This window comes from Mustela putorius, unplaced genomic scaffold (assembly GCF_011764305.1).
Source record: "Mustela putorius furo isolate JIRA1106 unplaced genomic scaffold, ASM1176430v1.1 tig00537227_pilon_pilon_pilon, whole genome shotgun sequence".
NCBI classification, from domain to species: Eukaryota; Metazoa; Chordata; class Mammalia; order Carnivora; family Mustelidae; genus Mustela; species Mustela putorius.
In genome coordinates, this window is record NW_025422368.1 from 35,097,771 (window position 1) to 35,152,654 (window position 54,884).

Genomic DNA, 54,884 nt, shown 5'->3' on the forward strand with positions numbered 1-54,884 from the left:
CCCCTCAAGCTCAGATGGTAAAGAGGATACTTCTATAGCCTTTTCCTCAGATTAAGCCTAATCATCTATCTTAAAATCACATTTAATTTATGAGAAATAAACTAGAAAATCTATTTGTGCTTCCTTTGATACAAAAGCCTCTGTATTTTTCATGTAAAGAAGGTGCTTCTCAATTAACATTCAACAGGGGCTATTGTGACTTCTGAGAAGACATGCTTGACGTCTCCATAAAGACTTCTCCTTGGAGTCACTGAAAATATCTTCATGGCTTAGGCCACTTCTAAGCTGTTGGTCTCTTGTGAGAGATCATATTTGCTGCTCTTCACAGATCAATGAGTTAGAATTAGGTTTACGTTTTTACATGTAGCAGAACTTACTTATTCAAAGGACTTCAATGTGGAAGACTCAGGAAGCACAAGGATGCATCCATCACTCACAACATTATTAGAATGCCTTCCCTGGAACTGCCTTCAAGAAATCCTTAAGAAAATCACTGGGATTGGATTACGGTGATGGTCTCTATCAGAACTGAGAGCTGAGTTGAATGCTGTATTTCTAATATTGATCTCACCCATCACTCAAAGAACAACCAAGTGCACTTTGGAAATGCCATTGGACATCTTTCTGGATTTTTCTAAAGATGGTGGAACTATTAGAGTTTAAACCACATTCAGTAAGTGGTTAAATCAAGTCTGGGTTTGGAAAAGTTACACCAGATCACCAACAAGTTGAATCCTCCAAGCAGACTTTTTTTTTTTTTTTAATGTAAAAAGTAAGAAGATTTTATTGACTTTTATATGTTCTTAGAGAAAACTATTCACATGTAAAAGTTTGTCATTTGACAGGAGATGTATTTACACTTTATTTTACACATAAATTCTTTCATTTGGGGTCAGACATAATGTTTCATTTCAACAGGACTCCCACATGATTATAGTCCCAAGCTCTTGAGATAATGGCATCATCACAGGGCAAGGTAAACTACACTGGTAGGGATTTCACTTGTATCTGTTGGGCTGGCAGAAAGAAAGGGATACTTAAGATGGTGAAAGTCCCTGCCACAAAACCTGAGCTCAGACAGGAGAACAAAGACCCAAGCAGGAATCTGAAAACCCTCTGACCCCAGGCTCCCGTGGACCAATGGGATCCTGACAAGCTGGAATCTGAGACCCCCGCCCCGGGCTCCAGTGGACCAATGGGACCCCTACGAGCGGGTGAAATATCCAAATAAGGGAAACTTGCCCAAAGACTCCTGAACTCCCCTCCAGGCCCCTTAAAAGCCCCCTTCTCCCTGCCTTGGGCGCGACTTCCGCCACTCTGCTTTCCAGAGTTGTAGAACCTCATCCGAGGGTACCCACCTCCACCCGGCACAACTTTCCTGGCTCCCCTTCTCCTGAGCCCTGAAACTTCACCGGAGAGTGTTTTTAATAAATCTTGCCTTGCACCCACTTTGCCTGGTGTTGTGTTTATCTCGCTGGAAAAACTTTACAGTATCTGTTATTGTCTAATTACTGTAGCATAATGGAGTACATGCTGTAAGCAGATACAGAGGAAGCGATCCATAAAAAAGGTGTAAAACACAGGTAAAGAAAATATACAAATTGTGGTATTGCATATATATTTTAATCTATGGAACTGATATTTTTAACTCACTCACATATTCTTTTATGTTTTATAAACACACCAAGGGAGCCTGCTTTTAAAATTCCTTTTTTTTTTTTTAAGATTTTATTTATTTATTTGACACAGAGAGAGAGAGAGAGATCACAAGTAGGCAGAGAGGCAGGCAGAGAGAGAGGGGGAAGCAGGCTCCCTGCTGAGCAGAGAGCCCGATGTGGGGCTTGATCCCAGGACTCTGGGATCATGACCTGAGCCGAAGGCAGAGGCTTTAACCCACTGAGCCACCCAGGTGCCCTAAAATTCCTTTTTAAGTTATTCTCTTAGTTATTCTCCTTTTTAGAGTCTACAAATGGGACATCTTTGTAAAACAGGACCCACTTGAATATACAAACAGAGCTGGATTTTTTTGAAATATATTCTACAAAGGGAGCGTTTTGTTGTAAATCCCACCCGGACTTTATTTGTATGTAGAAGAACCTTGGGGAGAAGTCATCTGCAATTCATTTTTAAATTCCTAAATATTGAATTCAATGTCATTATTCCCAGGGCAATTCTGTTTGGAAAAACTGAGCTTTTTTATTTTTGATTTGAATTTACATCTGATTCACATTTTTAAAAAATGTTTGCTATATCTCTGATATTATTAGAGATTTGTTTTAAAAGCAAATGAAAACCTAGGGGAAATAAACAAGGAAACGCCCATAGCAGGGTAAAATCTTAACATCTGGATATTTGGGATGACTGGTCCTTTAGGCTAATGGCAATTTACTTTTAAATACCACTTTATAGGTGACAGTTTACAATTTACAAATGGTTTTCACATCCACTATCTCATTTCATCTATTGGACGAATTAGGCAGTTTATTTCAATGTGTGTGTGTATGTATATATTTATAGTTTACATATTTATTTAATGTTTATGTATATTAATACAATAGTTACATATTTAATTTTATATATTTATACAGTATTATATATTACATATATGTATTTTTATATATACAGACACACATATATATATTTACACATATATATCATTCTAAGATACTAAGAACCTCATCTAAAATTGTGTTTGGGCCACAGCCACTCTGCTATTTTTTAACAGTATAATTTAAATTGCATCTGTAAAATGAAATAGTCACATATCCCATGAGAATCCTTATTTATGGGCAGAGATGTCACTGAAAGATTTCCAAAAAAGACTGTGCTTTTGGTTTTTAGCTGCAGTTGTTACCACCATGTCCTGCTATTGATAACTCTTTTTTCTAAACACCAAAACAAGCAGCAGAATGTGTCTATTTAGGAAATAAAGTCAATTTTATATGAAGTGTTAACTCTGGTAGTCATAAGTGCTCTTTGCCAAATGTTTTCAAACTCTCCTGCCTCCAGGCACATGGCAGGATTGCACTTTTGAGGTTGGGTGGGACCATGACATTAATTCTGGTCAATACATTAAGCAAAAATGATGTCAGTTCCAAGGTCTATGCCAGGAAGAAGCAATTAATTGTCAGTCCAAGACCCTCAGGAAATTGAATTCTTTCTACCATGGTGGCAAGCAGTGGCTGCTCTATCCATCTGGATTCCAAGATGAAGATGTGGTAGGACATAAAAATAAGACTCTGTTATTAAATCACCTTGAGTCTGAGCGGTTACCATGGCCAGCCCAGCCCATTCTCACTAACTTGGCCATGAGCCGGTTGTTTGGTATCCTGAAGTAAAAGGAGGAGTTACTTGTCTGAATATTTTATTTTACCACTGATCATTCTCATGCTCTTCAAAGACATCCTTAGATTATAGGAGAACAACCCTGTTCTTGACTGATAGATGCCAGAATGATCTGCCAGTCACCGTTGTTCGATCCACCGTTGTTCCCACAATTACAAATTACTGCAATAGCTGCCATCCTAAAAGCATGTAGAAGAGTGAAGTGAAGTGGTAACTTAAAAACACAGATTCACTCTGGCTGAGCCACTGAGGGCAAGGAAGACTTACTTGCCAGTGAGAGGTCAAAAGCCTGAGCTCTGTCTTAAATGGTAGGAAGGAATTCCTAGGGCAGATGACGGAGGGAATGAAAGAGCAGCCACCAGCAGGGTCTTTGTGCAAACTATAAAAATGTGCCCCCTCTCCCCCAACCCCAGGGATGCAGACTTGTGCCAGGACACAGAGTTTGTTAAGTGAAGCAAGGCTGCTTTCCAGCTCCACTCACGATCTCAGCCAAGTGTTTCTGGGCGGTACAAAAACCAAAAACCAAAACACTGCCACCAAAAAACTGCTCAGCTGACTGCAATGATCCAGATCTGCAAGGCAGGAAAAAAATGCCTGGGGAAAGGCATAGCTGCAAGCAAAATCAAGACCCGTCCAAAGACCTGTAAAGCGTGCGTTATTACTAGAGCACACGTGCACTGTAGTGGGCAGCAACAGCTGTGGAGCTGGGCTGGGTCAGCTCACAGGGAACTTAATATCCCAAAGACAGGAATGGAGCCAGGGTGTGAGTGAGGAGCTTGCATGGGGGGGAGCCCATGCTGCGTTGAGCCCTGCTGGACTCCTAGGCAGAAGGCAAAAAGAGCACTCCTGTTTATACTTATCCAATTGGAAACTCTCCATTGAAACAAATCTAAGCCCATTGCCCAATCTGTTTACACGACTTTGTCAATCCTCATAAACCCAGGGACGGACATGACAGCCATACAAGCCTGGGAATAGCAGCCCCATGGGAAACCATTGCCCCTGTTGTGAAATCAGGCAGGGCAAAGACAAACCACAGCAGCCTGTTTTTATAAAATGGTGATGTGTTGTTTATCATGGACTTTGGGGCACTGATTTCGGTTTTTAGACATATTGTCACTGGGGGTTTGGGTGCTCCGTTGAATTTTGTGCCCCAGGTAAGTGCCTTACTCTCTCCCCACCAGCCCCAGCCCCGCTGATCAGATTTGCCTTGCATGGAAGGGTGGGACTGGGAACAGAGCTGGAACCTGGGCCGCACAACAGAATCAGCTGGGACTTTTTAAAAGCTCTCCATGGCTTGACCTCACCACAAACCAATTAAATCTGAACTTCTGGGAGCGGAGCCCAGGCATGGGTGCATTTTAAAATCTTTCCACATGGTTCTGTTTTGAAGCCAGGGTTGCAAACCACTGCCTTAAACAGATATGTGGGATTAGATGTAAGGAATGAGGAAGACGGAAAAGTCAGGACCCTGGCCTGGGTAAGCAAGTGGATGATGATTCTGTTTTGTAGGGGAGCTAACTCAGAAGAAGGAGGGTTCCAGAGAGAACAGATCTGGGGGTGGAGAGGAGAGCAAATGAGTCCTGTCTGGTACTAGCTGAGTTTGAAGTGGAAATGCATAGATGACCATAGGGCTATGGACCTTCCAGTAGAGACAGAGACTCAGGAAGGAGCGTAGAGGCAAAGGTAGAAGTTGAGAGGAGGTGCGATTGTACCCGGAACACAAGGAGGGGGCCCGAGGTGGGGACCCCCTACTGAAAAAGACCATTCCATCCCTAAAGGGATTCTCTCCCGACGCCCAGTTCCATCTTAACCATGGCAGCAAGTGCACCAAGATCCCTCCAGAAAGGTGACCTGAGTACTGTTTGTAGAACCACATCATAGCACTGGAAAAACATTCTGAGATTCTTCCTTTGGCTCAGAATTCAAATGCTAGGGAGGAAGTGACCAGGGCGTGCCTGCAAAATCCTTGGTTGATCCACCAAAGAAGAAACACAACTAATTATCCACTGTCTTTCCTCAAGCCTGCTGAATCAGAAGAATCAGCTAGGACACCTCTTCCAAATAGGAATGTTCATACTCAGACCCAGAGCTGCTCACTGAGAACCTCTAGGAGAGGGCCCTGGGACTCTGCATTTTTAACAGGTTCCCAGGTGACTCTTAAGAGAGTGTGAGTTTGGGGGCGCCTGGGTGGTTTAGTGGGTTAAAGCCTCTGCCTTCGACTCAGGTCATGATCCCAGGGTCCTGGGATTGAGCCCTGCATCAGGCTCTCTGCTCCGTGGGGAGCCTGCTTCCTCCTCTCTCTCTGCCTTGCCTGACTACTTATGATCTCTGTCTGTCAAATAAACAAATAAAATCTTAAAAAAAAAAAAAGAGAGAGAGAGAGAGAGTGAGTTTGGGAAGCGCTGCTCTGTGGACAAGAAAATTCTCCCTCTTTGCCCTGGTTTGTAGCAAAGATTGTCTGGGGCTTTTCTAGTTTGGCCCAGGATGGCAGAACGTGATTGGCTCGATATGGCAGAATCAGTGGAAAGGTTTTATGAGTTGGTCCTGTCACTGGAAACATTCGGTTTCCCATTTAGGGCTTCTTTTCCTCCCCTTGCCCAGTATGATGTTCAACCCTGGACACACTCACCCAGTTCTTCTAAGAGAAAACGTTACCAAAACCAGCTTGCTGCCTTGAAATTTAGGAAGATAAATCCTTTCCTGAACCTATCTGCTGGCATGTTCATCTATTTCCAGTTAGTTTTATACAGACTGAAATGTCCATGTTCATGCATTTGGTTCAAATCTGTTTAGAAAAATAATGCCCTTGAAAGAAAGAAAAGATTGCAATTGATCTTTGGGGGGAATCAATCTAAGACACTTCTCCAAGTTTTGCTTTGGGGGATGTTTTCCTCTTTTATATTTGCAGCTTGTTCTTGTGTGGTTCTCCTAGGAAACAGCACTTTTCCAAGCTTGACAAAGAAAAGCCTTGGGGAAATAAAACTTGGATGTGATGAAACGCACGCAGCCCAACAACTGGAGAAGCTCCTTTCTTGTCTCCAAGCCTCAGGCTTGTAAGTAGCTCTTCACACAGTGGATTTAAGTGTTTATATATGAAAAAAATTAACTCATGGTTAATCAGCAGATATTCATCAAAATTATTTCAGGAGAAGTGGCACTGAAGACCCCTGAACAGACAAGACGGAATCTGACTGTGGTGTTCTCTGAATGAGGTAATCAGCCTGTGATGAGCAAAGGAATACGTCTCCCCAAAATTAAATTCATTCATGCAACAAAGGCTCCTATGTGTGCAGACACTATGCTGGGCTCTGGGAATAGAAAACAAGTTGCTGTCTTCCTGAAGCATACAGAGAGATAAGAAAAAAAAAACAAAACACACACACACAGGTGAAACAGCAAATAAATACAATATCAGATTGTAAGTGCTCAGAAGAAAACAGACTGATCCACTGAAGACCAGTTACTGGGAGACCCCAGCATTACCGTGATGGATGAGGGCTCACAAAGGAGGCCATATTGGACTGAGGTGTAAACACCGTGAAGAAGATTTTGGAGAGCTTTGGGAAGAGCTGGAGTCAGACCCAAGTGGGAGGCATGTAGAATTGGCCCCTCAAAGGAGGGACTTCAGGGAAAATTTGTCTCTAAGGGAATGATTGAAACCATCCAGAACCCTAACTTGCAGATTCAGACCCAAGAAGGGCTGGCAAACCAGACAGTGAGTCCATTACAAGATGGCGGAACCTTGATTCCCTAGATGCGGGGGCAGCCAGGCAGGGTTTGAGGTGACCAGCACCCCAGACTGGCTACGTCTGGCAATGAGTGGCAGCATCCATTCACTCCCCCCTCCCCATTCAACCCCATCCATTTAAAATATCTGTGTCACTTTCTAAGTGTCCCAATAGGTGAAAATGTTTGAGAGGCCCAGCTTCAGGGTCTAGGCCCACCCCAATAGCTTCGTAATTACCTACCTGGGACTAACCACAACTATGTGTATAGGGTACCTCCTCAAGTTTCTTCACTATCTATAGGAAGCTCTTTCACACTGGAATGCATGTCTGGCCGAAGACACATGCTGAGAAGAACAGGGATCTGGAAAGCTGTAGAATGTGAGGTAATGCTATTTGATTGTGACACCACCCTAAGGCTACATGGGGAAAGTTGTGGAAAGCTAGGTCACAGGGGCAGGTTGTGAGCCCTAGGGAAGGGGCAGCTGGTGGCATGCCTCCTTCTCTGCTTCACCACCAACAATCTTCTGTTTTGTTAACTGATGTGAATGGAAATTATTTTTTATTGGCACCGTAATCTGTATGCGTATATACCTACAGTTAGTCAGCTTAAGGATATGATCTCATCTCACTGTGGAAAGGGCTATGTACCTGATGGTCAACATCTGATCTATGTAAACATGTATAGATGTGCTGGAGGGGGGTGTGTGTGAGAACATTCAGGTGTGTTTACCAGCGGACACCCCACACATAGACTAGGGATCTCAGAGACTCTCACAGACTGCTGGAAAAAATATTTGGAGAGCCTAAAAACTTTTCCACTTTCCCTCTGTGCAGAACTGATAAAGCATTATATTTCTTCTTCTTCTCATTTCCTCTTAATTTGCAACACACATGTGCATGTGCATGAACACACACACACACACACACACACACACACACACACCAGCCACCTAAACAAAGAATTCAGGTTCCCATGTGGTATGTCCCAGCTACCAGGTGTGTCAGGAAAAGGAAGGGACAGAGGACCCAGCCAGTGCCTTTGAAAGGAGGTGGTGGGGGTGGGGCTTGGTCAATGTCATTAAAAGAACCACCTGCACACGCCAGGGTCTGTGCCTTTTGGAGGCTGCTTCCCCTCACACCATCCCCCTCTTCCATCACAAATGACCTTCTGGGAACTCAGAGGCAAAAACAGCCTCTCTTACTAAGAGGTTCTGCGGTGAGGTTGCACAGACAATTTATGACACTCTGAGAATGGGAACTTTGTGTTTTCCTGAATTTCTGATTCTTAAGGCCTTAATTTCCGTTTCACCTCATGATGCTTGTCTCTTCATTATTTGGCCAGCCCCTGATTCTCGAACCCTCCCTCCCACCTACCCGCCCTCTCTCCCTCCGGCTTCAGCCCACCCCCACATTTTCTTCCCAACTCAGCCTGGTCCTCCTCCCTCTCTCACTGCTACTTCAATACAGCCATGCTTACTCTGACCCGCTGCCTGCTTCCCAAGTGTTCACAGGGCTCATGGGTTTATGACTCAGACTCTAAGCTCAGGTTATGCAAGCATAACCCACAGACCTTTTTGATTTTGCTGAGCAATACAAACCATGATTTCTTTCTTATGCAATGAATCAGCCTCAAAGGACAACAGGGACCGGTTTTTTTGGTACTTAAAAAAAATGGTAGCTTTTGCGTAAAGAACTCAAGCGGGTGATATTTCAGGCACTAGCTGCATGGACCTCAGGCAGACATGGCACACCAGTTTCTGTTCAGTTCAAGTGCCTTTGCAGAGGAGTCTACATAATCACCATTTGCCAACAGAGTGTTGTTAACTATAGGACTCGAGGTCTTCACATGGCACCTTCCAGTCCTAAGCAAGGCTGTGAAGAATTGTTTTGTAAAATAAAACTACCAGCCGGGGGATAGATTGTGACAACCAACACTGACACACAAACAGGTAAGGGTGTGTCCCAACAATGAAGAGCATTTTCGTTCTCACCTGAAGGCTGGGGGTGTGGGGGGAGGGCTGAGGGGGGTTGGGGTTGCAGGTGTGGGAGAAGAAAACTACAGTAACACTGATAACCCCTCCATGGTTTTTAGACTCAATACCAGGAGCAACACAGCAATTGCAAAGTCCAGAACCCTGAGAGTTCCAGCACTCCCTGGAGCTTATCTACTCTGGCCGACTTCTAACACAGAACTCCCCCATCATCCTCAGTGGAGTGTCATCCAGATCGAACACCTCCAGCGGAAGATGACCCACCACTTGGCAGGAAGCTTTTCTGGGATCTGCCTTCCTGAAATTTCTTACCGTTGAACCACCTCTTAGGCTGTTCTCATTAAAGACAGCTGAGCAGCAGCATGGGGTTATGTGTAAGAGATCCCGCTTTGACCCTCCAGCCCTATCATTTGGTAGCTGTGCCACCTTTGCGCTTCCGTTTCTGCAGGTATGATGCAAAAGCAAGATCATAATCATAATAACTCATAAGGTTTCTATAAGTAGCAAATGATAATTGCACAAACAGAGCCCTTCAAAAGGAAGCTGGCACAGAGAAGGAACATGGTAAGTATTCCTCGCTATGCAAACGTACCCTGCAAAGTCTCGCCCTCTCGAGGTCAAACATCTCCATTCCATCAGCCCTGTTGTGTATCATGTCATTCTAGAAAGAGCTCCCGTCTTAAAAGCTCCTCCATCACAGTGAGATGCACAGAAGTGGATTTAATATTCCGTTGTGATAGACCGTGCCCCCTGATTAGATGGAAACAGCACCCGCCCAGATCCAGACTTCACAATTTCACGAATGCTTGCCTACGATGTCATTGGCTCTTTGCCCTTCTAAACCACATCACTGGGTGCTGTCAGTCTTGTAGACACCTAAAACTACCAGCCCTTTTTCATGAAAACTACTGTCAAAGCAAGCCTTTCCAAACAATGTTTATGTGATTTATTTTGGGGGTAAGAATACATTTACATCTATTAAAGTAAATTCTTGGTGTGGGATCTTGCTTCCAGTCCTTTGCAATACAGTTGCCTTCCGTTTTATTATTCAGTCTTTCCTAATGTTGTGCCATGTGCAAAACTGGATAAATATGTTTTATTTTTATTCGAGTGGTGGATTAAAGGATTACCCACACATAGCCAAAGAGAGAGCCCTGTGGAAAACCACTAGAGACCTCTATCTCTAAATGATCAGGTCTTCTGGAATGTTTGACTTAGGACTCCACCTAACTTTATTACCATTACCCCTGCCTTTTCCCATCTTGTTCATAAAGATAGCATGCCAAACGCAATATATGCTTTTTCTGTTTCAATTTCTTATGGGTAAAAAAAAAAAAGTTGATCTGGAATTATTCCTTCTTAGAGAGAGGTAATAGTTTTACATAATCCCTGGGTACAGTGCTGGCCCCACCACCATGCCCCAGAGCTCAGGGCGTAGCTACATGGGCTTGCCAGAGGTTCTTTTTTTTTTTAATTGAGTTGATAAAAATCCAGCATGATGAATAGATCAGAATACGGAAGGGAGTCTAGAGGAGAAGCAGCTGAGACCGGATGGTTTGGTGTTGTACCTGTGGTAACCAAATTCCATTCAAGGGTCACCTTCTTTTCTGTAGAAGATCCTGTTTGGATCTGGTGCTTGAGACCTGAGGCTCAGGTCATGACAATAGAAGGGTTACTCCCAAAGGTTTTCAAGGACTGCCTCGGAAATCTGCCCTCAGGAACTGCAGGGGGAGCGAGGACGCCCATCCCCCCCTGGCTGTAGCAAAGCCCCCGGAGGGAAGCACTAGCTTCACACAGCAAAGGAGAGCAGGAGGGACCTGTATGGGTTCTGACTTAATATGGGTGTCAAGGAAGTTGAAGGATTTTCATGCTGGCAGCGAAAAGAAGAGCTCTGACTTTTTTTTTTTTTTTTTTTTTTTTTTTTTTGAGAGATAGAACACTCGAGCAAGGGAAGGGCAAAGGGAGAGGGAGAGAGGGGAGAATCCCAAGCAGACTCTATGCCCAGTGTGGCGCCAAACTGGGCTTGAGTCCACAACCCCGACATCATGACCTGAGCTGAAATCAAGAGTCAGATGCTTAACCTTAACTGGACTCCCCAGGTGCCCCTTTTAAAATTACTATTACTATTATTATTATTATTATTATTATTATACTTCTGCCTTGTCCTACAATTCCTCCTTTGCCAGTCTACTTTCCCAAGAGGGAAATGTTCATTTGGCTTGGGGCTCATGGGAGTGTGACGTGGGGTTAACCAGAATATGCCCATCTTTACATGCAGCTTACATGCAGGAGGGAAAGGTGATGACTACAGAAGAGATCAGGGGAAGAAAAGGCAATGGAGGAGAGGGTTGATGCAAAGGCAAATAAGAAGAAGACTTAAAATAGAGAGTGACCATGGTCATTTTATTTGATTCCTTACTCAGACATCCACTTTGGGGGGAAAAGGCCTAAACTGACCACACAAGTGTTGGCAGTAGACAAAACCAGAAATTTGGTCCCAGTTGTCTTAACTCCATTAGGCCTGAGCTCTTTCCTCTGTACAATAAACGCCACAAGGCACCAGCAAAAGTTCTGTGACCTTCTCAAACACCGACGTTTTAGGCACTGGCGTGTTCCATTCTGAAGGGTTAAGAATCTTCTAGCAATCTGGAGGTTACAGAAATGAGGGTCAGGCCCTAATTCACGGCCACACAGAGCCATCTGCATACCTGGATTGTCCTAAAGCCAAGGCAGGGGCAAAGCATTGTCAGCCCTGTGTGGAAGGGATTCCAGATGACCACAGGTTGAACCCCCAGAATGTGCAAAGGCCTCCCATCTACAACCTGGAGGCCGATGGCCCGGATCCCAGATCTCAGCAGTCCAGGACACTGGAGAAAGATATCTCTGACGCCTCCACCTCCAGTTCTGAAACAATTTCACGTTTCAGAATGGGGCTGGGACGGAGGCAGCCCTGCAAACTCTGAGAGCTACAGAAGGAAGCAGGCCAGGAAGGAAAAGATGAGTGGGGCACAGTTCAGTCTCAGCAGTAAGGACAAGTGTAGAAATGCAGGAAGGGAACCCAGAATGCAGGCTGGGGCTGGGGCTGGGGCTGGGGCTGGGGGCAGGAGGGGGGGTCCATTTCCAGAGCCAGGCATTGCTCTTTGTTTGGGCACACTTTTCCTGTCAGAAAGCCGATGTTCTCACCACATAAATACTTGTCCACATTAATAACAGCATATGAGGCCGCTGTCTGCAAAGATGCCAGGTTGCATGCAAATGGACTCCAAATACCTTGGAGGGTTTCATAAAAATAAGACACGAGGCCCCGAAAGTCTGTCAGAGGAGAGGTGTCCTCTAACGATGGTGGGAGGGAACGCGTGAACAGCTCAGGCACAGGAGCCTTTTAAAATGGGACGCATTGGCCCAGAGCCCATTGAACGTCACCGGAAAGCTGCTGCAAGGGGTTTGCTTCGCGGAGGCTCGGCTCCCCGAAGGCCATCCCTGAGGTTTTACCGCCATCAAGTGGATACCTGGAGTATGGCGGCTGCGGAGCGGCCCCAGCCTGAAGTGAGAGGCCCAGAGGGGAGACAGTCTATTTCCCACCTATCGGTGAAAGCTGGGAGGAAGATTGTTGAGGTTCCTTTTATTACCTAGTTCAAAGGAGAGGCCATTTGGGTTCCCAACAGTCAATCAATGGGCATCACTCAGGGACCAGGCTGGGCTAAATCTGCACATTCCATTTCAGCCCAGGGATGGTGGAGACCTAACAGGAAGTCTTTGAAACCCTCTTCTCCGGTATCACAGCAATCGCCAAGTGCCAACACTTTCAGTCCCTGCATTGTCCCTATTTTAACAGAAGAGTTTAATTATGTCCTGAACATGTAAGACCTGAAGACAGAGTAGCGGCCACAGGGATGACAAGGGCTGTTTGAATGGGGGGAGAGTTTATCTACCTCCTGGCAAGGAAAAGAATTCTGTGAGGGGATGGTCTACTTGTCCCAAGGCTGTATTTCTTAGAAGTGAGTACCATTCCCGTGTTTTCCCCCGTTTTTGAAGAGGTTGAAGAGTTAAAAGGTCTGGGAGATGCTCTTCCCTAACAAGAAAGCAGATCCAGGGTCCTCTGTGGCTTTACCTTTCACTCAGCCCCCTTTGCTTGGTTGATGGGCTAAAGTCCAGAGGAGGAAAGAAAAGAGGTGGGGGTCGGGGGATGTGTATTTCTTGAGTACTTACACTGTGACAGATAGACTTGGAATTCTATTGTGTTTCCCTCATAACAACCTCACCAGGTTATGGCCTCTTAAGAAAAGACTAAAATGGTCTAGAAGGATCCAAATCATGATTTGTAATTCCCCCTTTTCAGTGCAAAACTAGGCTAATGTTAGTGCAAAGCCTTGTGAGAAACAATCAACCAAATCTCTGTGGCATGTCCATATCCGTAATTCAGAGTGTCGTTGGTTCACCTCCAGCATCACCTCAACCCTCTTCCCACACCAGGTTTTCCTTTTGATGAAAAGCAGAGTGTCGGGCTCTTCAGGAGGTAACCCCCTAACTCAGCTACAAGGTTTTTAAATGTCATCCAATTTCAGTACTTGGGGATTTTTTTTTTTTTTTTCTTCGTCAAAAACTGTTCCCTGTGGCCCTGCCCCACGCAGCTGTTTCTGGAATAAAGTGAATAAAAACTGTCAGGTGCTGTGTCTTTTCCAAAGGATATTATGAACCAATTTTGTCAAATAGAGATCTGAATATATGTCCTCCTACAATTAAACCTGGGGACCATGAAGCTGCCTTTGAAATCTCGTCCCTGTCTGACTTGGCCTGCCAAGCCCCATTCCAAGATCATGACTCCTCTGCCTTTCTGCAGCAAAACCTCAGGATCCGTGACCCTTCCTGGCTCCCCGTGTCACCCTTGCCCCTCACCTCAACAAATAGGGAAAACACACACATCTTTGACAAAAGGAGGAGAAGGAGAAATGTTTAGAGAAGGGTCAAGTGCACACCCAGTAGACTTGAACTTTGAACTTCAGCTCCAGGACCTCAGCTCCATGTGAAGATGAGTGCCCGCCGTCTCTCCTTCAGGTCCAGTGCACACCCCTCGTACTGTCCCTCTGCTACCATCAAGGACCTGTCACCATATCTTTATTGCGTCTCCACGTGAGGAGCAGGGAATAACTTACTCTACAAGGAACACTCCCCATTGGTAGACAATGCCCACGTACGGAACACGGGTGGTGAACACAGTGTGAAGCTATTTACAGAAGCTGAGAGGCAAGGGGACGACAGAAGAATCCGTGCCAGGAATTTAGAGCAAGAACAGAGCATGAATTCTCCCGCCAAGGAGAAATTGGGGCTTGTCCCCTGCCCACAAGATACAGAAGAGAAAATTCTGGGAAAGCAGACAGGGGACAAATGTCCAGGGATGGACAGAAAATTTGGAAATGAAGACCAGTGAATTGGTGCTGGGGACCCACAGGACCCCGTGGTAGTGCCATAGAGATGGGTACATTTGGGGTGACCCGTGGCCTCTCATACCCAGGCAAGATGGGAGCGTGCCAGTCAGATGGCTTCCAGTGTAGATTTCAGCAGGGACAGAGAAGAGCCTTGGCTCTTCTTGCTCAGATTTGCAGTTCTGCTCTGGGCCGAGCAGTCCTCCCAAAACCAGCCTTGAGCGACCAGAGCAGGCTCCTGAAGCTCACTGAGCCAGGAAGCGTCAGATGACCGTGGCTTTAGTCACTGGTGAAATGACTGGGCTCAGTACGGGGCACACCCTGAGTTGCTGGAGGCTCCCTCCCACTTAAAAGAAGTGCCTGGGACAAAGGAAAATACTAGAGTGCTAGGCCTTGGAGTCTTGTTAGCCACCCAGCAACTCCAGAAGCCAAGGCAAGGCAAGTTCTTCCCAAAAGGTTTTGTACAGTTTCCTCAGGTGGCTCGGGATTAAGCCCATAGCCCTTGGAACTCCCCATTGGTTGGCTGACTTGCTGTCTGTCCCACTCTTCAGAACGGCTAACTGCCATCTTTCCTTCCTTCATAGTCATTGTAAGGGCTAGTCCGAGTCTGGGCCCGTGGGATGGAGAAATCCTTTTGGGAGGTCCGATTCTGAAAAGGAAGCAGCCATATTGTTAAGCCCACTCCAATTCCCTGATAATTTCAACAGAGCTCTGATCTGGGCAGGAACCTTAACTTTCTCCCCCTTCTCCCATCCCTCCCCCTGAAGTGCCCCTCCCTGTCCCCTGGGAATACTCCAGAACACTAGAAATACTCCAGTCTCCAGTGCTAACCCCTGAGGCAGATCAGAGGAAAGGAGACACAGTTGTCTTTCCAAGAGGCCATCTAGGAGCCCTCAGAATGGCTACAGCCTGTGTTCCTGAAGGACAAACATGCCCGAGAGCTAATGCCCCTGATGAAAAAAGAGAAACAATTTACCTGCAGCTGAAAATGGGTCGAATAAGGAGCGTAGAGTGTATCCCCTAGCTCTTCAAGACCTGGAAGAGAGGAAGGGGAGGGGTTAAAGCTCTGGGCCCAACCGGCTTCCTGCTCCGGCCTGTGCTCACCCCCATTCAGTCAGTCAGTCATGCCCTGCTATCTGCCTGTCTCCCCAGTAGAACGTTAAGATTCATGGAGGAAGAGACTGTCCCAGGCCCAGGGCAAGGCACAAAGCACACACCACACTAATAAATGAATAGCTACCAACAGAGGATCACTAGGGAACTTTCCAGAAAGTTCCCTGCCAGGGCACCTCCTCCCAAGATCACCCCAAAAGCAATTTGAAACCAGTCTTTTCAGATACAGATCTGGCCAGAAGTGAATCTCACTGAGGATTTACCCACTTCCTTAACAGTCCACAAGAAAAAAAGAAAAAAATTTTTTTTCTTTTTACTTTCTTTGAGAGGGGGCAGAACTTTTGAGCAATTGTTTTCTGTGTCTCTAGGGAAAATGAGAGGGATTTAAACTCTGGAACAGAAGAGAAAACACATACAATCATCATGAATACAATTAAAACAATCCATTGACTTCCCCCCAAAATGTACCTGTTCAGTACACTTCACACATACCTCAGATGCTTTCTCTATATAAGATCCCGTGGAAAATCTAAAGACCAGGGGCGCCTGGGTGGCTCAGTCAGTTACATGTCTGCCTTCGGCTCAGGTCATGATCCTGGGGTCCTGGGACCAAGCCCCACATTGGGCTCCCTGCTCAGCGGGGAGCCTGCATCTCCCTCTCCTCCTCGCTTGTGTTCTCTCTCTCTGTGTGTCATTCTCTCTCAGTCTCTCTCTCAGATAAATAAATAAAATATATATATTTTTTTAATCTAAAGATTAACCAGAATGACTCCTGGCCCGAGGCTAATGCTGGAAGACTATCTGACAGCCACGCAAATAGCTATGGAATGGGACACACTCTGATAAGAGCATTTCAAAGTTCTACAGCTTGTGGGCGGAGTGAATAATGAGACGGGGGAATGTGTGACTAGAAATGGACAAGGACAGGGAGAAGGACATGCCTGGAGCCTGGACGCACAGACAGGGAAAGGCGGTGACTAGAATAGTTTGGACCGAGCATGGCTTCCATGGGTCTTGGGTTCTGGCTGTGAAAAGCCTCCTCCCTGAGCAAATATGGTGGGTACTGGGGAGCCAGTGAGGTATGTGAGCAGGAAAATGTGGTAGTCCAAGAAGTATTTTAGGGAGAGGAGGGTGACAGTGGTCCATAAAATGAATGCAAAGAGGGATGGAAGGGAGGAATTGTAGTTAAGGTTTGATAACAGGGAGTTCAGGAGTGTGGTGATAGAACCAAGGCAGGAGAAAGGACAGGAGCTGATGGGAGCTAAAATATCCCCTCCAGCCATCCCCGCTTCCCTTCAGGCTTTCCAGTGCCCAGGAGAGGGACCGCAGCTGTTGTGAGAAGCACCAGGGAGCTTTGCACACGCACACACACACCCCCGCCCCCGCTGCAAGGGCAGAGGAAATAGTTAGCTGAAGCTAAGAATCTCGCTGGCTCCCATTCCTCTCTCCTGTCCCAAACCCATCCCCCTCCCTTGATTAGGCCCAGAAATCAATGTAAGCCCCAGAAACCAATGAATAGGTTCCTTGGTTGTGTGTCCTTGGGGGCAAGGACAGTCACTAGCTACAAGTTTAGCCCCTTGTTTGTTGTGAGAACAATGTAACACCTGGTTTCTCACAACTTCAGGCAGGAGCCAAATCGCTAGACTCTTTCATGTCAGACAAAACTTCTTCCCTCCCACGGCCCCAGATGTGATTCTTCAGGATAAATCAGGATCCCCAGTAGCTTTATGGAGATCCCTGCTGGTTTATGAAAAAAGGGCTTTCTCCTGCCTCTGTGCTCTGTGACCATAGCAAGAAATCATGGCGCAGCTTTCTCTATTCAAATCTATAAAGGCTCCACATTTCTGGAAGGAATACCTATTTCCCTTTTATAAAGAACACAATCTCACCTGCCTGTCTCTAGAGATTTCTTCAGTGATTCCTTTGCTCCATCTTATTCTGACTCAGAGAAACCCACAGTGTATTGTGTAGGAAGTATGAGATTAAGACTCCAGAGGCCGGCTTCTAGTTCTATTAGAACTCTAACTAGCTGGATGTTTTTAAGCAGGATCTGAACCTTGGGGACCTTATCTATTCTGTCAGGGGTATGACCTGGACTGTCTTGAGCGTTCCTTACAGTTACAATATCCTACGGTTCTCCCCTCATCCTCTACAAGGGATCCTTGCCCAGCCATGCTCTGTACCTTGGGTGATTTCCTCTTGAGAGTAGGCTCTGTTCTCCACACCATAGCTCTGCTTCATGAGTTGAGGTTTACAAAACGTATCCTCAACTGGGTAATCCATGGGGTTCCGTTGCTTTGTAAGCAGCCGAAACTCGGGGGCAACGTAAGCCAACAGGAACACCCAGCCATTGGCCACCAAGGCCGAGCTGAGGATGGTATCATCCCACGTGGGGCCAAAGGTGGAAATCAGGAGCAGGGTGATCCACGCCACCCAGATGGCGATGGAGAGAAGCATGGTGAGGAAGATGTGGACCCCGTGTCTCTTCCAACCGCTGAAGGCCCCACAGAAGATGAAGCAGGACATGAGGCAGGTCAGCGCCATCAGGAAGAGGACGTAGATGAGCAACATGACAAAGTCTTCATTGCGCCGAGAGGCTGAAAGCTCAGAGAAAATGGCGACGTTGGTCCTGTTCATGGTGAGGATGAGGTACTCCGCGGCAATGATGTCTTGCACGAGGCTGAGGCCCACGGCCAGGGCCAGCATCACCAGCAAGGACAGGGGCCTCCTCCCGTGCACCAGCTTCGTCAGGTTGAAAGCGTGAGCCAGGAGGCAGGAGAAGCAGAGGGAGAAGAGGACCCCGAAGAGGAAGAAACGGGTGGGCCCGGTGCTGCCGTCAAGCTGGATAATGAAGGCGAAGGTGAGGCCGAAGATTCCCAGAACGCCCAGGAGGAAGAGGAACTGGGTCGGGAGCACTTTTCGCCTGTTGGAGTCTTGCACCTTGCAGACGAGAATCAGGAGAGCCAACATGAAGGCCACCGAGGTCACGGCCCCAACTGCAGCCCCTGCTTCTAGGACAATTCCCCAGATTTCAGTCATATCACAAAGTCTGTGGTACCTGGCAGCCAGGCTGGAGCGGCAACCATGAGGGGATGCGGTGGCCATTCTGGTCCTGTGTAGAAGCAAAGTTGGGGGGAAGGAGAAGTGAATCTCCTAACACACTCAGGCACGGGGACCCAAAAAGATTGACCAGGGTGTTGCCCCTGAACTTGCCTCCTTAGATAAAGCAACGTGTCTCCAGCTTTCCTGGCAAATTCTAAAGACTGATGAAGGAAAACCTGAAATCTCCCCACACTTAAGCTATACTCATGGGTACCCTGACACCAGACGACTCGGTGCTTTGGTGAAGGGTTCTGAGGTCTCCCTTCAAAAAACTTGCCAGGGTTCCTGATATTGGGCTAGTGCTATGTCAGAATTCACGAACTCGGAAATCTCTAAGCTTAAACTTTAATCATCATTTATCGGTCTTGAGGGTTTTTTCCCTACCTTTGCCTGTGTCAGGCATTTGTAAGCATCCCATTCTTTTTTTTTTTTTTTTTTTTTTTTAAGATTTCTATTTACTTATTTGAGAGAGAGAGAGAGAGATTGAGAGCATGCAAGCACGTGAGCGGGAAGGAGCAGAGGGAGAAGCAGACACCTCGCTGAGCTGGGAGCCCCATGTGGGACTCAATCCCAGGACCCCGGGATCATGACCTGAGCGGCAGGCAGATGCTCAACCAACTGAGCCACCCAGGTGCCCTGTATGCATCCCATTCTTTCATGGATACGAGGAGTTAATCTGAACTGTAGATTTCTCTGTGGAAGAACAAACATCCACTTCACCACTGCTGAAACCTCTTCTTCAGCTCTGCAATCATATGTTAGAAGGTTTTTTTTTTTTTCCCCTCCCTAAAGTTTGTAAAGCTGGCTCTAGTCTTATTCCAAAAAGTGATGGAAAGAGTCTTCTCTGTCCCAACGAGTTCTTTATTAACGATCTGTAAGGAGGGAAGTTCTGCAGGAGACACCAAAAACCAGTGGATAATCCAGTGAAAGATATTACCGATAGCTACTGCTCATTTTTACTCTGGATCAGAAACTCTTCCAATCACCTGTCATATTTATTAGCTAAATTTCACAGCACCCCCAGGAGGTAAAAAATATTAGTCATGTATTACAGATGAGAAAACTGAGGCAGAGACAAGGGATGTTACTTTCCCAACATCATACCACGAGGAAAATGGCAGAAGCAGGATTTGAACATAAGTTATCTGGCTCTAGGATCCCTGCTCTCAAATAAGTAAGTAAACAAAGTCTTAAAAAAAAAAAAACTGATTGGCTATACTTCCTTTATATTTCCCCTTATCTCCTACATCTGCTTCCTTCTCTGCTCCCACAAACTTCAAGTCAATTTTAAACCTAGCTGATGTCCCAAACGTCACGAAATCAAATTCCTAAGAATTCAGGGCATGGTAGGAAGATACAATGGGAAACTGGAAGAGAAAAGGAGTTTGTATATTTCCTTAAAATACATGGTACTCAAAGTCCAAAGTCAATGTCAGGGAAGATGTTGAAATTCGAAAGTTTATCATTTTTTTCTATATTATCTGGCTGTTTCTCTAGGACACAATTCCTTTTGTTTTATTAAATGCTATTTGCAACAGATTTGGGGCAGGGGAGGGGGCTGTAGATTTTCTTTTCCTTGATAGGATTGCTCACTCCACAGAGAAAAGTTAGTTGTGAACTGACTCGAGGAGAAATACAGTCAGGACGGGGAGTAGGGGACCAGGCTGGAGGAAGAGAAGGCTCACTGAGAACCCCTCCACAGAAAATAACCAGTGAAAGATGTTGGCCTCCTCTAAGACCTAAGAGGGACACACTGTGCAGAAAGGAATTGGAAGGAAGGGAAACCCCTGGACCAGGAAGCAGGGAAAGGTACAAAACATTCACTCCAGCTTGTCTCTTTCCTGATAGCAGGTAAAACAGCCAGAATATCTTCACCACATGCCCATACATGCTTATAGACAAGATTTCTCTAGCCCTTCACAGCTCTGTGGGACGCTGTGATCACCCCAAGGAAAAAGAACACCTGTGTCTCTTTCTTCTATCTTACATCTTCAAGACCCAACCTCAAGCCAGGGAAACAGCACAGTGGGAAATGGAAGGAGCCATTGCTCACTAACTGCCCAGGACAAGCGAGCATCTTTGTCAATGCAGACAGAACTCAAACACCTGCTTCCCTTAAAGATATAAAATCCGGGGGTGCCCGGGTGGCACAGTCAGGTAAGTATCTGAGTTTTGGTCTCAGCTCAGGTCCTGATCTCAGGGTCGTGGGATCCAGAACCTCATATGTTGGCTGGGCTCTGTGTTCAGAGTCTGCTTAAAAAATTCCCTCCTTCTGCTCCTTCCCACCCTCCAATAAATCAATAAATCTTAAAAAAAAAAAAAAAAAAAGGTATGGGGCACCTGGGTGGCTCAGTGGGTTAAGCCTCTGCCTTCCACTCAGGTCATGATGCAGCCCGACATCAGGCTTTCTGCTCAGCGGGGAGCCTGCTTCCCTCTCTCTCTGCCTACTTGTGATATCTCTCTCTGTCAAATAAATAAATAAAATCTTTTTTAAAAAGATCTAAAACCTGCATTTCAGTTGGGTGAGATAGTCATCACCCTAGCATTGTTTTACTCTCATGGCAATTAGGGGAAAAATTATATAGGTATATATATGCAATTTAAAACACACGTACACATACATGATAATGCATCTGCTAGAATATTATAGGTGTGGTGTGTTAAAATAACTTAGCTGAATTAAATAACAAATAATGTATAGCTTTAATCTATCTTCCTAACTTTTAAAAATGATTTTATTTATTTATTTGACAGAGACACAACAAGAGAGGGAACACAGCAGGGGCAATGGGAGAGGGAAAAGCAGACTTCCCACCAAGCAGGGAGCACGATGCAGGGCTCCATCCCAGGACCCTGGGATCATGACCAAGCAGAGCAGAAGGCAGAGGCTTAACGACTGAGCCACCCAGGCATCCCTATCTTCCCAACTTTTTTATGAAATTCAACTTGCCACACTTAACTTGGTATTGTATCAGCCATTCACTCAACAAATGTTTCCTGAGCACCACCATGTGCCCGTCACTAGGCTAGAGAGTCAGTGGTTAAGGAGAAAACAGACAAGTACCCTAGCAGAGCAAAAGGGACAGACAGACAGACAGACTGTGCCACTACTGCGACAGGCTTCCCACAGCCCTTTGTCACCAGGGTGTGTCACCTGCTCTCTACCGCAGGGTCACACCCACCACACAGGGAGCACAGAGCAAGGAAATGAACACGGTCCTGTTCTACCTCTTCAGGACAGCGCAGGATGAGAAATGGGAGGAAGAGGGCAGGCACCCCTGAAAGCCAAGTCCCCAGGGTCTGTCCTGCCTTGCCTAGGTGCACACCCACTGCAGGGGGGGTACCGGGAAGGGAGGAGTAGACCGGCCAGGCTGGGGGGTTCCAGGAGCATGGGAGAGGGAGAAGCCCCCAGCCCAGGGCTGGCTGTGAGCGCAGTGTACACTGGGGAAAGGAGAGACCCAGGCTGGGCGCATTTCGTCCGCACTCACCTTCACCTCTCCACCTCACCCCTTTTCAGATCTGTCATAAGGCTGGGGCCTCGCTTCAAAGGTAGTTCCCCCTCTCGGTCAGCCCTGCCAGTTCATCCCTCCCCAGCTTTCAAGGTAGAAATGTCCCTTAAAGGAGCCGTCATCAGCATGGCCCCCTAACCACAAAGGACTTTGGGCCTGAGGACTCTAAATCTTGACAGGGATAGATGAGGTGTTTGCCTGAAGCACGGTCGGTTGTGGTGCTGGCCAGAGGAACAGTGAGGCCGAACCTCAGGTCCCCAGCCGAGAAGGCCAACTGAGACCTCTGGGCCCCTCCCTTCTGGTGGCAGCTGCGCAGGACCTCTTGGCATCTGCAGACAGGGATCCAATGAGAGTAACAGGCCATGGGTGTGCAATTTCCCTGCATTTCACCTCCACCTCCCACCCCAATCATACATGGGGAGATGGGCAAACAGTCCCTGAAGTGCCTTTGGAACACTGTTCTTAGGGGCACCTGGGTGGCTCAGTTGAGTAGTGGCCTTTGGCTCTGGTCATGCATGACCTCAGTGTCCTGGGATCAAGCCTCGCATGGGGCTCCCTGTTCAGCGGGGATCTACTTCCTCTGCCTCTCCCCTCCCGTGCTTACTTGCTCTCTGGCTTTCTCTCTCCCTCTTAATAATTTTTTTTTTTTTAAACCCACTGTTTTTAAAGAAATGTTGACATTTTCAAGCAGACTCGAAGAGCCCACAGGCTCATCACTTGGTTTCAGAAATTACCAATAGATGGCCGATTCTGCTCGAACACCATCACCACCCCCACTCACCAGATTATTTTTAAGCAAACCCCAGACATCCTATCATTTTATGCACAAACACTTCAGTGTGTATCTCGAAAAGATAAAACTCCTTTGTAACTTAACCGCACTTCAAAAGTTAATAGCCCTGTAATATCAAATATCCAGTTGAGGTTCATATTTCCTAATTCTCTCACAAACCTCTTTTTAAAATTTTTCTTAGCAAACACGTTTTATCTGAGTGACTAATTTTGTTGGAATTACCCTTACTTCACCTCTGTTAGCCTTCCTCCACCTCCTTCCCCAGCAATGACAGGCATTGTGCAATGGGTCTGAAATGTTCTAAGTACTTTGAATTTGGTCAGAGGAAAGAAAACCTCATCAGACTTATTAACAAGCCGTTCTGTACAGAGAAGACCCTGTGTCACCCAGGGAGTGGCCCAGATGAGTAAAAGAGACAGGAAAGGTGGCTCAGGGAAAGGACAGGGTTCTGAGAAGTTAAAAAGGACTTCTAGAAAGCGAGGTTTGTGGGAAAGAGGAAACAATCAGCACTTGAGAATAGGAACTGCCAGGAGCTAGCAAAACCACCTTGGAGAAGAACGTGAGGGCTGGAGCAAGAAAGAGAAAATGGAATGCAACCCGGAGTTCTTTGGGCATCCTCTGGAACCAAAGGCAAGGACAGAGAGATCCAGGTTCCAGCCAAGAAAGGACTAGCGTCTACAAAGACCACATGGGGGCTGAAAGAAGCAATGCACTGTTGGACTGCTCTGAATGGGGACAGAAAGTCTCATCACGAACCCACTCTTAGCCCACACCACGCCTACTCTTTAGGGCTCTCCTCTCCTAACCATCACAAGCACCTCGTGCTGTAGCTCGAGCCATCAGGACCCCTGTCCTCCACCTGCAGCAACTGAGGCACACGTCAGCCGACTCAGCCCAGTCATGCAGAAAGGAAACGGCAGGGTGGGGGTTCAAACCGGAACTCTAACCCCAAAGTTACACTGAGGAGCTTGGTCTGGAAAGAACTTTAGAGCCAGGCAAGACCTGCCCTCGGAAATGGGCATGACTACCTGGGACCTGCCCCAGCTGTTCCAACTATGCATAGTCTCGGATTCCTATATGGGAAAACAGTGACTGTCCCCCAGACTGGCTGCAGGAGGCAGGGCAAGAAAGGAGGTCTTGGGAGAGAAGGTGAGACCGGGCCAGGAGGTATATCACAGGGGTCTCCCCATTTGTGAACTGGGGCAGAGGCGGTAAACGCCAACTTCACATCTACCTCTGATTTGGGAAATGGCCTGAGAAATCCTTGTCCCACATTACCAGACCTAACACGCATGTCCTCTGGTTTCCCTCTCTCCAGGATCTCGTGAATATCCTACGTCTCCCCGCCCTAAGGCTGTCCATCTCTCCTGCACCACTTCAAAACACCCACCTGCTTCTCCGGCCTTGTTCCCTCTAAGCCACTCTTTGCAGGGAGGTGCGAGGGTAGGGGACGGGAGTTGAGGAAGAGCCATAATCCTGCCCTGTGCTTCCTATAGCACACCCAGCCCTGCTATGCCTATTGCTAAGTCTGTATCTTCCTCTGGATTCAAAGGCTCTGAGTAGACAGAGACGTTCAATGTTTCTCCCTAGTCTCTGGACTAGCCCCCGCCACGTAGTAACCAGGATGGACGAGTGTGCACAGGGATAGGAGAGGAGTCTGGTGGGCGAGGTGGGGCTGCTCCTGAGATGGGGTGGGGTGGACCTGGTTCCCTCCCCAGCTCTTGTTTGCGGTCCTGAGTCCTAACCTCCCTTTCTCCTATCCTCTTCCCCCTGCAGGCTGTCTAGAACACACTTTGGGTCCGAGGCTAGGGGCTCTGGGCCAGGTCTGGAACCATGCTCCCGTGTAAATGCAACCATGTAAATGACTCCAGGGGTCTCCCAGGAGAGCATGAATCCTGAGATTTCCCAGTAAGCGGAGAGCGATTTACCAGTATCCGGTCCTCTGTTCCCACCCAACTCCCTGATGACTAAATGCTGCACTTTGGAGGAATGTGGTACAGTTTTAGTGCATGTAGCCTTTGACCTGGGACGTGAGGAAAGGACTTTCATTAGTCATAAGAGTGAGAGCCCCTTCCCCTATTGCAGCCGCTCACTAAACTAACCACCCACCGTCCAGTAACTCACCAGCACCTACAAAGGAGGCCTTGAAGTCACCGGCACTGTCCTAAGTCCTTCTGGAATGAGTCAGGGCATGAAAAGTTATAAAGAAAAAGGAGAAGTAAAAGGCAGAAAGGAAGAAGCACAAGAGGAGGAGGGGAGAGGGGAGGGAGAAAGGGAGGGGGGGAAGGGAGGGAGGAGGAGGAGGAGTCACGTGCTGGGCTCAACTCCAAGCCCAGTCTTGACCCCACCCTTTTAGAAAGAAGGGGTTTCAACTGCATAAGATGTGGACACAAATCTCCTGGAACGTCCCTCCTCTCCCCTGTAAAATGAGGGGGGCTGCTGAACGAGAGGGTGAGAACCCACTCCAGTCTCACTGTTCACCCTTCTAGGAAGCTCCTTTTAGACGACTGCCAAATCTTTTCCCCTCCCCTTCATTCTTCTTCTTGCCCCACCGCCCGTCATGAAAAGTACACGTCCGGCCAACTCCGGATCAAACTCCCGAACAGGACTGGAGGTGACTCAGGGTCTGAGTGCAGGCCAAGGAGAGGGCCACCAGGCAGAGGTGTACCTGTGGGACAAAGCCACCGGGTAGTGCAATGCTGACCCTAGACCTAGACTCAATCTTCACAGACACAGACCTATGGCACTGACTGCTAGGCAAGCACAGATGCCAGCACTGATGAGTCCTTCCGGTTTCCCCCGAGGCTCCTCACTCCTCCCCAGGGGGGTGGGATGCTGAAGCCCACCTAGACCTGGAAGGGGGCGCAGGCTGGCAAGAGGCCCTGAGCCCCTCCCCTCACCCCACCTCACCCCAGAGTATCTGAGCATGAATAACCTGGGGCCCAAGGCCTTGCCAAAGCCAATCTTATCTTCCTCCTATGAGACATATCTCATTCTGTCATCTGAAAATGCAGAGGACAATACCTACCTGTTAGCAATGCCTGGGGAATAAATACCAAATAAACTGTGATTGTTGAAACTGAGTCCTCACGTACCCCAGCCAGGCAAATATGTGAATTTTTAGCATTTTAGTTTTCTCCCTCCTCCTGAATTGTTCCATTTGATATATTGTAGTAGTCACTACATAATAATGAGTAAAAATAGTAAGGACTAGTGTCGCATACTGAGCTCCCCAGAGCCAGGCACAAATGCAGATTGCTCACGTGTTTATAAGTATTCTCTCATTTACATGTTTTTACATCTGTTATCTATCTCATTTACTATTTCTTCAACCCATTTTACAGTTGAGAAGCCTGACCCTTAGAGGAGTTACATGTCCAGGGGTGCCTGGGTGGTGCAGTGGGTTGAGCATGGGACCCTTGGTTTTGGCTGGGGTTGTGACCTCAGGGTCATGGGATAGAGCCCAGCAATGCTCCCAGGGTTGTAGGATCAAGCCCAAGCCTCATATCGGGCTCTGAGTCTGCTTAGGACTCTCCCTCTCCCTCTGCCTCTCCCCCTCACTTGCGATTGCTCTCCTAAATAAATAAATAAATAAATAAGAATTTACATGTCCAGTGTCAAGTAGCTGCTAAGACTCTCCCTTCACAAGCAGTCTTAAGCATAATGTAATTTTTCATTTCATCTCGAAATCACTGTTAGGATCTCTGAAGCTTTTCTCCCTGACTCCAGCCTCTCTCCGCTTAAACGGGCTCTGAGAAGTCTCCACAGTGAGCGAGCCTTCACTCGATCAACAAACATTTAAGTGCCTATTTTGTGTCAGGTACTGTGGTTAAATGTAGGAGTCACACGGATCCAAAGTGTGGCTGCTGCCCCTGGGAGGACTGGTAGGGTCCTACCGACATACAAACAAGGGGGCACAGGGTACGCAAGGAAGGCTGAGGGCACAGGGGAAACAGTGAGTTCTTCCACCTAATGGGGTTTTTTTTTGGTTTGTTTTTTGTTTTGTGTTTTAAGTTATAGAGACGAAGGAGGTGAGGCATGAAAGATGTCCAGCAAATAGTGGGAGATTTTTAGGAAGGCAAAAGTGACAGGGCTTGGGGAATGAAGGACCCCAGGTTCGTGCTCAGATTTCTGGCTTACGCAATTGAATGGGATAGAAACGCAGGCCGGTGAGGACCGAGACCAAATGGAGCTGTGCAGAATATAAGATAAATATGGGACATGCAACAGGAGGGGGGGGAGGCGGGGGGGGGGAGCATCCAGAAACGATGAGCACGAAGTCCTGAGAGCTTCCTCGGGGCTACACACTGTTTCATTCAATTCCCGCAACAACCCTTCTTCTTATGCCTCTTTTTCACAGCTGAGGCACAAAGAAATTAAACAACTTGCCTGAGATCTCACAGCACTTAGAAGCCAGGCTCCAGGACCCCAGGTTGTGCTGACCCCCGCCCCTGCCCTCGGACCTGCGTATCTGCGGCTTCCACCTTACACGTTGGTGGGTCTAGAGTTGGTATCTGAAGCTTTTAAAGGAGAACCAGATCACACAGGGAGCAAGTATGGAGAAGGGGGCCAAGGGCAGGACCAGGGGAATACTGCGTCGTCAATGCAGGAGTCCGCGAAAAGAGCTTAAAAAAATGATCAGGGGTTGTCGATGATGATGATGATGATGATAAGCCAGAGTCGTTTCCCAGAAGCCAAGGAGCAATTTCAAAACATAAATAAATAAAAATAAAAGAGCAGTCGCTACAGTGAAATGCTGTAAGCAAGAGGAACAAAGAAGGGAAGGGATCTCTGGATGAACATATTAGCCCCTTTTTATCTGTTATATCAGACTCAGGCCCAGTTTGAGCTTCATGGCTTTTCTCCATGGGTCCTCCCACCCCTCTCCTCCTGCCTTCCTAACTCCCCCTTCTCCACCTCCACACAAGGCAAGCCACTCTTCCAAGAGCTATTTCTCTCCAGAAGGGAACGGGGGCTTGCCCAAGGCCTTGTGATAAAGTCGTGTTCTTTGCCCCCACATGTACATTTTTCTCCCAGCCAGAAAGACCCTTCCCCTCCTAGTCACAAGCCATGTGCCATACTACTTCAAAACTTAGCCCAAAACTTATCTCTACCTTGAGGTTTTTAAAAAATTATTAGGCCCGGGGCGCCTGGGTGGCTCAGTGGTTTAAGCCTCTGCCTTTGGCTAGGTTCATGATCTCAGGCTTCTGAGATTGAGCCCCACATCAGGCTCTCTGCTCGGCGGGGAGCCTGCTTCCCCCTCCCTCTCTGCCTGCCTCTCTACCTACTTGTGACCTCTGTCTCTCTGTCAAATAAACAAATAAAATCTTTAAAAAGTAATTATTAGGCCCATCTCATTCAGAATTTGTGGATCTCTTCATTATTTCTTAGCTCTCAAGTTTTTCCATATATATGCTTTATGTTAAACATTAAAATCAATGTTGACTCAACCATCAGCTAACAAGCTTCTTAAGATAACAGTGCCAATTTTCCATTTGTAGATATCGTCCTCAAGAGGCACCCTGCTCTACACCAGGGTTGCTGAGCCAATGTCTTGGACTAAGACTGACCACTGAATATTTACTCAAAGCAAGTTATTTATTATCAAGAGTGAGTAATGGAGAAGAAGGCCTGAAGATGAATACCTACCGATGCTTATCCTTGTATTTTTATCTAGGCTGAGTTCTAAAATGAGGGTGGAGTCCCACAGGAATTTCTCTGCCCTTGATGAAGGATTAGTTATAAATGGAAAGTGTCTGCAAGGAAATCTCCAGGATCCCCAGTTCCGAGGAGTCATCCTAATTCTGATGACATAAAAATGATTTTGGCAACAGCTTATGAATAACATCTGAATAACATCACTGAATTGAGTTTCTTCGTACTAACTGGGAGAAAAAAAAATTACCGAACCTCCTTGGGCAGATCTAAACAAGTATAACTACAGTGCTGATGGCCATCTTGTCACTTTCGGGTAGTTCCCTGGGATCATTACATACCATCTTCCTCCATTCTAAACAAATCACATGAAATTTAGATTATTGTAACATAAAATGCCGGAATATAAAACAAAATACTGGAAATCTTTTTATATATATTTTTTAAAGATTTTGTTTATTTATTTGACAGACAGAAATCACAAGTAGGCAGAGAGGCAGGGAGAGAGAGAGAGAGAGAGGAGGAAGCAGGCTCCCCACTGATCAGAGAGCCCGATGTGGGGCTCCATCCAAAGACCCTAGGGGATCACGACCTGAGCCGAAGGCAGAGGCTTTAACTCACTGAGCCAACCAGGCACCCTGGAAATCTTTTTAAAAACACAAAAGAAAATAAGATTTTGAGCGAAACTTCCAAAGCTATTAGGCCCAGGAGTTTAAGAAATAAAATATCCAGGAATAAGATAGATAAAGTCCTCTACTAGTATACCAGCTCACAATCCTCAAACATACCTTCTTCTAAATATTTGTTTTAAGATTTTATTTATTTGAGAGAGAGAGAGAGAGCACAAGCGGGGTCAGAGGCAGAAGGAGAACCAGACTCCCCGCCAAGCAGGGATTCTGATGTGGGGCTTGATCCCAGGACTCCAAGATCATGACCTGAGCCAAAGACAGATGCCTAACTGATCCAGACACCCCTTTAATATTTTAATATATAAAGGGAACATATTCATGTTCAATCCAACAAGTCCCAAGCTAAACTTACCATCCCTCCTTACAAGGCTGTGTTTCTAAGCCCTCAGAATAACACAACCAGCCACTGAAGCACCCAAGTAGATAGAGGCTACCTAATGTGGGAAAAGATGGAGAGAGCAGACCATGTGGCCCAAAATTATTTGGCAATAACAAGCAACACTTATTACAATAAATGTAAATGGTAATGTTTTCATCTGAAAAAAAGACTAGGAACGCCTGGGTGGCTCAGTCGGTTGAGTGTCTGCCTTTGGCTTAGATCATGATCCTGGGGTCCTGGGATCGAGTCCCACATAAGGCTTCCTGCTCTGTGAAGAGCCTGCTTCCTTCTTTGCCTCTCTGTCTCTCATGAATAAATAAATAAAATATTAAATGAAAAAATATATATCAAGTACAAATAGCTTGCTGAAGGTAAAGAAATGAAGAAATAAAAGTTAAGGTATTAATATCACACAAAGGTAGTTAAAGCAAAAAGATATTATATGGACCAAAAAACTTGATTTTTAATAATTAGGGTACTCCACATTTAAGATACAACTATTATAAACTTTCATGCACTGAATAACATAGCACCAAATACGTAAAACAAAAACTACCAGAAACACAAGGAGAAATGAAAAGAAATACTAGTTATAGGAGACCCTAATACTTCTAGAAGACTTCAATATTCTTTATCAGTCTTCAGCAGATGAAAAAAAAAACAAAGGAATAATAATATGGTAAATTTTTATAAATGTTCTATGGATTCCTTAGTTGAAATATTCTCTATGTTCATATGTTTTCTATGTTCACATCTATCGTTCATCTGTTCATATCCCCATTGTTAATCGTATAATTCAGATCCTCTATATCTGTGATCAGCAAACATTTTCTGTAGAGGGCCAACTAATAAGTAGGTTAGGCTGTGCGGGTCATATGTTTGTAGCTGAAAGCAGCCATAGATATGAGCATGGCTGTGTTCCAACAAAATTATTTACAAAAAGAGGCTGTGAGATGTGTTCGGCCATGGACCTAGTTTATCAACCTCTGCTCCATATGATCACTTCTACTGAAGTGGAACATTTACAAAAACAGTATGTTTTAGGGGTGCCTGGGTGGCTCAGTGGGTTCAGCTCAGGTCATGATCCCAGGGTCCTAGGATAGAGCTCTCTGCTCAGCCGGGAGCCTGCTTCTTCCTCTCTTTCTCTCCCTCTCTCTCTGCCTGCCTCTCCGCCTACTTGTGATCTCACTCTGTCAAGTAAATGAATGAAATCTTAAAAAAAAAAAAAGTTTGAAAAAAACGCAACAGTATGTTTTAGACCACATACACAAAAAAATCTGAAATCCTAAAATACAGACTGTGTATTCTGGCCACAAGGCAATAAATACAGAAATATAGAAACAAACCAAACTACTCAGAAAATCTGAGACCCCTTGAGTAAAAATACTACTGAACTCATTGTTTTTTAAGGTCCTAATATATCAACACATCACTTCCTGACCATTTTCTCTGCTCCATCTGGATTCTTAGAAGCAGACCTGAAGACAAACTTCCAAAATCAGCAGAATGAAATCACAGTTAGAGTCCATTTTCAGGAGTGCCTGGGTGGCTCAGTGGGTTAAGCAGCTGCCTTTGGCTCAGGTCATGATCCCAGGGTCCTGGAACTGAGCCCTGCATAGAGCTCCCTGCTCAGTGGGGAGCCTGCTTCTCCCTCTCCTTCTGTCTGCCACTCTGCCTACTTGCACTCTCTCGTGCGCGCGCTCTCTCTGTCAAGTAAATAAAATCTTTAAAAATAAATAAATAAATAAACTCCGTTTTCAGTTTTCACTAAGGAGTAGACTCCAAGGTGGACTCCCAAAGGGACATGTGCAGACACAGAGGTGCTAGAATTTCAGCCATGGGAAGGAGCTGGGGGCCTTCCTGAGACTCCTTAGGAGGAACACGAGGCCCAGGTCCTGGCTGCCTCATAGCTACACCACGAGGTAGAGCCTAGATGAGAAATCAGTCTTCCGGACTCAACACCGAGAGTACTTCACAGGAATGTTCTGATCCTTTCTATCTGCCCTAGGAGCCCACATCTCACCATACCTCAGAGGAGCCCCTCTGTTTCCCAGGTAATGCTTTTGCTGACTCTTCCCTTCTGCCTTTCGTTCCCTCTCTGAGTAGGAGCCAGCACACAGACCTGGAGGCTGGACTTCTGACCCCCATCCTCACCCCTTCCATGGGCCCCAGCCCATCCTATCTGAAGCAGTTCAGGTATTTCCCTTCAGGAATGAGCCCTAAGCAGTGGCTGATTCAACTGAACCCTTCAACAGGTGTGGCCTGAGGAGAAAATCAGCATGGAAAGAAGTCAGGAACCAAAAATCCTCCAAAATTTCTAGATTCAGAGCAGACTTCCCCTATGACTAACGCTTCCTTCCCCATGGAGTTTAAGGGAGCACTTCAGACAGCCTTGAGGCCATACCTGGGTCCTATCTAGCTGTTGCCAGAAGGTAGGCTGTTACTGGATATTCAACTTCCATCTGCAACGAGGTTCCTGAGCAGCTCAAAGGACAGCCAGGGAGGGAATGTGGTGGAGCCCACAGCCTGACACATGAAGGAAAGCTGTGGCTTCCACGGTCTACCTCCCAAAACTCAGAAGGGTACGCTTGTTGTGGAAGGACAAAATCAATCAAAACTTTTCAGGCAAGAAGTAGTAATTGTCACCATCTCCCCTACTCTCAATCCCCAACCCTCTCCACTCCCAATCCCTTCCTCTAAAATCTTCACCGGGGCAGGGAAGCACGACCTAGGTGGCTCAGTCAGTTAAGATAAAGTGTCTGCCTTCCACTCGGGTCCAGATCCCAGGCCCTTGGGATGGAGCCTCCCCTTGCTCAGTGGGGAGCCTGCTTCTCTCTCTCCCTCTGCCTGCTGCTCCCTTTGCTTGTGCTCTCTTTCTCTGTCAAATACATAAATAAATTTTTTTTAATAAAATAAAAAATAAAATCTTCTTCCTTCTTTTTTCTTCCCCTAGTAGGATCCCAAAACTGCTCACCTGCCCAGCTAGGATTCCACCTGTTAAAAGTCTGTACAAGGTATCTGAGCACAAACTATTATCCAATCTTTTGGCTCTCCGCCTCTGTCTTAGCCTGGGAAGCTCAGCGGGGGGGAAAAATGAGTTAAACTAGAGAAATTCCTTTCTTGGGATTTTTTTTTTCCTCATAGACAGTTGTAGTCCATCACCAGGGAGCTAGCTCTCTTTTCTTGTACCCCACCCAGCGCTGCACCCCACCACCCCCCACACCCCAGATTTAAATCCGGAGGCCCAGTGCGCCCCGGCGGCGTGCACCTCACTTACCCTTAAGCCCTCGCTTTGGCGCGTGAACTTGAGCTGCTCGCTTCCCGCGCGTCGGAGGCGGCCCTGGAGCCCCGGGGTGCTGGGGAAGCCGGCAGGCGCTATCCCGTCCTCGCGGCGCCGAGCGGTTATAAAGGCAGCAGTCGCCGGAGGGAGGGAGCAAGCGAGGGGGTGAGCAGAGGGACAAGGGGCGGGAGAGGGTCAGGGGGAGAGGACACGCCTATTCCAGTTCCGCGGCACTGCTTGCTGTCTTGAAAATAAACTCCCCGTGCCAAGGAATGAACCAAGAGCCGCCTGACGTCAGCGGCACAGTCACCCTAGAAATGGGGGGTGGGGGAGAGCAGGGGGAACCACCCCGGCCCCACCCAGCGCATCCGACGGCCGCGGGACGCGCGCACCGGCCGGTCCCAAGGACCGGAGGAAAGGCGACACAAGGGGACCGCTCCTTATCGGGCCGCCAGCTGTCACGTCCGGGGCGGGGGCTGCGGGGAGCGACACCCCCCCCCCCACCCCGGGCACAACCCCCGCCGGGCACTCCCCTCCGCCAAGGGCAAGGGCTGGTCGGGGTGGTAGCGCCCGTGTTATCCCGGGTTCCCCAGCTCGCGCGCGCGAGTGCCTGTGCGCGTCTGTAGGAAGGAGAGCTGACCTCCAGGTGGGCCTTCCTCCCCCGCTGCGGGAGCAGCCGGATTTTCTCACCTCTTCCCCTGGCTTAGCCTTTCTATCACTCTCACCCACCTGTGCGGGATGGGAAGCCTGGCGCGGAAAACAGGTGACCACACTCTGGCTTCCTAGGCGAAGCCAGGTGGAAACCAAGGAAATTCCTCGGCGGTCCAGAGTCCGCTCCGCAACTCCACTGGTCGGAACTGTCAGATGAGCACCATTAGCGCTGTCCCAGGGCGCAGACATCATTATCTCTGGGCTTTCCTAACTGCCTCTCTGAAAGCCTTGACAATGAACGTTGATGAGAATGCGGACGCCAGATAAAAATTATGAAATAAAGGAATTTGCCTTTGGCGTCTGGTTCCCCCTCCCTCGCGGCCCACTCCTCTTCCATTTATCATGCCAATCCTAGTGAAACTTGGCTTTGTTTACTTGTCAAACAATCCTTGAGTAGCTGCCCCTCCGTGTCAGGTCTCAGGAAAGGCTCCGCCCCAGCTGTCATGGGGTTGGGGGGTTGGGGGGTTCTGGGCTTTTAAGGTGCCAATTGTCACACCTGGTAAACTAATCTGTGTTATTGTGCCTGTGAATTCATAGGGGGAGGCCTAGGTCTCCCCAGCTTTGTTCCCACACCCCAAGCTTCCAGAGTCTATTGGGTTTTTTGTTTTTTTTTTTTAATTTATTTATCAGAGAGAGAGAGGGGAAGAGAGCGAGCACAGGCAGACAGAGAGGCAGGCAGAGGCAGAGGGAGAAGCAGGCTCCCTGCTGAGCAAGGAGCCCGATGTGGGACTCGATCCCAGGACGCTGGGATCATGACCTGAGCCGAAGGCAGCTGCTTAACCAACTGAGCCACCCAGGCGTCCCGAGTCTATTGGGTTTTTAAAATGTGATTTTATTCGGTTTTCTTTTCACTCCCAAGAAACCACAGCCAACATCGTGTGTCTTGGAACATTTTGCTTGAGGCCTCCAGCCCAGGGTTCTGTGGTCTGCCGGCTCCTCTCCCAGGCTCCCAGGCTCCCAGGGGTGGGGATGCGGGTGTGTGTGGGGTGTGTGTGTAGGGGCAACTGAGAGCCTGGTGAAAATGACAGTGTTTTTTAGTGTGTGCCATCTGCTAAGTGAGGTCTTTGGCCCCCGTTTTCTTGTTTCGTGTTTTCTCAAGGAGGAAGTTGGACAAGACCGGCCGAGTCCAACAGATCTACCATTCAAGCCACAAATGGGAGCCACATATGTAATGTTACATTTTCTAGCAGCCAGTGTGCAGAGAATGCCTCTCCAGGGAAACGGGGCATGGCCAGAAGCCCTTTGAATGGGGAACTGGGCACTAACCCATTCCTAGACCACCTGCTTCTGGGCAAGGCATCTGTAGGTAGCAGAGCAACTCCCTCACACGATCTACTGAAAGTTAGCCCCTCATACAAGGATTCGTGTAAAAAAAAAATTAATATATTTTATAAATGTTTAAATTAACAAGATGGGATCAGGAGAGAGACAAACCATAAGAGACTCTTTTTTTTTTTTTTAAAGATTTTATTTATTTATTTGACAGAGAGAGATCACAAGTAGGCAGAGAGGCAGACAGAGAGAGAGGAGGAAGCAGGGTCCCTGCTGAGCAGAGAGCCCGATGCGGGACTCGATCCCGGGACTCGATCCCAGGACCCTGAGATCATGACCCGAGCCGAAGGCAGCAGCCTAACCCACTGAGCCACCCAGGCGCCCCAAGAGACTCTTAATCTCAGGAAGCAAACTGAGGTTTGGAGGGGTAGGGAGAGGGTGGTGTGGTTATGGACATTGGGGAAGGTATGTGCTATGGTGAGTGCTGTGAAGTGTGTAAACCTGATGATTCACAGATCTGAACCCCTGGGGCTAATAATATGTTATATGTTAATAAAAATTAAAAATTAAGAAATCTTTAATTAAAAATATTTTTCCAGCAGCCACTTAAAATAAGTTAATTTTACTATATTTTATTTAACCCATTAGAGCCCAAACATTATCATTTCAGTATAGTCACGCTTTTAAAAGATAATTAGTGAGGTATTTTACACTCTTTTTTTTCAAACTAGGGCTTCAGAACCTCCGTGTCTGTTTTACACCCGGCACTGGTCAGTTTGGAGGAGCCACACTGCAGGTGCTCTGAAACCCTGTGTGGCTAGTGTCTCCCAGGACTAGGAGACCCTAAGGGCTCTCCAGCTCAGGCATTTTAAGACTCTGAATCAGCAAGCCCAGGGCGAGGTCCCTGATGTCCAGAAAAGATGTCAAGTATCTGAGGATGGAGTGAAAACAAAGAGGACATGACTTTGGAAATTTCTTTCCAATTTTTGACTTCCCTGGGACAAGAAACTCAGGGAAACCTAATGAGAAAGGGATGACTGTGTTCTGTTCTCTCTTCCGCTTCTTTTTCTCTGGGTAACATCTGGGACATCTGAAACTGTATGTATGTGAGTTTTGTGGGAAAAGCTACCCTGACCACATGAACCCATTATTCTTGCCTTTTTTTTTTAAGTTTTTGTTTAAATTCCAGATATTGGGGGCCAATAGCTGGCTCAGTCTGTAGAGCCCGCAGCTCTTGATCTTGGGGTCATGAATTCGAGCCCCATGCTGGGTGTAGAAATTGCTTAAATAATCTTTTTAAAAATCTTTAAAAAATAAACTAAAATAAAATTCAGTTAACATACAGGGTAATATTCATTTCAGGTGTCCAATTTAGTGATTCAACATGTACGTACCTACAACAGCGGGTCCTCATCATGGCAAGTGCCCTCCTTAATCCCTATCACCTATTAACCCCTTCTACCCCCCACCTGGGTGAGACCATCAGTCTGTTCTCTATAGTTAGGAGTCTGTTTCTCAGTTTTCCTCTCTCTTTTTTTCCCCTAGGATCATCTGTTTTGTTTCTTAAATTCCACAGTATTGAGGTTCCTCAAATAGTTAAAAATAGATCCAGTAATTGCACTAGTAGATATCTACCTAAAGGAAACACCCATTATTCTTCACTTTGCCACGATTTCAGATTCCCCATCTTGTTTTCTCAGCACTCAATCTTCTACCCTCCTTTCAATCTCTTTTTCTCCTCCCATCCCTTTATTAACACCCCAGCCCAGCACCAACCCAGGACACCCCAGAATACAAAATTTAAGGAGGTACTTATGCAGCCCTGAGAGTGAGTGCTTCTTTAAGCACTCACTTGTGAGCCTCGAGTACCTTGCCTGCCTCTACTAGTCCCTGCTCCGCCCCACAAAAGCCCTGTGGGGTCTGGTTGTGGGGTGGGGGGGGTAGCTGGGGTGGAGACCTGGGAGTATGGGAGAGCTGAGTCATTTTGAGTTACCCCTGATGGGGACAAGGAGGGGGCCACTAAATGAAATAATTTGTTTGCTAGGTCTCTTATTCGAGACTAAAATGGTCTGGAGAACAAGATTGAAGGCCCTTGGAAATCAGTGGAAGAAATGGTATAAAGGGAATCTGGAGACCCAGGTGTGACTCCAACTCTAGTGAACCAGCCTCCTTTGAGTGTTACCTGGCTTCCAGTGACAGGTAGCATTGTGAAGGAACACAGAAGAGAAGCTCACATGACTGGAAATGAGATGAGTAGAGAGAGCCTCACAATAAGGGTGCCTTGTTCCCCCCAAAAAGAGGCTGGTCTGATGCTGGAAAGAACCTTCATTCAGCTGTAAGGCCAGCAAGGGGTCACTTTCCATGGGGATGGGCTTGGGTCAGCCTCAGGCTGGGGGTCCCAGAACCCAGTCCCCGCTGACACCCCCTTACCCACCCCACCATCCAACATTGCCTAGATCCCCACTCTCTTCTTCTTTTTTTTTTTTTTTAAGTAGGTTCCATGCCCAGTGTGAAGCCCAACGCAAGGCTTGAAGTCATGGCCCTGAGATCAAGACCTGAGCTGAGATCAAGAGTCAGATACTTAATGGACTGAGCCACCCAGGCACCCCCTGATCCCCACTCTTTTTTTTTTTTTTTAAAGATTTTATTTATTTTATTTGACAGGTAGAGATTGCAAGTAGGCAGAGAGGGAGGCAGAGAGAGAGAGGAGGAGGAAGCAGGCTCCCTGCTGAGCAGAAAGCCTGATGTGGGGCTCCATCCCAGAACCCTGGGATCATGACCTGAGCCAAAGGCAGAGGCTTTAACCCACTGAGCCACCCAGACGCCCCCCGATCCCCACTCTTGATTGCAGAAATAAACCAGGAACCAATGTTCTGGTTCTGCCCCCCCTTTTTTTTCTTTTTAAGATTTTATCCATTTATTTGACAGAGAGAGAGAAAACACAAGCAGGGGGAGTGTCAGAGGGAGAAGCAGGGTTCCCGCTGAGCAGGGAGTCTGATGCTGGGCTCTACCCCAGGACCATGACCTGAGCCTAAGGCAGACGCCCAACCGCTGAACCACCCAGGCGCCCCCTGCTTCTGGCCCCTTAAGCTGCACTACCTCAGAATTCAGGAACCTCAGGCCGAGGGCTCCCCCCATTTCTTTCCCTTCACTTCAGTCGCTTTTCCATTCAATGGCTAAACCACACAGGAAGCTTCGGAGAGCCAATTGCACACCAAGCATTGTAGGGAATATAATACAAGTATGGGAAATATGCTCCTAGGTCTCTATGCCCTGAAGGGAATGTCCATGCTTATTCAGCCATTGAACAGCTGTGGACCATCTTCTGTGTCACTGTGGGGGCTTGAAATGGTAGCTGCCTTTAAGGTGCTCAGTTTGGTGGGGAGGTGGGCGATAACGAAGGGAAAGCAATGCATTGTGTTGGGTGTTGCATGGGAGAAACACCCAAGGACCACAGCTGGGACAAAGGCCACAGTCAACACTCCCCACAGCACTCAGGGTGGCCCTCACGCAGGGGAGAGGCTTCAAGGATGCCTAAGAGCTTTTCACCTGGAGAGGGAAGAGGGCTGAGGAAGGCGGGGAACATTCCAGTCCGAGGGCAAAGTGTGGGCAGTGGGGGGCAAAGCTGGACAAGTGGACAGCGGCCAGATTGAGTGCGGAATCCCAGACTCCTCTGGCAAGCAGGGTTCCCGCAGAGCAGGGGCCGGATGCAGGGCTCATTCCTTGGAGCAGGAAGCAGGGGCCCAAGAGGAAGCCATGTTAAGATGGACAGCAACTCCAGGGGCCCGAAATCCAGTGACTTGTGTCCCTAGAAGAAGAGGATACAGAGAGACCCAGACACAGAGGAGATGGAGAAGAAAGCCATGGGACACAGGCAGAGACGAGTCACACTGCCACAAGCAACAGCAAGGTTAACAACCAGCAGCAGCTAGGAGGGAGGGGCAGGATAGATTCTCCCTCAGAGCTCCAGAAGGAACCAACCCTGCCAACACCTGGATTGCAGGCTTTTAGCCTCCAGAAATGAAAGAATAAACTGGGGTTGTTTTTAGCTACCTGGTTTGTGATACATTGTAACAGCAGCCCTAGGAAACTAATACACCTCTGAAATGTGGGCAATCTTTCATCACCCCCCCCCACCCTCCCTCCCACCACCAGCAGCTGGTGATGGGAAATGGTAAAGGGAGCCGACCTAGCACAGCGGGCATCTCAAGGGCTTCAGGTTGAAGTGGCCCAGGTTTGCCTTCCCACCTCCACCAGGTGGAAGGGAGAGAAGTGGAGTGTGCAAAGGGTAAACACGTGTGGCTCGGGAGAGATGACACTTGAAGCCCGGGAATGCGGGGTGCAGGGAGCCCGCGCCTGCGGTCAGCACGCTGGCTCTGGTGAGCTGGTGAGCGGGCTAGGAAGCAGGCCCCGGGCCAGCCCGGGCCTCCCCACCGGCTTTGGAACTGACTTTACGATTGTGCCCATACTCAGTGTCTGAATTCCAGAGGGAAGTTCTGCGCTGAGGCGACCATGCTGAATGAAACCAGAGAGCCATTGCCAGTAACCCTGAGCCTGGGTTAGAGGATCGCATCCCATGAAGTGCCCAGACTGGTTCCATGCGGGGAAACCCAATGCAGCTTCCCTGAATCTCCTCCCCCTCCCAGGAGCTCTCATTCAGAGGATCTGTCCTGACCTCTCTTCTCCTCTCCCATTTCATGCTTTCTTTTCCTCTCTCCCTCTTCTTCCCCTCCCCCTCTCTCCAGCTGGGCTGCACTTCCTCCAGGGACTTAAAATGAGCTTGAATGATTGAACTTCAGAGTGAGGAAGACCAGGCTGGAATCCCACTAATGGCTCCAGGGCTGTTTCCTCATCTGAAAGAAGGGAGTACCTGACATGTAATTCACAGTGTTGTCAAGCACATCGAATAGAATTACACCCAGCACCTAGCAAGTGTTCAGCAAGACTCATTTACTCACTCTTGGATTTCATGCACTGATGGCGGGAAGGCAGCTTCTAGAGTCTGTACACGAAAGACAAGCAAACTGGTGATGCTGGCAAAATTGCCTTTCAGCCTCTTGCCTTTGTCAGGCCTCCCTCCTCATTTCCAGTTACCCGAATGTTCTTATACTTTCCATATATTGCTCAACGAAAAAAGAAAGAAAGAAAGAAAGAAAGAAAGAAATTCATTTCAGACTAAAGTGTTAAGGGACTCCCACGATTGCCAACTGCCCACCCTGGGAGGGTTTTCTATTTAATAGAATGGTCTGCTAATTTCACCCGGCAGTAAAGAGGACGAACCACTGATATGGAAACTATCATGGATGAGTCTAAGAAACATTCTAAGGAGCAAGAAAATGAAGAGTACATACTGTATGCTTCCAGTTATACACAATTCTAGAACAGACAGAATTTATCTGTGATGACGGGAAGCAGATCCGTGCTTGTTCAGAGCCAGTGCTTAGGACTGAGGACCTCCTGCCGAGGGACATGAGGGACTATTTTGGGGGGTCATGGATATGTTCGATTGTCTCCACTGGGGTGGTTGTTAAACTGCTGTGTGTGTTCGTCAAAACCAACAAACCGGCCCTTAAAAATGATGCATTCTATTATATGTAAGTGCTCCGTCCATAAGGATAAGTACAAAAGGAAAAAAAAGGCCCACGAAAGAGGTTGATGCCTAACACTAAAAAATTTATCACTGAGAGGAGAATTCTAGGGAAATGGAGGATAACAGAGCCAGGTTTGTGGAAGGCATTTCAGAAGAACAAAAATCTTTGGTCTGGCAAAAACCTTTCCAGACATGAGAAGGTATTTTGGAAATGTGTTCGGACACATGAGTGTTTAGGGCTCTGTGATGACCCACACTCCTGCCTGTTTGTTCTGCACTCCCCAGTGTGAGTGATATTTCATCTTACAACAGATATATACTGAGTATCTCTACAGGCCAGGCACTCTTCCAGGAGGTAGGGAGTCCACAGCGAACAAGACAAAGTCTATCCTCACGGAACTTACATGTTAGTGGAGGGAAGAAAGCAGCAATGAGATAAATCACTTCTGATCAGCCGAGCTGGGCAGAGGAGGTGGAGGAACAGATGCTACCTAGGGGGCCAGGGAGATCCTGAGGGGGAGGCTGCATTTGGGCAAAGACCTGAGTAAAGGCGGAGTAATGGGGTGAGCCTTGCGGATATCCAGGAACAGTAGTGCAGGCCCTGAACTTGGCGTGTTCACAGAGCAACAAGGAGGCCCCAGGGACTGGGGAGGAAGGTGCAAGGGAGAGAGAAGGAGGAAGACTGCAGAGAGCAGCTGGAGCAGTGGGGACAGTAGGAAGTAGCCAGATTCCAAATACATTCTGGTGATAAAGCCAACAGAACTTAATTAATTGAATGTGGGATAGGAAAGGAGAGAAGAGTCAAGGACTTGTCTAAGGTTTGAGGTTTTGCATATATAGCTGACGCTCGGTTGGGGGGGCTGACTTCCTGCACAGTGGAAAATCCAAGTATAACTTTGGGCTCCCCCAAAACTCAACTGCTAAGAGCCAACTGTTGACCAGAAGCCTTAGTAACAATAGAAACAGTCGATTAACACATATTTCGCATGTTACCTGTGTTATGCACTGTATTCTTATAATAAAGCAAGCTGTTATCAAGACGATCAAAAGAAAGAGAAAATTCATTTACAGCACTGAAATAGACTTACTGAAAAAGCCACATTTAAGTAGACCCACACAGTTAAACCAGTGTTGTTCGAGAGTCAACTGCAATCGAAAAGAAAATCCTTTTGTTATATACGTGTCATGAAGAAACAACTTGAGGGGCACCTGGGTTGCTCAGTCAGTTAAGCATCTGCCTTCATCTTAGGTCGTGATCTCAGGGTCCTGGGATCGAGCCCCATATCAGGCTCTCTGCTTGATGCAGAGCCTACTTCTCCCTCTGCCTCAGCCTTCCCTCCCCACCTGTGCTTGCTCTCTCTCTCTTTCTCTCTCTGTCAAATAAGTGAATAAAATCTTCAAAAAGAAACAACTAGGGCTTTTGTTATAATTATTCTCTAAACTAAAAGACCATATTTTTAAAATTAAAAATGAAATTGCGTGGGCCACCAAACAGCGCTGTGTCGCACACAGGTGCAAGAGGCAGTTTCAAAAATATAAAGACTTAAATATTGAAATTTCTAAGACATTTTTAAAGGCCTATGGGACCAGCCGTGGGATGAATATTTGAAACTGGGATGATCCCATAAAATGTTACAAACCAACTTTCCCCAACAGATTTATAGAAGCGATTTTTTCATTGATTCTCAAAAGCATCATGGTATTATGAATTATTTCTTGGTCAAGGCCCTTGTGCCGTCGTGGCTGAGCTGGGTGAATTAGAATAATTTTGTAGAGAAGTGATTTGGTGACACAATCAGATATTAAGATTTAGAAACTCACATGAAGTTTGTCAGTCCCCAGAGTGATTTAGAATAAGTCGGTCATCATTTAGTCAAAGGGGGAAAATATGACAGGAGCCAAAATGACAACTTTTTCTGTATTGTTTTTATCCTCTCTGGTGCCATCTTCCACGAGTTTAAAGTCAAAGGGTTTTCTTCTCAAGGGTTTACAAGCAATGATTCATTAGTCCCAGCATAGAACCACACATTCTTTCCTCTGCCTTATCACAGCATTTATCGCTCAGCAAATAAAGTAAGACGAAAGGGATGTAAACATTTCTACTCACAGAGGTTGGAGCGCTCCAGACTTTCAACTTAGGAAGACGCAGAAGACCTTTATTTCCAAAACTGTTTTCTAACGAACTTGTCAAATGACCCCAGTCTCCCTCTGTCCCTGATTTGGTAGGCCTGGCTAAGACCCACAGAAGAAAAAGGACTTGCTCAAAACTTAGTTAATGAGACACTGGCACTGAGAAAAATATTCGTACCAAGATAAGAAAGTCAGTAAATAAAGTCCATTCTCCTCTGAGTGCGGGGGAAATATTTGGCTTTCCAATACAGACCAGTCTGAAGTTTTGAAAAAAAAAAAAAATATATATATATATATATATATAAGTATATATATATATAAAATACATACATATATATATATATATATTTTTTAATACAGCCTCAATCATGATATCCTGAGTCATGGGAAGAATGAAAACCTGAGGGAAGAAAAGCTAAGAACCACATACTGATTGAAGGCCCACTTTGTGTCAGTTCCCCCTTTCTAGCACAAAAGCACTAAAGAGAAGGTTCCGTACATTCTCTCAGCAAACTTGTCCAATACGCCTACTGTGTGTCGGGTACGTATAGTTTTTCAGGTGAAACTGAATCAATGAGTAAAAGAGCCTTATCCAAATCAATAAATCACCTTGGCATCAAAATGTCCTTAGTCTCCTCTCTTGGGCTGGAAAATCAGCAGATTATTACCTTGCGTTGCTTGTTCTTTCGTTGCTATTAGTTTATTCAGTGCATTGATGGGGGGACCCCAAGGAACATGGCCAAAAGGACTAGTGTCCCCTGGGGGGTGGGATGAGAGGGCCTTTCCAGCCCCAGGCCACATCTGCGTCTGATTCTGGTCTCATCCCAGAGATGGGCCAATGGCTCCAAGGAACCCAGGAGACTAATGAACTAACGAATTCCAAAGACAACACAGACCCAAACCAGAGTGAAACTTCTGTGGAAAGATTCTGGCCTGGCACTCAGGGAACACCCTGGGGCCCGCCAGCAGGGACAGGTGGCCATGGCAGCTCCCAACCCACCCTCAGCGGTGGAAGGTGCGGAGCCAGAACAAGGGTGCCATTGGGGCTGCCGCTTGCCCGCCAGCCATTTCCTTATTTCTCTTGTCCTACCCCAAACCACGACTGCTCGAAACACCTTCTCAAGAAACGGATGGGTGTGACCTGGGGAGGGAACAGTGTAAACAGGCACGGACAAAGGCGAGTATTGAGAAAAGGAGATGATTTTTAATGGAAAGCGGGAGAAGACGTAGCCACCTTCATCTTGTTCAAGGTGAAGGCCCCAGATATTTCTGGGTAAGACTTTTCAGGTTCCCCGAACCAAGGCTTGTCCTAGATCACCTGAGAAAGAACTTCCGAAAGGAGACCTAGGGAAAGCTTATTTTCCCATTGTAAAGAAATATGGCTCTCTTCCCACAAAAGAACAGCATGTGAGTGTGTGAGTGTGTGTGTGTGTTATACATCCATGCTTTGCAATGTTGAACTATTAGTTAATAATATTTGGGGGTGTGGGTAGCACTTGGCATCTAGGTCTTGTCCACGATGCACATCCATAAAAGCAGGTGTAGTGAGAACAAGCTTGACCAACGACAAGATTGAAGTTCAGAGACAAAGGGATGTGGAGCACGTCCCCTCTAGTTGCCTGGGGAGTTCTAGTCAGGGCTAGAACTCGGGCAGTTCTAGTCAGGGCTAGAACTCCCAGGCAGCCAGCTGTTTATCACCCTAATCCCACATCAAGTTTTATTTAAGGATAACAACTCAGACAGCACACTCTTTTACATTCTGCAATTTAAAAATCTGCGTTCTTGGGGCGCCTGGGTGGCTCAGTGGGTTGAAGCCTCTGCTTTCAGCTCAGGTCATGATTCCAGTGTCCTGGGATGGAGCCCCGCATCGGGCTCTCTGCTCAGCGGGGAGCCTGCTTCCTCCTCTCTCTCTCTCTCTCTCTCTCTCTCTCTCTGCCTGCTTCTCTGCCTACTTGTGATCTCTGTCTGTCAAATAAATAAATAAATAAATCTTTAAAAAAAAAATCTGCATTCTTACTCCTACCCACAAATCATGAAAGAAACTTCCTTGATATTCTCAAGGACTACCAGCGCTCCCTGCTTTCTCCAGAGCAGAGACTCAGAAACTGAGCTGGATCCATGGGCCACACCAGGGATCCAAAGGGGGATTCCAAGCTGAGAACCTCTCTCAAAGGTATCCATGGAGCAATCAAAGGCAGAACCACTATTAACCTATGTCCCCGGCACTGTACCTACCAGCACAGATCAGGTTTTTCCTGGCTCTCAGTTGTAAAGGGACATCCCTACAAGTGGCTTAAAAGGTACAGCAGTGATATACCAACAAATGTTTGGCTGAGAAACCCACGATCAGGGGATTAATATTTCCCTATTTTGACATTTTATTGGAAATGTATTTTATAAAAACCAAGGGTTTCTCTCTCTCTCTCTCTAAGGGACATCTGGGGGGCTAAGTCAGCTGGGCATCTGCCTTCGGCTCAGGTCATAATCTGAGGGTACTGGGATCAAGCCCCACTTCAGGCTCTCTGTTTAGTGAGGAGTCTGCTTGTTCCTCTTCCTGTACCCTTCCTCATGCTTGTGCCCGCTCACTTGCTCTCAAATAAATAAATAAAATCTTTAAAAAATAAATAAAATAAAATACATCAGGGAGGGGCACCAGTCAGTTAAGAATCTGACTTAAATTTCAGCTCAGGTTGTGATCTCAGGGTGGTAGTATTGAGCCCCATGCCAGGCTCTAAGCTCAGCACAGTTTGCTGTAGAGTCTCCCTCCCCCTCCTTTTACCCCTCCCCCGACTCAGGCCTGTGTTCTCTAAATAAATAAATAAAGGAATAAATAAAATCTTAAAAAAATAAAAACATAAAATACATTGGGGGGGATATTCATACGAAGGAATAGTTTCTTTTTAACTGGTATTATGGATTGGATGTTTGTGTCTTCCACAGAGTTGACATGTGAAAATCCAAATTCTCACATGTGATAATATTTAGAGATGGGGCCTTTGGGAAGTAATTAGGGTTAGATGAGGTCATAAGAGCAGGGTAGAGTCGCAGGGCTCATGATGGGATTAGTGCTCTTACAAGAAGAGACACCAGAGGGACGCCTGGGTGGCTCAGCCGTTAAGTGTCTGCCTTCGGCTCAGGTCATGGTCCCAGGGTCCTGGGATCCAGCCCCGCATGGAGCTCTCTGCTCAGCAGGAACCTGCTTCTCCCTCTCCCCCTCCCCCTGCTTGTGTTCCCTCTCGCGGTGTCTCTGTGTCAAATAAATAAAATCTTAAAAAAGAGAGAGAGAGATACCAGAGAATTTGCTTGCTGTATGTATGTCTACCCACCTCCCCCGCCCCCATGCATGAGCGAATGCACACACACACACACACACACACACATCCCCCCCACACACACAGGTCATGTGAGCACACAGCAAGATGGCAGTCTCCTGCCAGCCAAGAGAAGAAGCCTCCAATGAAACGACCCTGCCAGCCCCTTGATCTCAGACTTGGAGGCCCCAGATCTGTGAGAAAATATACTCTGTTGCCCCAGCCACACACACCCCGCCCCCCAGTCTATATTTTGTTGCAGCAGCCTGGGCTGACCAATACAAGCCGTTCCGTTTCTTCTTCATGTTAGTGACAACTGGCATCCAGAATTTTCAGTGTCCACACACTTGGGCTTTCTTTGTCTCATCCTGGACCTTTACAGAAACCGTTCAAAGCAAATGCTATTTTCTTCATTTTACAGATGAGAAACTGAGGCCAGGAGAGGTAAGCGGCCTTGACGTGGGTCAGCCTTCAGAGAACTAGCAAGGCCCACACAGCCCAGCCCCTCACCCTGCAGGCAGGCTGTCCTCCCAGTCCCTCTGCCCTTGGCCCCTTGGCCCAGAACATGACTGACTGCAGGGACGCTGAGGCTGTGTGCTTTCTGCCCTGTGCTCCCCAGCCAGCTCTGCCCTGGCCTCCCTGCCCGCCTCGCCCTGCTGAGCTCATTTGCAGCTGGTGTTCCCCAGCCGCCTTAAACACTTGGCTTTTTAGACATGTAGACAGTTAGGTTTGGCAGGGACTGCAGCTCCTCCCTTAGTTTCTCCTTCCCCAGTGAAAATAGCTGGGGAAATTGACCTCACTGGGGCCAGGCTGGCACCTCTTAGCAAATGTCTCCATTCGCAGCCTGTTTTCCATGATTCATATTTGCTGCTATTATTTTATCTCCGTGCATTCTAAGATGCACCACAGACCCGTGAGGTGGCTGTATCTTTATTTAGTATCAGTGAGGGACTTCACCTCATTCCTTGGTCTCCAGCTCACCTGTCATGTTAGGAGTTCCTGGCGGACAAGACCAGTCTAGTCTACACCAGGCTGGGAAGGGCATGGTCTAAGACCGGGGTCTCCTGCCCACCCCACTGCCCCACTCCTGCTAATTCCATATCCTTCCCCATATCTCCTCTGTTTTCTGAACACCTTCCCACTTCTAATCTGCTCTTTTGTCTTTTTCTGTTTTCAGCTAACGTCGGCTGAGCACCTTCTTCTTCCGGGCACTGCATTACTTGCTCTGTATCCATTATCACAATCATTTTCCACGCCAAGAAGCTGTTAAACACATTCATGGCAAGGGATATAGAACAGATAAGGTTTAATAAGTTACCCCTGGGGCGTGTTAGTGGAAACTGGATCTACACCAAAGCGTGAGGCTGTCTTTATAAATATGAAAGTATTAGTAAGCCAGGTGAGGAAGGAAACGGTTTGGTTTAGTTTGGGAGGCTGGGAACGCTTTCCTGTAAGACCTTGAATCATATTATCAGGTGTTCCTTCACCTGTTCCTCTTTTGCAAGACTTGGCAAATATCATTACTCAGTTTGATTCCGCCCAATGTACATACTAAGTACCTACTATGTGAGGGTATTGTGCTCATCCTGCAACACCAAAGTTCTCTACCCGAAGGAGGCTCCTGGACTCCCAACACCACCGAAAGTTCATAAATGTCTCTGTACAATTTTTAGGAGAGAACTTTCGTATCCTTTTGAGAGTTTCAAGGGTTTACAACACCCTAGCAGGTAAGGACGACTGCTATACAGAGGTAAGTTATAAGGTAAGCCCCCAGACGTTGAGATATTTTGTAGAAAGTAAGAACATAAAAACAGAACTAATACAGACACACATAGCTAAGTGAAGCCCCCTCTCTCTGTTACCATCTGTCATGGAGGCGTGTCGTGGCCCCAAGGAACAGAAGGACCCAGTCCCCACCTTCCCTCCATCCTCTGCTCAGTCTGCATCAATCTGGACTAGAACAGAAGGATTGATTAGGTGACTTTACTTAAGGCACTTGGTTGAACTGGAAGGCTCGGGGTCTAACCCATCTCTTAGTTAGCCTTGTCCACTTGGTGTTCCTTTGCTATTACTGCTTATAAGTCAACTCTTTCGTTTCCTTGGCTAGATTTGCCTTAAATGAATTTTAAGGACACACAGATACACATTCATATTATAACTTAAGACAACAGGGTTAGCCATTGGCTTCATTCATGTGTGCATTCAATCAGTACTTACTATCCCACCTGGAACCAGGCTCTGGGATGAAGGACATAAGTAAGTCCTGTCTTTAAGGCCTCATAATCTAATAAGAGAAACAGACCTAACAGCACAGGATCGCAATACAGAGAGCGCAATACAAAGAAGTGAATAAACCAGGAATTTAATAGAGAGAGCAATTTGTATTGGAGGGATAAAGAAAGCAGGAAAGATGCAATGAGCTGATCAGAGTAAGTTAAGATGAGACGTAACAAAGAAGACGCTTAGAACATGTGTCTCACTACGGGGTTGCTTTTCATTCCTGCAAGCATTCACTCAACAAACACCAATCCAGCACCAATGTGAGCTACCAGCTATGCTCTGACTTCCCAGCCTTCCCTTCCATGATGGCACTAATGCATAGTCAAAGCACCCAGAGTCAAAGCCCCCTGCCCCTTTCTCCAGACTGAAAAGGATAATTTGCATTGCAAACACCCTGGGTGGGGTGGAGGGTGCTTTATGAGCAGAGGTTTGTGAGTGAGTGGTTTATAAGACAAGTTCAAGTCTACTCCCCCGCCTGGCTAAGGGAAAGCCAACCTTTGACATGAGCTCTATGGGGAAAGCCCATCTAACCCTCCAAATCTCTTGCCGGAACTCTGTCCTCCACACCAAGGTGGGCCATGAGCACTAATAAGTCTTATTTCAAAATGTAAATATGGCATGAAATGCTAGTATATTAATCTATTACGGTTCATACTTTGTATGTAAATATAATCCAGTTCTCCTCTCTGAACAGTTGCTAGACATCTTCTTGCTTCGGAGTCCACTTTGCCTGTATCCGTGAGAAGCCAGCGGCATCCAGGAACTGATGCCTGTCTGTGGCACTGAACCAAGGTCTGGCTGAGCCCTGATGGGTGCAGGTGTGGGGGCAGGGTGTGAAAGTTCCAAGTCCCTTGGCTCCAGTGTGGTCAGGTCTCCTTACCGAACTCCCCACCTTCCGGCAGGCCAGGCCGAGACTGCCCCCTGCAAGGCTTCACCCTACATGGCTTCTTCCTCTACCCTGTCCGGCTGTCCCACTGGTCTCCCCCCGGGGAGCACCTCCTCACAGAGCCTGACCGACAGATACCAACAGAGGACGTGCTGCACCAGGAAGCCACAGATGGGAGATGGAAAGGCCTGGAAAATAAATTCCCAGTGTTTGACAGTGTTGCCTTGGGACGACCCTTTGAGGGTTTTCACAGTGCCTGGTGCTGTTAGTACTGCCACTCCGCCACGTTCCTCCCCAGGCCTGTGACTGGCAGACAGCCATGGCCGCCATCCACTGTGCCCTTTGACAAGGGCCACACACACATTTTCTTATTGAATCCTCACAACAACCCCATGAGGGAGGCAGTTCTTGTGTTCCACTCTGCAGGAAGAAAATTGAAGCTTCATAAGGTTAATAACTGACCCAAGGCCACAAACCTGGCTAGGGGAAGAGCCAGGACCAACCCCAAATCTCTGGCCGGAGACCGAGCTTCTCATCACCACGTCATCGTTGAAGCTGATGCACATCCATAAAAACTATCTCCAAGGGTTTGCCTGGATTGAGACTAATCCCTGCATCTGAAGGGAGGCCCAGCCCAGCAGGCCTCAGGCTCCCTGTACTCCCCAAAGGAGCTGCTTGTCCAGCACAGCACCAACCTCCTCCCACAGGCTTCCAAAAGAAACCAGGAAGCCACATTTCTCCTCACACATGTTTCTGATATCACCTTGAGGCGAGCAGAGGTTCCTATGAGATCCTACTCTCAAAGGCAGCACAGCAACCCTAGTCTTCTCAGGGAGACTGCACTGACTTGAACTGCAAATAAGCTTTATCACTGGCTCTTTATTCACTTAGCTTTTCCTTAACAGTGACTTCTAGATCCTGAGCTAGGCATCAGGTTCTGTGCTAGGCCTGGGGTTACCAAGATTAAAATAAAAACAACAGCCTACCCCCTACCCTTAGAAAACGTAACGGTCTAATTTGCAGAGACAGGTAGGTAAACTGGGGCTGCAGTGTGGGGAGTGCTGAAAATGCGAAACAGTGAGGAGTGCGACCATCTGGGTTTTAGTTCTGGGTGGGTTTGGCCAGAGGCCAGAAGTGCTCTCAAGTTATTTAAAAACCATAAGCTTCAGTCTCCTTAGCAGCCTAATGTGGATAAAAGGCTTATCTCTTAGGGTTGCTAAAAAGATTAAACAACAAATACATGCAAAATGTGTTCCTGGTTAGCTTCTGAGTGAATGCCAACCTTCACAACATTGGCAGGTGACTTAACACCTTCCTCTTCAGCTTCCCAATCTGTAAGTCACGGCTAACACATCTTCCAAACCTCTGGATCTGTCAGTCAATAGAGGTTGCCTGAAAACTCTGACAGGGGTTCTGGGGACAAGAAGGAGAAAACCATCAACCCTCAGCCGGCTTCCTGTAAAGCTGGGAGAACAATATACCCAGCATATGAGAGTCAGCACTGAGTTGTAGGGTGCCTATTCTTCCAACAGGGACAGGGGTGGGTCTGGGAGTGACAGGAGGGCTGGAAGAGTGACAGGAGGCTCCCACAGATGTGGGACCAGAGCTATGCCTTGAAGACCATGTAGGACTCGACCAAGGAAGGTCCCACATGGACCCACGAACAAGAATGGAGCGTTGGTGGACAAGAGAAGAGATTAGAGTCATTTAGAATATCATCTAGACCTTCAGGGTCCCCCAAGTCAGTGGATGAACACACCAGGCTCATTCATTGCCCATGATCCCAGCAGCCACCCTTGCCTCAGATGTCTCTTCTCAGAAGCCCACTCCTCCAAGTAGCAGCCACTAGGGTCACTTATTCTCAGCTGTTCCCAGTCCCTCTAAGAACTATGGACTCCATGAGCAACCTGTGTCCACAGAGGGTGTTTGAGAAACACAGCTTGAAAGGGCAAGAGTGCCCCCACAGAGTAGCCAATCAGAACTTACTGGTGTTCCATGTGCCAAATAAACTACAAAAAGCAAATCAAAACTCCAATTCTGACTCAAAGGAGGACAAATGAGGCAGTTATGGGAAAATGGGGTGTGACCCTTCAAACAGAATTGGGAAAAAAGCTTTCTTTCAAAGAAAATCTCTCTCTTTGCTCAGTTTCCCTTGGATGCAGTGATTTGGGCGGTGGGGCAGCACATCTATTTATTATTAGCAGTTGTAAGCATAAGCAATGAAACTGGAAACCATATGTCCCACCTGGACCATCCCTGCCCAGTTTTTTGTAGCTACGTATCTGGCTCCATCAAATAGCACATATTACACTTGTGCCTATGTAAACAAGTGGAAAAGGCTAATTTCCTGGTAGGAAATTCCTATGTGATTAGTCGGCACCTCCAGTCCCTGCTCTGTCACAAGCCAGCACTGTGACCTTTAGTAGGTTCTCCTCTCTCCATCTCCATTGCCATAACCTTAGGCCAGGCCACTATGTCCCCCACAGCAGCTTCCAACTCATCTCTGTTACCCTCCAAGTATTTCCCACCCTGGAGACCTTTAGTGTAGATATCTACACTAAATCTGGTCAAATCTCCCCTCCCCCAAATCTGCAATGTCTCTTCATTTACTTTTGGATACAATGAAAACACCTCTGTACAACTTAAAGTCATGCTCAGGCCCCTGCTTATTATTCTAGACTCAAACCTCCCCCCGCCCCCATCCTCTGGAGTCCTTTGTTCCAGCCATATTTAACTTCCGTATTTCCCTGTATAATACTAACAATAACCAACACTTACTGAATGCTTTCCATGTGCCAGATACTATTCTAAAGAACCCCTCATGCACTACTGATTTAACCATTTCAGAGCTAATAGATAACAATTATGATTATCTCCATTTCACAAAGGAGGAAACCGAGATGTAGAAAAGTTAAATAATTATCCAAAGTCACTTGTCAAGTAAATGGAAGAATCTGAATGTCCCATGCTTATCAACCTCTCTTCTTAACTCCATGTCTTTACACATGGGTTCCCTCTGCCTGGAAGACCATTCACACTCTCCTTCTTTTTCTTCCCCACCCTTTCTTCAGTTGGCTAACTGGAAATCTTCGTCTGAGCGTTCCCACAGACGTATCTTTTCCTCTGAGTTTTCCCTCCTCGGATAGCCCTCCCTGCTCAGTGGAAGTTTCCAAAGATGGCGCTCAATGAATGATGCATTCCCATATGTGCCCTGATGTAGTTGCCTTTACATACTGAATCTCAGTTGACCCTGTGACTCACAACAGTATGGTAGATGTGATGCTGAGTAACTCCTAGGCCTCAGTCATAAAAAGCCAGCTTCCACCCAAATCTCTTGGAACACTCACTCTGGGGCAAATCTTATAGTTACTACATAAGAAGTGCCTCGTGCTGTGAGGAAGCCAAGGTAACCACACAGAAAACTATGTGGAGCTAGAAAGAGGCCCAGCCAGTCGTCAGCAATTTTAGCTGTCAAAGGCCATGCAATAGATATGTGATAAAGAAACAATCTGGAGGGCGCCTCGATCACACAGTTGGCTAAGCACCCAGCTCTTGAATTGACTCAGGTCATGATCTCATGGTTGTGAGATGGAGCCCAACATTGGACTCTGCACTCGGCGTAGAGTCTGCTTGAGCTTCTCTCTCCCTCTTCCCCTCCCCCTATCCCACTAATGCTCCATTTCTCTCTCTCTCTCAAAATAAATAAGTACAGCCAGAAAGAAAGACAGGAAGACAGGAAGACAGAAAGAAAGAAAGAAAGAAAGAAAGAAAGAAAGATGGCCAACTTGGTTGAACCTCAGATAACACCAGCCTGAACCACCACCTGACTGCAACTTTATGAGACACCCCAAGAAGAAACCTTGTAGCTAAGCTGCATCAATGCACTGAAATGTGATTTGTTATTTTGATCCACTAATCTTCAGTGTGGTTTTGTTAAGCAGGAATAGATAACCAGAATGGGGATACAGTAGTGAACAGGAGATTGTGTCTACCCCCAAGGAAGTCTTAGCCTAATGGCAAAGACAGTCAAGCAAACTGGCAAGTACAAGATGGTATAATGAATTTGGGTGGTGGAGAAGGAGTAAGGGAATGACAGTTAGTCCTTAGCACAACCAAGCTGAAAATTAACAAAAGAAAGCAATATTATATTTTTGATATAAACATGGGGCTTTTGAGTCAGATGAAGTTGTTAGAATCCTGGCCCTATACTTGTATTCTGAGTGACTTATGGAAAATTTCTCAAACTTTCTGAGCCACACCTTCATCATTTATAAAATGGTGATAATAATGCTTAGTTTATAAGATAGTTTTAAGGGTTTAATTAAGTACTGTTCATGATGTTCATCACATAGCCTATTAAGTGGTAACATTCTGTATATAACATCTATAACACATGTGATTAAATAGAGTTAATTACTGAAAAAGAGTATGTTCTAACAATAATCCGGGTTTATCAATGCTCACATCAAACTATTAGCAGAAAACTCCCTCAATGAATGGAACTTGTCTCCGTGTTGCACATTTTATAACTAAATCATGATTTATATTCCACTTACTTGAAAGTCCATATTTTGGGGAGAGGATGAAGAAGGGGATTATTGCTTATACCTTGGTGTATACTAAACAAGAGACTGGACTGGCCACTCTTGGAGGACAGGAAGTGAAATCGCATTCATCCTCATTCCCCATGCTAATAATAGCACCTGCACAATATGTAACTGCTTCCTAAATATGAGTTGAATGAATGATTGAATGAATGAAAAAGAGTACTCACTATGTACACTATGTACACAACCTCTATATTTGGTTGAGGCACTATGTGTACATAGTGCCAATACTAAGCTTAGCATTTTACCTAGAATATCTCATTGACTTCTCATAACCATCCTAGGACTTAGGCAATATATTTTCTTCTGATTGAAACCACTCCAGCATTCAACACCTTCTTTTATATTACTTGTACCATAAACTTGAGGCTAATCTTTTTCAGAAAGCAGAAGTGTGGTTTGACTTAGTTGGCTACAGAGAAGACTTTCACTGCCACGCAGAGCTTCTCTTCTAATTATTCCGTAACTACATGAATAACCTTTGAAAGCTAAAATAAGCCGGTGAAGGCAATGTAGCTGACGTAACTGCCCAGTAAGGGGAGTAGGATGAGGGCCAGGCATGTAGATCCCTTCAATACCATAACTGAATTTGCAATTTATGCATGACAGGCATCCGGATCTGGGAAATCCAGCAAGATGTCAGGAGAAAAAGAACGTCTCTACAAAAAGAGAAGGCTTTGGGGGCGCCTGGGTGTCTCAGTGGGTTAAGCCTCTGCCTTCGGCTCAGGTCATGATCCCAAGGTCCTGAGATGGAGCCCCACATTGGGCTCTCTGCCCAGCGGGGAGCCTGCTTCCTCTCCACTCTCTGCCTGCCTCTCTGCCTACTTGTGATCGCGCTCTCTCTCTCTGTGAAATAAATAAATAAAATATTAAAAAAAAAAAAAAGAGAGAGAGAGAGAGAGAAGGTTGTGCATTTCAGCTCCCTGTCAAAGTGGGGATGTACTTAGGTCAGTCTGGGTCCAGTCAGGAGGCAGAAACCACATAGTAATTCTAATAGGGAAAGTTTAATGTAAGGATTATAAGACTGTGATAGGAGCATAATTGTCAGATGAAAGAGAACTGTAAAGGATGCTTTAGGGCTGAGGGA

General features: G+C 46.9%; 1 protein-coding gene across 1 annotated transcript; it reads right to left on the minus strand.

Moving 5' to 3' along the window:
* Window positions 1-11,449: 11,449 nt before the first annotated feature.
* GPRC5A (G protein-coupled receptor class C group 5 member A) lies at window positions 11,450-33,149 on the minus strand. The gene is made up of 4 exons (XM_004755807.3): window positions 33,008-33,149; window positions 17,787-18,715; window positions 15,467-15,525; window positions 11,450-15,139 (listed from the first exon to the last, which is right to left on the minus strand). The coding sequence occupies exons 2-4, from the start codon at window positions 18,706-18,708 to the stop codon at window positions 15,047-15,049; spliced, it is 1,074 nt and encodes a 357-aa protein (XP_004755864.1). The 5' UTR covers window positions 18,709-18,715; window positions 33,008-33,149; the 3' UTR covers window positions 11,450-15,046.
* Window positions 33,150-54,884: the final 21,735 nt, after the last annotated feature.

What these genes read in the sequence shown, in the direction of transcription:
- GPRC5A (XM_004755807.3), bottom strand. Translation starts at nt 18,708, where the DNA reads ATGGCCACCGCATCCCCTCATGGTTGCCGCTCCAGCCTGGCTGCCAGG. An exon ending in TCAAGAGGAAATCACCCAAG is followed by an intron (nt 15,526 to 17,786) that starts GTACAGAGCATG and finishes CCTCTCTTCCAG; the next exon opens with GTCTTGAAGAGCTAGGGGAT. An exon ending in CGACCCATTTTCAGCTGCAG is followed by an intron (nt 15,140 to 15,466) that starts GTAAATTGTTTC and finishes CTTCCTTTTCAG; the next exon opens with AATCGGACCTCCCAAAAGGA.